The sequence below is a fragment of the Aquarana catesbeiana genome, linkage group LG13, assembly GCF_042186555.1.
Source record: "Aquarana catesbeiana isolate 2022-GZ linkage group LG13, ASM4218655v1, whole genome shotgun sequence".
In the NCBI taxonomy this organism is placed as follows: domain Eukaryota; kingdom Metazoa; phylum Chordata; class Amphibia; order Anura; family Ranidae; genus Aquarana; species Aquarana catesbeiana.
Window position 1 is genome coordinate 172,044,943 of NC_133336.1, and position 60,948 is coordinate 172,105,890.

Consider the following 60,948-nt stretch of genomic DNA (forward strand, 5'->3'; position numbering starts at 1 on the left):
CGGGCACTAATTATGTATAAAATTAATTTTACAGTATATGGAATACGGTCTCAATAAATGCACTTTATGTAATACAGCCTCTGGCTAGACAACTTCTTGCTGTGCGACACTTGATTGGTTGCACTATATTTCTCCCAAAGCATATATCACTGTAAACACACCTATGTATTTGAAGTACTACTCATAATATAAGGGGGACTTACCCTTTGATGTCTAATACCTTAGAGATATATAACCAATAGTAGGGGTTTATCACTTTAAGGCTATCCCAGTTAAGTTTTTAGGTAGCGCCATTACACCCATATCTTATAATTATTTTTAAATATACACTTATTGACATTTTTTTTACCAAAGACATGTGGCGGAATACATTTTGACCTAAATGTATGACTAAAATTGAGTTTATTGGATTTTTTTATAACAAAAAGTACAAAATATCATTTTTTTTCAAAATTTTCGGTCTTTTTCCGTTTATATCGCAAAAAATAAAAACGGCAGAGGTGATCAAATACCATCAAAAGAAAGCTCTATTTGTGTGAAGAAAAGGACGCAAATTTCCTTTGGGTACAGCATTGCATGACCGCGCAATTAGCAGTTAAAGCGACGCAGTGCCAAATTGTAAAAAGTGCTCTGGTCAGGAAGGGGGTAAATCCTTCCGGGGCTGAAGTGGTTAAAAAAAAGTAAATGTTGTCATGCCTAATGCCGCGTACACACGAGCGGACTTTACTGCAGACTTTGCCCGGCGGACGGGATTTCGTCAGACAATTCGATCGTGTGTGGGCTCCAGCGGACTTTGTTTTCTCAAAAGTTGGACGGACTTAGATTTGAAACATGTTTTAAATCAATCCGTCGAAATCGAGTCCGGTCGAAAAGTCTGTATGCTAGTTCGACGACAAAAAGCCACGCCAGGGCAGCTATTGGCTACTGGCTTTGAACTTCCTTGTTTTAGTCCGGTCGTACGTCATCACGTACGAATTCGACGGACTTTGGTGGGTTGTGTGTAGGCAAGTCCGTTCATTCAGAAAGTCCGTCGTAAAGTCCGCCGAGCAAAGTCTGCCGTAAAGTCCTCTCGTGTGTACACGGCATAAGTGTCACCACTGGGGGCTGTATAGAGCACATACCTTGCATGCTTCCTCAGAGATCACGCTGTGTCAGAATCGGCAGGCTTTTCCTCCGGCTAGCAGCTCAGACCTCCGGTAGGGGGGATTTTCTTCCACCAAACACCCCCCTTCTGGACAGAGCTCTCCCCCTCTCCCTGGAAAGGGGAAGCCAAAACGATTGGTGATGCCGATCCGTTTTTTCACCACCCCTTCACGGCAGCTGCTCACCAGGTCTCCTCCTCGCCATCCTCCCTCACACACACGCCGATCCCGACGGATTGGAGGCCCGTGCTCGCGCGGGAAAAACCCTCTTTTGAAAAGAGAGAGGCAGGCGCAATGTGCGGAAAGGTCGGAGCTTAGCGCGGCATTGGCGTGCAGCAACGCTTAGCGCGGGAGTATGTTTTAAAGCTCCATTTTTGCTGGCTGCAAATCTCGGAGGCACATAAGAGCAAAAAGGGGCACGTAAGAGGTTGGTGACACAGGTTTTTCCTTGGCACATTTACTAAAAGCATCAGGCTGAGCGTTAATAGTTACATAGTTGCTGAGGTTGAAAAAAGATACAAGTCCATCAAGTCCAATAGCAGCGGCAGTTGCTGGACTATTGCTCAAGCAGTGGATGCGATTTCTTCTGGTAGTACCTATGCAGTTATGCATCGGGCTATGGTCAAAAAGGAAGGTTGAAACACCCCAAAAAGGGTCTCCCTCAAGGTCTAAAACTCACCTCTGCAATGGCATCCTCCCCTGATTGGGGGTGGCTGGTTAGAGTGAGCCATTAGGGGCCATGAAATGTTTGCAACTGTTTACAACACTGCAGCCCCTGTCTACATTACTAAAAAAAAAAAAAAAAAAAAGTTTTTTTTTTTTTCCTCAGCCATGATAGGATTGGGAAAAGGATTAGTGGCTTTAATCGCATCCCAGTATGGGATAAAATGCGACAGGTTCCCTTCCATTACCCAGGACCCTTAAACTGAGGATCTGGGGGCGGGAGTAGATGGCTTTTCTCTCAGGGGACTTTTCTGAAGGGGTCAAATGCAGAAGGATTAGCTTCACATTCTGAGATTGTGGGTGCAATCTCTTACTGAATTGGTCCGCTCCACATTTATGTTACCCTTAACTGAGTGTCTACTTCTTGTTTGGGTTCTCTAAAAGCCTCCTGCACATGCCTTTCCCATCCATTCATTGCTGGAAAGATTTATGTATTCTGAGAGGGATCACCCAGATAAGCATTTGTTTCCCTCCTAAAAAGTTTTTCACACTTTATCCTATGGAGTAAAATGTACTCAAGGTGGGAGATACCAGCAATTGACGCTGCTATATCTTCTGAATAAAAGTTTGACTTGTCCGGCAGACAATGCTCAAATGCTTAGGGATCCAACGGATAAAAAGTTGAAATTCCTATTTAAAAAAATATATATATTATTTTCTGTGGCAGGTTGAGTGTCTCAGCCTGTGCTGACAGTAATTGGTATATGTCAATCCTTGAGAGACCAGTTTTAACAGGTGCTCAAAGTTTTCCCTGTTTAGCAGGCCCAGGATCTGGCAAGCTCCTAGTAGCTTTATGTTTGCAATAGACGCTATGAGAGATTCTATCTTTCAGGCCTCACACCTTTCGCTGGGCTGGTACATATGTATAGAATACTATGGTTGAAAAATTGGTCAGCCGAAGCATCATGCAAAAAACTCCTGGCTAAGTTACCTTTCTGCAGTGAAATGGCTGTTTGGGATATGTTGAGATAATACATCCAAAGAGTTTCTAGGAGAAAGTACCTCTTTGCCATTTAAGAAAAGGAGTAAATATATTTCATGTAAACAAGCTCCTTCTCCAGTGCCAGGGGCTTCAGCCTCCAGGCAATCACGATGGCTTCCGCCGTCAAGTTCAAAAGATAATCCTCAGGGTAAAGCCTCCTTATGAGGGGGCGCTCCGCTCGCTCGAGTGGGGGGGAAGACTTCTGCAGTTCTTAAGGGTCTGACAGAAAGAGTGTCAGATGGGTGGCTCAATAACTCTAGGGTACAAACTGGAGTTCCGAGAGTTCCCGTCTCCTCGTTTTCTCAGATCAGACGTTCTTAAAGATCCAGAGAAAAGAAGTCTCTCTTTCTAGCAGTGGACCATCTTTTGGCAAAAAAGTGGTCATGGTGGTCCCCATGAAAGAGCAGGGGGTTTTATTCAAACCTTTTTTCACTTCAAAACTGGAGGGAGGTGTCAAACCCATTCTGGATCTCAAGAATCAAAACCGGTTCCTGAATATCAGCTCTTTTTTGCATGGAGTCAATCCAATCAGTTGTCTCCATCCTACAAGGAGGAGAACTTTTGACGTCAATCGACATCAAGGGTGAATAACTCCATGGGCCTATTTCACTAGAAATATTTACTTTTTAAGGTAGAAAATCTTCATTTTCAGTTTGTAGCTGTGCTTTTCGGTTTAGCTACTGCTCCTTGAGTGTTTACAAAGGTTCTGGCCCCTCTTCTAGTTAAGGGCCCAAGGTATAAAGATTATAGCTTACCTAGACAATCTGCTCTTGATAGACCGGTCGGTAGCCCGCTTAGACCAAAGTATGGTCACCACAGTCAACTACCTGGGATACCTAGGTTGGGTTCTCAACCTAGAGAAAGATCAGCGCCATAAAGGAACTGATTCAGGTGGTCAAAGCAAAAAAGAATCTTTGATTTGGCTTTGCATGAGGTTGTTAGGAAAGATGATGGCTTCAATCAAGGCTGTTCCTTATGCTCAGTTTCATTCGAGGCTGTTGCAAAACAGTATCCTATTGGCTTGGAACAAGAAGGTCCAAGCTTTAGATTTCCAAATGTGTCTGACTCCAAAGGTGCGCTGGAGCCTCAGTTTGTGTTTGATAACCAAAAATCTGCAAAAGGGAAAATTCTTTCTACCAGTTACCTGGAAAGTGGTAACAACATACGCCAACCTTTTTTTAGTTGGGGAGCAGTCCTGAAAGAGGCAACTGTCCAAGAAAAGTGGTCCAGATCAGAAATGACCTTGCCCATTAACATTCTAGAGATTCTGGCAGAGTGCTTGGCCCTGAGGGCCTGGTCGTTTAGTTTACGGAGCTGTCCTGTCAGGATCCAATCCAACAATGCCACAGCAGTGCCCTATATCAATCACCAAGGCGGCACAAGATTTTGTGCGGCCCAGAGACAGGTGAATCATATGCTATCTTGGGCAGAAAACAATGTACCTTGCCTTGCAGTTTTTAATTCTAGGAATAGAAAATTGGCAGACGGTTTATTTGAGTCGCCAGCAGTTGTTCCCGGGAGAATGCTTCCTTCACCCCGATATCTTTCTGACAATAGGTCAAAGATGGGGGATCCCAGACGTAGATCTGTTTGCGTCCAAGTTAAACAAAGAGATTGACAACTTTGTGTTAAGAACAAAGGATCCACTAGCATGCGGAACAGGTGCCTTGGTGTTTCCGTGGAATCAGTTTTACCTCCCTTTCTGCCTGCATCCATGACTTCTTCGCAGGATCAAGCAGAAAGTGAAGTCGGTGATTCTTGTGGTCCAGAAGATCTTGGCATACAGAGATCATAAGGATGGCGTTAGGGGTCCCATTGACCCTACCATGTCCAGACCTTCTCTCGCAAGGTCTGGTATTCCATCTTACATTTTCAAAAGCTAAATTTAACGGTTTGGCTATTGAGACCTACATTCTGAAGAAGCGTGGGCTGTCGTCAGGTTCAGTGGTATCTTCCTTGGTTAATGCAAGGAAGCCGGCCTCCATAATCATATATTCTGGAGTCTGGAAAGCATATGTCTCCCGGTATGAAACCAGGGGTTGGCACCCAGGAAGTAGGTCATAGGTAGAATCCTTGACCTTCTGCAGATCGGATTAGAAATAAAGCTGGCCTTGAGTACTTTCAAAGGACAGGTCTTGGCCTTATCGGTGTTATTTCAACGACCACTTGCTTCGCATTCTCTGGTTCTTAGATTTATTCAGGAGGTAACTCGGCTTAATCCTCCGGTTAGGTCACCCCTGAACCCTTGGGACTTGAATTTAGTTCTATCGGCATTACAAAAACCGCCTTTTTTTGAGTCGATACGACATATTCCCTTGGTCCTTTTTGACAAGGAAAAATAGTTTTTCTGGTAACCATATCTTCTGCAAGAAGGGTATCGGAGTTGGCTGCTCTTTTCTTGTAAAGAGGCATATTATTATTATTATTCACAAGAATAAGGTAATATTGCGTCCTCATCCTAACTTTTTACCAAAGGTAGTATCAGATTTTTTTAAAATCTAAACCAGTATATTGTTCTACCTGCATTTTTTCCAGAACCCTGTTCTATGAAAGAAAAATCACTAGATTCTCTTGGTGTGGTGAGAGCAGCCAAAGTCTACTTAAAGTTGACTGCTCAGATTCAGAAAATGGATGTTTTGATTTGTGTTGCCTGAAGGTCTTAAAAGAGGACAGGCAGCATAGAAATCTACTATTTCTAAATGTATTCGACAAGTAATCGTTCAAGCTTATGGTTAAAGAGGTAGATTACACCCTCTCAAATCAAAGCGCACTCCTCTAGGGCTGTTAGTGCTTCATAAGCAGTGCATCACCAAGCCTCAGTGGCTCAAATCTGCAGGGCCGCAACTTGGTCTTCAATTTATACATTTACCAGATTCTAGGGCTTATATGTAAAAAGACACGAGGATGTCGCCTTTGGTCGCAGTGTACTGCAGGCAGCAGTATAAGCCCTCTGATCTAATGGTGCCCTACTTTTTGTTGTGTCTCCGTCCCCTCAGTTGGCATTGCTATGGGACATCCCAAATAGTAATTACTATGGCTCTGTGTTCCGTGATGTACGATTAACCAGTTGCCGACCGCCTCACGACGATATACATCGGCAGAATGGCACGGGCAGGCAGAATCACGTATCTGTACGTGAACTGCTTTCCGCGGGCGGGGGTCTGATTGGACCCCCCCCCCCCCGGTGCCCGAGGCGGTCGGCGTCTGTCTGGCAGCGATCAGACTTGAGGGGGAGGCCATCCATTCATGGCCCCCCCCCCCCGCGATCGCTCCCAGCCAATGAGAATCTTCCTCTGCCTCTGTATAGTAAACAGAGGCAGAGGAAGTGATGTCATCGCTCCTCGGCTCGGTATTTTACATTCTGGCGCAGAGGAGAGAAGACACACTGTCACACTGACACCAAGCAGTTTTTTTTTTCTGATTACTGCATAGGTGTCAGTTTGTGACAGTTAGTGTGGTAGGGCAGTTAGTATTAGCCCCCTTTAGGTCTAGGGTACCCCCCTAATCCCCCCTAATAAAGTTTTTTTTTTTTTTTGGGGAAAATAGTCTTTATTGAAATTAGGCATAAATTTATACAGCTCATTTGAGGTCTATGCATAGATACATACAATATTATCACATGTGGTACGATTACATACAACAGCGCCTTACAAGGCTGGCATTGCATAGCAAAGATATATCTATTGTTAATAGCTCTGTAAAGTTCTAACAGACTGAGTTGGAACGTTTATTATATAGTTGTGCGTTTTGGTTATTAGGTGTTGATATTCTTGTTTTCACGCATTACTATACACATGTCTCCCCGTCTCCCAGCCATCCGTCCCATATCCTTGAGTATTTGTGACTGTTTCCCCTGTGTTTGTAGATCAACTGCTTGTATGGGAGGGAATTGTTAACATCCCTCTTCCAGCTTGTTATGGTGGGGGTTACGTTCTGCATCCAAGTCTTAGCAATCACTTTCCTGGCCAAAAACAGGACTTCAGATATAAATGTGGCTTGGTATTTATCAATATCCATGTCTGGAAGAAGACCGAGTATGCACAGTTTTGGATCTAGCACCACAGGGGAACCCATTTGGTCGTGTAAGAACTTGATCACTTGACTCCAGTATGTTTGAATAATAGTGCATTCCCAGATTAAGTGAAAGAAGCTACCCCTCTCTGCCTGGCAGTGAGGACATACTACGGGCCGTGTAGGTTGAAATTTCCTTATTATGTTAGGTGTAAGGTATGCTTGGTGGATGATGTATGTCTGTGTTAGCCTGTCAGACAGTTTTGGAGATGTTACTTTAACATTTTCTAGAATTTCCTCCCAGTCTGATTCACCAATGACTCCTATATCTCTTTCCCATCTTGTTTTGGCTTTTTGGATCACTTCTCTAATTCTGGGTAGTCTTATGGAGTAGTAAAGGTTAGATATCAATTTTTGCGAATCGGCTCCCATAATTATATCCAGGATTTGGGGATATTCCAAGATGCTACTTTCGTTTCTGAATTGAGAACGTAAGGCATATCGGAGTTGTAGGTATTTAAAGAATAATTGTTGCGGAATAGAGTATTCTTCCTTAAGAGTTTGAAACGCTTTGGGCCTAGCGCTTGCCATTACTTGGTGCAGGTATATAATTCCATATCTGGCCCACATAATAGGGTCTGGTATTTTTTTGAGTTCCGCAAGCTGGTCGTTAGCCCATAAAGGAGTGTGCGTGTGGATATTTCCTATTTTAAGTTTTTTCTGGGCCAGTCCCCATATTCGTTGATGATGTTTAAGTAACCCGTCATTAAATTGTGGACCTTTCCTATGAACCTGACCCCCTCGTAGTATAGTTTGAAGTGGGGTAGATAAGGGACTGTCTTGGCTACTCGCTACTAGTGTACTGTATCTTTGTCTTTCATTATTATGGTAGTGGTGCATATGTGACAGTTGTGCCGCTATGTAGTATTCCTGCAGATCTGGCAGAGCTGTTCCTCCCTTATCTGTAGGGTTTTTAAGGACATTCCAAGCTACCTTATGTCTTTGATGTCCCCAGACAAAGGTGTTCAAAATAGATTCCATTTTTTTGAAAATCCCTATAGGGATATATAGTGGGGCATGCCATACCATGTAGAGGATCTTAGGTAGGATAATCATTTTTATGATATTTATCCTCCCCATTACTCCCAGAGGTAGTTTAGACCATGCTTGCGTTTTGGTTTTAATCATGTTAAACAATGGCTCTATGTTATTGGCTGTATATTCACGTAAGTCTCTTGTAACCAGTACCCCTAGATATTTAATAGTGTTTACTCTGACTAATGGTAGTTCTGGGTGTATATTATTTGGGGGAAATTGGTCTATAGGGAGTATCTGTGATTTTTCCCAATTTATCCGTAGGCCTGAGAATTTCCCCATTTTGTCTATTGTGTCTAGAGCTGCTTGAAGTGATGGGCCCTGATCTGCTAGATAGAGTATCGTGTCATCAGCATAAAGTCCGATCTTCTCTATATAGTCGCCTATTCTGAGACCCACTATGTCCATGTCAGCTCTTATAGCTATGGCCAATGGTTCCGCAGCCAGTGCATATAGCAGTGGAGAGAGGGGACACCCCTGGCGTGTGCCCCTTTCCAGGGGGAATTGCTCTGACATACAACCATTGACGAAAACCCGTGCTTTTGGTGACTGGTAGAGTATTTGTACCCACTGTATAAAATTGGGACCGAATCCATATTCCTGTAGACATTCCCATAGAAAAGGCCATTCCACTGAGTCAAAGGCCTTTGCTGTGTCTAGGGCCACCACTACTCTGGTACCTCGATTGTCGTGTTGTGCTTGAATATTTAGAAAAAGTCTTCTTATATTCATGGCCGTATTTTTCCCGGGCATAAAGCCGGTTTGGTCTGGGTGTATTAAGGAAAGAATAACTTTGTTTAGGCGGGATGCTAGAATTTTGGCCAGTATCTTAATATCCACTTGAAGTAGTGAGATTGGGCGGTAGGATTCGGGGTATCTGAGGTCTTTTCCTGGTTTAGGTAAAACTATTATCTGTGCTTCCTGCATTGATGGAGGGAGTGATTTATGTTCAAATATTTGTTGGTATAGTTTTTGCAATTTCGGGACTAGTATTTCAGGGAATGCAGTGTAGAATTCTAGTGGCAGGCCATCTAGTCCGGGGGCCTTAGATTTAGCTAGTTGGGACAGTGCTTCAGATATATCGTCTTGGCTGATGGGGGCGTCTAGTTGCTTGGCCTGTTCTAATGTGAGTCTAGGGAATTGAATTCTGTGTAGGTGGTTTTTAATTTCTTGTGCAGAGTATATTGTCTGAGTTTTATATAAATTCCTGTAGAAGTTTAGGAATATGTCTGCTACCTGGTGTGGGTCTGTCACCTCGTCTCCCTGTGGGGTGGCTAGGGTCACCACTACTGGGGGTTTTTCATTTAAATGTGCTAAATATGCCAGTAATTTACCTGCTCGCTCCCCGTGTTCAAAAATTTTTTGTTTTTTGAAAAAGACCTGTTGCTTAGCTTTCTCTATGTGCATTTGGGTTATTTTTCTGGATTGCATTTGTACTTTATGGAGATTATCTGTATTGGGTTCTTGTGCGTATACCTGTTCCAGTTCCTGTAGTTTGTCAGTGGTCATCTGTAATAGCAGTTTAGAGGAATTTTTAAATCTGTTTATTCTTAGTGATAATAGTCTACTGGCTTGATTTTTGAAGTTGTCCCATGCTGCAGTATCTGAATCTGTGGTTATCAAGTTGTTTAGCATATACTGTAGTTCTTGCCCTACGCTCTCGAGATCTGGCAGGACCGATAACCAGAATGGATTCAGCCTCCACCCAGAGGCGGGCACCGCTTTTAGTAGAGATGCTGTTATCCAACAAGGTGAGTGGTCTGATAGAGCTCGTGGAGCCATACCCGACCCTGTAATTTTGGGTAGCAGTGCATTTGAGGCCATTATAAAATCAATCCTGGACATCGTGTCGCAGCTTACCGAGTGACATGTGTATGCTTTTTTAGTCGGGTTTTGCCATCTCCATACGTCTGTTAACGCAAATTCTGTAAAAAGTCTGCAGAGTCTGGTTTGGTGCGGCACAGTCCTGGACGCATCTCCCAGGTCTGGTCTGTCCAAATTTGGATTCATGGTTTGGTTAAAATCACCCATCCAAATAGCTGGAACTGATGGGTTTTGTGCCATGAATGCCAATCCCTTCAACACTACCTCAATCGAAAAAGGGGGGGGGATATAACATGCCAGAATCAATAGGGAGTTGCCTCCTATGGTGGCGTGTAGGAAGATGTATCTTCCCACTCTATCTGATTCTAGTGCGATTAGTTCAAAGGGCACTCTTTTGGCTACTAATATCGATACCCCCCTTGATTGATTGGTATGCGTACTGTGGTATAGCCATCCTATCCATGGTTTTTTTAAGGCTACCTGCATCTGGCCTGTGATATGCGTTTCTGTTAACGCTATAATATCTGCTTTTTGTGATTTTAGAAATGTTAGTGCTGCGGTTCGCTTAACCTTATTCCGCATTCCGCGGACGTTCCATGTTAAAAACTTTACACTGGCCATGTTAGTTTCTGGATGTAATTAGTGTATCTGCCTTCTTGTAAGATCTCATAATGATAATACCCCCTCAGTCTGCCTTTTCCACAGTACCAGTGTGCTAATGCATATTTATTGTTGACTGTGTATTGCCTATTCAGCCACTTTAAGGTCACAACAATTCTTATATTCCCAAAGTAAAACATATAACATATCCTTTTAACTGTTCCCATCCCTCCCCTAATAAAGTTTTAACCCCTTGATCACCCCCCGTCCCCAGTGTCACTAAGCGATCGTTTTTCTGATCGCTGTATTGGTGTCACTGGTGACGCTAGTTAGGGAGGTAAATATATAGGTTCGCCATCAGGGACCCCCATATACTACCTAATAAATGTTTTAACCCCTTGATTGCCCCCAAGTTAACCCTTTCACCAGTGATCACCTAATAACTGCTATGGGTGACGCTGGTTAGTTCGTTCATTTTTTATAGTGTCAGGGCACCCGCCGTTTATTACCGAATAAAGGTTTAGCCCCCTGATCGCCCAGCGGTGATATAACTTGGGTTTTAGGGTCAGATAGAGTCTGCGTCGCCCCAGGCAGCGTCAGGTTAGCGCCAGTACCGCTAACACCCACGCACGCAGCATACACCTCCCTTAGTGGTATAGTATCTGAACGGATCAATATCTGATCCCATCAGATCTATACTAGCGTCCCCAGCGGTCTAGGGTTACCAGAAACGCAGTGTTAGCGGGATCAGCCCAGATACCTGCTAGCACCTGCGTTTTGCCCCTCCGCCCGGCTCAGCCCACCCAAGGGCAGTATCGATCGATCACTGACACTTACAAAACACTAAAGGCATACCTGTAGCGTTCGCAGAGTCAGGCCTGATCCCTGCGATCGCTAACAGTTTTTTTTGGTAGCGTTTTGGTGAACTGGCAAGCATCAGCGGCCTAGTACATCCCGGTCATAGTCAAACCAGCACTGCAGTAACACTTGGGGACGTAGCGAGTCCCATAAGTGCAGTTCAAGCTGGTGAGGTGGCAAGCACAAGTAGTGTCCCGCTGCCACCAAGAAGAAGACAAACACAGGCCCGTCGTGCCCATAGTGCCCTTCCTGCTGCATTCGCCAATCCTAATTGGGAACCCACCACTTCTGCAGCACCTGTACTTCCCCCATTCACATCCCCAACCAAATGCAGTCGGCTGCATGATAGGCATTTTCTTTATGTCCTCCCGAGTACCCCTACCCAACAAACCCCCCCCCCAAAAAAGATGCCGTGTCTGCAGCAAGCACGGATATAGGCATGACACCCGCTATTATTGTCCCTCCTGTCCTGACAATCCTGGTCTTTGCATTGGTGAATGTTTTGAACGCTACCATACACTAGTTGAGTATTAGCGTAGGGTACAGCATTGCACAGACTAGGCACACTTCACAGGGTCTCCCAAGATGCCATCACATTTTGAGAGACCCGAACCTGGAACCGGCTACAGTTACAAAAGTTACAGATGATATATGCCGAAGCGTGGGGGCAGCAGGGGCGGAGGAGCGATTTGCTCCTACCTTTTGCGGGAGGATGCCCCCCTGCTTCGGCATATATAAATGGTGCATGTATGCCCATCATTAGAAGTGGGTGGATGAAGGGAGGTATTCTAATGGTGGGCATACCCACCGATCAATCTCTTTTTTTCGTTAAGCCCACAGGCTGCATGAAAAAAAAAGTTTACAATATATGCCCAACAAGGACCAGCAACGTACTGATATGTTGTTGGACTTTGAGTGGTTATACCAGAATGATGCCTGCAGGTTTAGGTATCATCTTGCTATCATTCTTTTCAGCCAGCGGTCGGCTTTCATGTAAAAGCAATTCTAGCGGCTAATTAGCCTTTAGACTGCTTTTACAAGCAGTGGGAGGGAATGCCCCCCCCCCCACCGTCTTCCATGTTTTTCTCTGGCTCTCCTGTCCCAACCGGGAACCCGAGAATGCAGCCGGTGATTCAGCCAGCTGACCATAGAGCTGATCAGAGACCAGAGTGGCTCCAAACATCTCTATGGCCTAAGAAACCGGAAGCTACGAGCATTTCATGACTTAGATTTCGCCGGATGTAAACAGCGCCATTGGGAAGGCATTTTATCACACCGATCTTGGTGTGGTCAGATGTTTTGAGGGCAGAGGAGAGATCTAGGGTCTAATAGACCCCAATTTTTTCAAAAAAAGAGTACCTGTCACTACCTATTGCTAAAATAGGGGATATTTACATTCCCTGAGATAACAATAAAAATGATTAAAAAAAAAGGAACAGTTTAAAAATAAGATAAAAAAGCAAAAAAATAATTAAAAAAAAAAAAAGCACCCCTGTCCCCCCTGCTCTCGCGCAAAGGTGAACGCAAGCGTCGGTCTGGCGTCAAATGTAAACAGCAACTGCACCATGCATGTGAAGTATCACCGCAAAGGTCAGATCGAGGGAAGTAATTTTAGCAGTAGACCTCCTCTGTAAATCTAAAGTGGTAACCTGTAAAGGCTTTTAAAGGCTTTTAAAAATGTATTTAGTTTGTTGCCACTGCACGTTTGTGCGCAATTTTAAAGCATGTCATGTTTGGTATCCATGTACTCGGCCTAAGTTCATCTTTTTTATTTCATCAAACATTTGGTCAATATAGTGTGTTTTAGTGCATTAAAATTTTAAAAAAGCGTGTTTTTTCCCAAAAAAATGCATTTGAAAAATCGCTGCGCAAATACTGTGTGAAAAAAAAAATGAAACACCCACCATTTTAATCTGTAGGGCCTTTGCTTTAAAAAAATATATAATGTTTGGGGGTTCAAAGTAATTTTCTTGCAAAAAAAAAAAAATTTTTCATGTAAACAAAAAGTGTCAGAAAGGGCTTTGTCTTCAAGTGGTTAGAAGAGTGGGTGATGTGTGACATAAGCTTCTAGATGTTGTGCATAAAATGCCAGGACAGTTCAAAACCCCCCCAAATGATCCCATTTTGGAAAGTAGACACCCCAAGCTATTTGCTGAGAGGCATGTCGAGTCCATGGAATATTTTATATTCTGACACAAGTTGCGGGAAAAAGACAAATTTTTTTTTTGCACAAAGTTGTCACTAAATGATATATTGCTCAAACATGCCATCGGAATATGTGAAATTACATCCCAAAATACATTCTGTTGCTTCTCCTGAGTACGGGGATACCACATGTGTGAGACTTTTTGGGAGCCTAGCCGCGTACGGGACCCCGAAAACCAAGCACCACCTTCAGGCTTTCTAAGGGCGTAAATTTTTTATTTCACTCTTCACTGCCTATCACAGTTTCGGAGGCCATGGAATGCCCAGGTGGCACAAAACCCCCCCAAATGATCCTATTTTGGAAAGTAGACACCCCAAGCTATTTGCTGAGAGGTATAGTGAGTATTTTGCAGACCTCACTTTTTGTCACAAAGTTTTGAAAATTGAAAAAAGAAAAAAAATTTTTTTTTCTTGTCTTTCTTCATTTTCAAAAACAAATGAGAGCTGCAAAATACTCACCATGCCTCTCAGCAAATAGATTGGGGTGTCTACTTTCCAAAATGGGGTCATTTGGGGGGGGTTTGTGCCACCTGGGCATTCCATGGCCTCCGAAACTGTGATTTGCAGTGAAGAGTGAAATAAAAAATTTACGCCCTTAGAAAGCCTAAAGGCGGTGATTTATTTTCTGAGCCCCGTACGCGGCTAGGTTCCTAAAAAGTCCCACACATGTGGTATCCCCTGACTCAGGAGAAGCTGCTAAATGTGTTTTGGGGTGCAATTCCACATATGCCCATGGCCTGCGTGAGCAATATATCATTTAGTGACAACTGTTTGTAATTTTTTTTTTTGTCATTATTCAATCACTTGGGACAAAAAAAGGTTAATATTCAATGGGCTCAACATGCCTCTCAGCAATTTCCTTGAGGTGTCTACTTTCCAAAATGGGGTCATTTGGGGGGGGTTTGTACTGCCCTGCCATTTTAGCACCTCAAGAAATTACATAGGCAGTCATAAACTAAAAGCTGTGTAAATTCCAGAAAATGTACCCTAGTTTGTAGGCGCTATAACTTTTGCGCAAACCAATAAATATACACTTATTGACCATTTTTTTTATCAAAGACATGTGGCTGAATACATTTTGGCCTAAATGTATGACTAAAATTGAGTTTATTGGATTTTTTTTATAACAAAAAGTAGAAAATATCATTTTTTTTCAAATTTTTCGGTCTTTTTCCGTTTATAGCGCAAAAAATAAAAACGGCAGAGGTGATCAAATATCATCAAAAGAAAGCTCTATTTGTGTGAAGAAAAGGACGCAAATTTTGTTTGGGTACAGCATTGCATGACCGCGCAATTAGCAGTTAAAGTGACGCAGTGCCAAATTGTAAAAAGTGCTCTGGTCAGGAAGGGGGTAAATCCTTCCGGGGCTGAAGTGGTTAAAGAAAATAGGATTTTTATAACAGCTTACCTGTAAAATCCTTTTCTTTTGAAGTACATCACGGGACACCGAGGTCCTGCCCCTCTTTCTAGTATACACGTGTATTGCTTTGCTACAAAACTGAGGTACTCCCAGTATGGGAGGGGTTATATAGGGAGGCAACTTCCTGTTTAGGGAGTGCCAGTGTCCAGCACCTGAAGGTGGCCTATAACCCACATAGTAATTACTATGGCTCTGTGTCCCGTGATGTACTTCAAAAGTAAAGGATTTTACAGGTGAACAAATCTGAGTAAAAATCGTGATATTCCACATAGGTAATTAAGAGCCAACATCTGGCTGTACAACTTAAGGGGTTGCACACATAATATCATTATAGTAGGAGGTGGACTTGAATTCAAACCCGAGGGCCCATATCTTGGTGTGATGTCCAACGTTACCTCTAGCAATATAGGCAAGTTCCTCTAAGACAGTGGTTCTCAACTCCAGTCCTCAGGACCCACCAACAGGCCAGGTTTGCAAGATAGCTGAAATACATCACAGGTGATATCACTTGCTGCTCAGTGATTGCAGTATTCTAGTCTGCAACTCCCCAAGGTAATACATAAAATCTGGTCTGTTGGTGGGTCCCGAGGACTGGAGTTGAGAACCACTGCTCTAAGAGACAAACTTTGTCTATTTTTTTGTAGCCATCTTTTCATGGAAGGAATTGTAGGTTGACCCCATGAGGCAGGTAGAAGGACCTTTGCTGTATACAAAAGGTGGGGAGTGAGGGGATTCCAGGGTGCCATGAAGAAGTATTGTCCATGGGTCGTCTGGGAGAGAAATACCCATTAATTGATTAATGAGGTTAAGGATGTCTGACCAAAAAGTGCGGATTAGCAGACAGTCCCACCAGACATGGGCGTGAGTAGCAGTATTCCCACAGTTCCTCCAAAACAACGGGGATGTAGAGTAACTTATTTGGGGTGTAATGCCATCTGGTTAATAATTTGTAGTCTGTCTCCGCCATTATAGATGAGATCGAAGAAACATGAGCAAGTTGCAGGATTTTGTCTTTTTGGTTGTCAATAATCTGAGATTTGAGGTCAGTTTCCCATTTGGCGAGATATGCCGGATAAGGAGTGCCTTGCAGCTTGGTGAGAGTCTTGTAGAGCTGCGATATGCAATGAAGTGGAGGGTCTTTGCAGTTGAACATGTATTCAATTGGAGTCAAATCCTGTAGAATACCTTACCGCATTTATTGCAATATGTTGTCATTTCAAATTCATTTTCGAATTTGGATAATTAATTTTGTTTAAATTTATTTTGGATTTGTTGAAATTAGGTACTGTTGTAATTGAGAAATTTGGATACATCCAATTCTCCGAATAACATACATTTCGTTTGAACTTCGATTCGTAACTAAATAAATCACACGTTTAGTGTGAATGGACCCTTAGGCTGAGTTCACACTGGTGCGACACGACAGCCGTCCTACTTTGGATCCAACTTTGCCCTGCGACATGAAGCAGGCATGTGTCCGACTTCCAATGAACGGGGATCCAACTTGGATCCCCGCCAATGCCCGGCACTGTGTTTGGTATGAATCTTTAGGGGGAACTCCGTACCAAATTTTAAATAAAAACCCAACATGTGTTCCCCCTCCAAGAGCATACCAGGCCCTTGGGTCTGGTATGGACCTTAAGGGGAACCCCCTACGTCGAAAAAACGGCGTGGGGGTCCCCCCCAAATCCATACCAGACCCTTATCTGAGCATGTAGCCCGGTCGGTCAGGAATGGGGGTGGGGACGAGCGAGCGCCTCCCCCCCCCCCTCCTGAACCGTACCAGGCCGCATGCCCTCAACATGGGGGGTGGGTGCTTTGGGGGAGGGGGGGCGCCCTGCGGCCCTCCCACCCCAAAGCACCTTGTCCCCATGTTGAGGACAAGGGCCTCTTCCTGACAACCCTGGCCGTTGGTTGTTGGGGTCTGCGGGCAAGGGGCTTATCGGAATCCGGGAGCCCCCTTTAATAAGGTGGCCCCAGATCCCGGACCCCCACCCTGTGTGAATGAGTATGGGGTACAGCGTACCCCTACCTATTCACCTAGGGAAAAAAGTGTCAATAAAACACACTACACAGGTTTTAAAATGAATTTATTAGGCAGCTCCGGGGTCTTCTTCCGACTTCGGGGGTCTCTCCGGCATCTTCTCCCGGTCTCTGGATCTTCTGCCGGCTCCACCGCTATCTTCTCCTGCTCTTTTGCCAGTGGTGGCCCGGACTTCTGGATCGTCTTCTTCCCTCTTCTCTTCCAGAGATGTTGACACAACGCTCTCTCTGGCTGGAATGGTCTCTGAGCGCTCCGTGATGGACTTATATAGGCGGTGACCCCGCCCCCCTATGAGGTCACAGTCCCGGGGAATGCTGGGACTGTGAGGTAATAAGGGGACGTAGTCATAGGATGACATGACCACGCCCCCTTATGAGATCACAGTCCCAGCATGCCACGCGACTCTAAACTCATAGGGGGGCGGGACAAGAGGCCCTTGTCCTCGCCCCCCTCCCCCAAAGCACCCACCGCCCATGTTGAGGGCATGCGGCCTGGTACGATTCAGGAGGGGGGGCGCTCGCTCATCCCCACCCCCATTCCTGACCAGCTGGGCTGCGTGCTTGGATAAGGGTCTGGTATGGATTTGGGGGGGACCCCCACGCCGTCTTTTCGGCGTAGGGGGTTTCCCTTAAGGTCCATAGCAGACCCAAGGGCCTGGTATGCTCTTGGAGGGGGAATCCATGCCGGGTTTTTATTTAAAATTTGGTGCGGAGTTCCCCCTCAAGATCATCTGAGCACAAGTCGCATGCTGAAGTCGGATTATGCGAGACGGCGATCCGACTTCAATGATAGTCAATGGGCTGAAGTAGGATCAAAGTCGGACCAAAGTAGTACAGGGAGCATTTCTAAAGTCGGAATGACTTGTGTCGGACCAGTTAGGACGGCTCCCATAGGGAAACATTAAATTTCACACGTCATGCGACATGAGCTCCCAATGTCAGAGCGTTTGTCGGACCAGTGTGAACCCAGCCTAAGGCTGGGTTCACACCTGTGCAGGTGATTGACACTGTGGGGCTGCACCTGTTCCCGCAGCCACAACCACCCGCACAGAAAAATGCACTGCTACTCAGAAGATGTGTGGGGGTGCCATTAATCTTGATGGCACCCCCATGCACTGGACCTTTTCCCTGCATTTTCAGTAGGCACAGCAGCCCATTCATTTGAAAACGTGACTTGCAGAGCCACGCAAGTGTGAACCTAGCCTAAGAGATGTAAGATACTGACCAGAGAGGGATTACTTTGACGCAGTTGGCCAGCTTAAAGATATATTGCAATGCATGTGAACTAAAAATCCCTCTTTTCATTCAACGTTTGCTAGAAAGGGTGTACAGAGGGTTTATCCAGAATTTGTAGTGTTAACATGTGGTTAACATTGGCTGCACCTGTAGCTATCCTACAACCTGTGTCTATCTGCCCCATATTGGAACTATACTCAATGGAGTATTTTCATTTTGCAGAGTATGGACTGGCCAGAAGAGGGATTACTTTGACTAGGGATGCACCGATACCATTTTTTTTTTACAACGAGTACGAGTACAGATACTTTTTTCTTTTAGTACTCACAGATACCAATTACCGATACTTACCGCAACTGTTTTGTTTGCACTTCAGCTGTCAGCAGTGGTAGAAAGCATTGAAAAGTTATTTACAAAAGAAATAAATAGATTTTTTTTTTGCGCTTTTTTAATGTGAAATGTCTAAATATATGTTAATATGTGTAAAAATATTCACTAACATAGCAAACAAAAAAAAGTTTTAATTGTTTATCGTTTATTAAATAGACGTGAACAAAAAAAAAAAAAAAGCAGGAAAATAATAATTAAATGCAGGAGAATAGGGAGTTAATTAAGGATGATTAGAGTAAATTAAGGGTTAATAAGGGGTTAAATAGAGGAACATTTATTCATCCCTTTGATCTGCAGATGAAGAAACAGAAAGATACAAAAAGAAACTGTTAGCGTTTCAGCGGCTGAACAATGTTGTTAATAAACATTGCCGGCTGCTGTTTTTTTTTTCTTGACAGCTTCAATTACCGGACTTCTGTAACATTTCAGCTGTCAACAGGGGAGACCCACTGACAGCTCAAAGAACAGAGCCCGAAAGTAACGGTTTCAGGTATCAGTGCATTTGCGCGAGTACCGATACTTGTGCAAATACTCGGTATCGGCACCGATACCAATACTAGTATTGGTGCAACCCTAACTTTGATGCAGTTGGCCAACTTAAACATGTATTGCAATGTATGTGAACTAAAAGTCCCTGTTTTAATGCAGAATTTGCAATAAAGGGCGTATAGCCGTGTGAAGAGGGTTCATTCAGAATTTTTTGTAAAGTATACTGGTTCGCATCCTGTTCAGCTCTCAGTACCTCCTAAGCAGCTGGACAAATTCTTATTTCCATGGATAATAAAAAAAAAAATTAAAAAAAAAAACTTAAAAAAAAAGAATGTGACATCACTTTATTTAAAATAAAAAGGAGATTTATATTTACCTGTTTTCTGCAATGGTATTGCACAGAGTGGTCTCTTACCTTCTGTTCTGGAGTCCCCTGCCAGTGCTCTCCACTCCATCTCTTCTCCAAATGCCCCCTAGCAAGCTGTGTGTTATGGAGGCATTCCCAAGCTGGGCTGTGTGTGTTCACAGACTCACAGGATTTGACTGACAGCAGCAAGAGCTAATGGCTCTCAGTAAAGCCTGTGAATGCAGGAAGAGAGGAGAGCGGGGCTTCTGGCAGGGACAGCACTGGATTAAGGTCTGGTTCACTATGCATTTTTTAGTCCGTTTTCAGTTTTTTTCAGTAGTGTCCAAAGTTTTAATTGTTTTAATTAACTTTAAAAGTTTTAATTGACTACAGTCCATTTAACATGGTTTCCTATGGATGTAATTCACATCTGTGCATTTTATAGAAAGGGCCAGGGACTTTTTTCTGGTTTTTGGTTCCATAGACTTTAATGGATCAAAAATGCACCTGGAATATGAAAACTGCAACCTGCATAGGTGTGAACCAGGCCTAAGAGTGGTGTCAAGGATGTGTTTAGGAGCAGGAGGGAAGAAGAGCTATGGGAACATGTTTACCTTAACACATTCGTGGCCAGAGCTGTTTTTGCATTTTTTCGCATACATTTAGGCCTCATGCACACGAGACACTGTTAAACGCGTGTTCAGAGGCAGTTGGACACTTTTTTCAACTCTTTCAACGTTTAGGTTTATAAGTGTTTTTAAAGGAACATTTTATGACCCGACTTTGAGGCCCCATATCTGGGGGCCACTTGGTGCAAATTTGGTGTGCAAACACAGTGTATCTAGCACTACAACATATCCAAATTTGGGGTTCCTAGCACCATATCTCGGGGCCACTTGGTGCTAGGAACCCCAAATTTAGTGTGCTAACACAGTTGGACCAACACTATAAAGGTTTCCAAATTTGGGGTTCCTAGCACTAAGTGGCCCCGAGATATGGGGCCCCAAAGTCGGGTCACAAAATGTCATTCTCTGCTGCAGAAATGCTTGACATTTTACGACCCGACTTTGGGGCCCCATATCTTGGGGCCACTTGGTGCTAGGAACCCCAAATTTGATGTGTTAACACAGTTGGACTAACACTATAGTGTATCCAAATTTAGGGTTCCTAGCACCAAGTGGCCTTGAGATATGGGGCCCCAAATTTGGGTCACAAAATGTCATTCTCTGCTGCACAAGTGTTTGACATTTTGTGACTCGAATTTGGGGCCGCATATCTCAGGGCCACTTGGTGCTAGGAACCCCAAATTTGGTATACTAACACAGTTGGACTAACACTATAGTGTGTTCAAATTTAGGGTTCCTAGCACCAAGTGGCCTTCGAATATGGGGCCCCAAACATGGGTCACAAAATGTCATTCTCTGCTGCAGAAGTGTTTGACATTTTGCGACTCGAATTTGGGGCCCCATATCCAAATTTGGGGTTCCTAGCACCAAGTAGTCCCGAGATATGGGGCCCCAAAGTCAGGTCGGAAAATGTAATTCTCTGCTCTGCAGACGCTTCTAGACGCAAACGCGGCTAAACGCGGCATGCAAACATGGCAAAATGGGCGTTTCTAAATGCCGGTTTCAGCTTTTAAAAACATGTGTTCAGCAGAGTTTGCACCGGCGTCTCGTGTGCATGAGGCCTTAAAAAACTTGAACCCATCAGAGTCCACCCCTTCCCATTCCTTGGATCATCAGGCCAGGTAAAAGCTTGCAGTGACCCATAGTTTAGAGACCTCTGTTCAAACTGAATGTTACTGAGCAGTGGGTGGTGGTCAGAGAATGTGGTAGCTCATAAGCAGCTTTCAGCATCAGAAGATTGGCACAGTAGTCTTTGTTAAAGAACCTCTGACATAAGGAGCCATGCTCTACCCTTAGGCCCCTACACAAAATTATTTTACTCTTTGTGTTTCCATAAATACTTTTGTTCACCGGGATCCACAGAACTGAAGAATCTTCCCAACCTTTCTGTGCCAAAACAAACAAGTTACATAGTTACTACGTAAGTGATGAGACCTTCTAATTCCCTAACTGAGGGTTCTCCCATTTTCTGAAAGAAAGTCCAGCACTAGCTCTACACAGACTGAAGATCGGGGGGGTTGGGGGGGTTTGTGCCCCTCTTCTGAGTCATTCAGTTGTGCACACATGTGTGTAGCAGAGTCACACTTGGCCTTGCTGACACCAAAAGGATAAATGTATAAATAAAAAGTAGTAGAGGCAATCACAGTTCTTGAGCAGATGTATGTGTCCAAACAAGTGGAGTTTATTTTGTCCAACATTTCGATGGATTGCTGACTATCCTTGTCAACACCTTAACATATCACTTTGCTGCAGCTCACAACACCTTGGCATAGACAGACTGCAATCAGTCAACCTGAGATACCTCGATCGATGGGGGGGAATATGACTAGTAATAAAATTTTTACAATACTTGTTCTGTGGAACAAGTGCCGGTCAACTTTGGGTAAATACTGTTTTTCATCCAGTTATTGAAAAAGTCACTGCATACCAACAGGCCCTAAGAGATGGACTTTGTTTATATCTCACAGTTGCAAAAAGAGAAAAAAATAGCAAAATATCCCTTATTAAAAATAGAAAAATAGTACCAGAAATGACAAAATAATAAATTACCAACGGAGTAGATTTTTTAAGTCTCTACTGTAATAACCACTTTGCTAGGCAAGCTTTTTTATTTGCCTGGCGTATAGGTGAAATAGTAAAACATTCTGCAAACCACTTTCTTTAGTTGCAGAGTGACAGTGCCCACACAGAGGAAATCCACATACAAAGAAAGTAAAGGTTCCATCTTTTTTAAATATGCACCAAGTCACCCCCATGTTCAGCGTCTCAATGTCCGCTTGGGAATATTGCTGGCTTTACAGATGTTCTCATTCCAGCTAGTGCAGTCTGCCCATTTCTGCAAACTGTACCACAGCGACAGGTCCTCATACTTTTTTCCCCAAAAGGCCAACCCTTATCCTCCATCAATATGTGGAAGGTAATCTCTCCCTGCGTACCCTGTTCCCTCTATATGGTTGGAAGGTTAAGTGGTAAACACACGTGATAATGATAACATTTCCTTGTCCTGTATATGAAGGTAAAGAATCTTTATGCTTGAAACATATTGAGAAATAAGAATCCTGCTGGTATCAAGAAAAATAAACCTCTGGACTTCTTGACATATATGGTAGCACAGCAAGGGGTTGGACACCTGGGGGAAGTCCCATCAGGGAAGGAATTGTGATTTTACCATATTGTACGTACATGCTACAAGAATGGGGTTTATTTAGTAAAGACAAATAGACTGTGAACTTTGCAAAGTGCAGTTGCTCCAGGGCTTAGTAAATGAGCGCTCTGTTGACTTCAATCATGCAATCATGTGCAAGCAAACATGCTGTCTGTTTTTATTTTCCTTGCACGTGATTGGGTATTCTTTGCAAAGTAAACCTTTTACCTCATTTACTTATCTCTAGAGCAACTACACAGCCTATGTGCCTTTAGGAAATCAACCCCAATGTGTCTTTGTACATTTTAATAGATATTGTGAATAAATCATTATATTTAAGCCATTTGAGTCTTGAAATATTTGTGTAGCACTTTAAAATCCACATTAGTATGCATTGATAAAATTATTTACGTCAGAGTAATCCAATTTTATGTGTTTATTTAAAAAAATTTAAAAACACTGAAAAGACTTCACATTACCCATAAACAGTAGGTTAGCTTGGGCCTAGAAGAAGGGGTATACCCCTAAAATCTTGCCCTGTTAGTGCAAATAAAAAAAAAAAAAGTACAGTACTCAATCTTATTAAGGTTAAATATACAAGGCCTGGTTCATTTAAAGATTACTAAACCTTGAGCTTAAAGAGAATTGGTCAAACTGGTTCTCCCAGTAGCTCATTTCCCAGATGTTTGCCTTATTGTTCCTAATCCTGTGTAAGCTTTGTGTTAGACAGTCTTGGAATCTACCCAGGGTTGGTGACCTGGTTCCCTCCCTCATGTTAACAGTGTTTCAGGTAAGGGATTGGCAGCTCAGGCCCAAACACTTCATGCTTGGAGGTATGAAGATTATCATAGGCTCCTCCATAGCCAAAAGCACCAGGTATTTAAAATGGCTCCAACACGAGAACAGGGTTGGATGGGGGGGGGGGGAGTATAGCAAGGATGTGTTTAAGAGGTGAGGTGGGTGAGCTTTTTATAAGAACCTGTCACTTTGCCTTGAATGGATAAAGTGACAGATTATCTTTAACATCTCCTCAAGTCCAATATATACAAGTCGTGCACCATATTGTAGTGAATATTTCTGTTAAGCCATGCTCGTTGATAGATTTAAGACTTTGTCAGCAATGCCATTCGAAGTAGGAGTGGCCACGCCCCTAAAATTGACATTTCTGGACTTGGCACTTAAAAACAGAAATTCATAAAAAGTACTTTTTCCCATGGAGAAATCTGTAGGTTGTCATTTTTCTTTCAACCACTTTAGCCATTTAGCAAACGTCCTTCTGTAATATTTAATATAGATCATGAATAAAAGATGCTTTTTATCAATGGTAAAATCGGTGGAGGCTCTTCTCTCAGTTTTTCTCGAAATATTTTTGCTGCGGTGTTATAGTCTTTCAGGTGCTTAGAGGAACCTATCTTTCGCTGATTTTCTTTTGAAATTAGTTTATTGGTCAACATTCCCGGGATCTTTTTGTAGCCACCAGGATTCGTAAGAGTGCCGGCAAGCTTATTCATAACGCCTCCTGAGGGGAAGACAAGTCAATATTAGCACTGTAGCACATACTTTCACTGACGTTTACTACCTTCACATTGCTGTACATAAGAGTTTACAGACCTGTATGGGAGATATCTTTTTTATTCTTATTGGTTTTTCCAACAGTCTCTTGCGCCTACAAAGCAAAATTAAGCTAACGTAAACATTCAGTGCATTTATGTACTTAATATTTAGCAAAATAAATATCAGAATGCAGTTACCCCAATTTATTTTTAGTATGCATTGGGTATTGCTAATGTCAAGACTCTAGGCGCCCTTGGCCATCTTGATTGTTGTGGCACTTGAAGCATACCATGACAAAAAGTGTTGGAGACAATATTTTTGCCCCCCATCCCGTCTCTTCCTAGTCCCTTCTCATTTCTTTTTGCTGCCTACCTTGTCTTAAGCTTCATTACCCCCCCCCCCCCCAGCACTATGGCTCTTTTCTGACAAGGGTTCCAAGCCTGAGATAAAAAGGATACCCAGACCTTAGAATATCATGTAATCTGAAGTTTTGGAATGTTTGTCATTGGTCTTTGGGTCAGATCTGGGTCTTTTTTGAAAAAAAAAAATGGTCATATCTGTAATTTTATTACACATGATGTGGCTGAAAATAAAAACCACATGTATTATCATTGCTTATAATTAAAAAAAAAAAAACTATATACCATTTTCAAGAAGTGTATTGAATGAATATACAAGAAACAAACAATCTTAGAATACATTTTGGTTGTCAACAGAATAATACCTGGCAGGATGGCATATCTAGTACAAAGGAGACTCAGGGCACTCATTAGATAAGCATGGGTATGTGCTCTGGTCTAGCAACAACCCTGCAATTCGGCTAATATATTACATTACTTACAAACATGTGATCATGTTTGTAAGTCAAAAAGGAACCAATAACAAAGGCTGCCTTTACCACTACAGAAAATTAGCCCAGTTGTATCTGGCTTATAATGACTATTGCTATATCTTTTGTTATCCTAGCTAACAGTACCTGTACATGAAGGACATTATAAGTTCTTTATTGCACCTTATCCTGCTAAAGCTCTCTAGCAAGCCATAGATAGAAGCTGTGTAACTCAGTGTAAAAATCCACTTTACCATTGGAAGTCTAATTCCAAAGGTGAAAATTGGGCCCTGACAATTTTCCTTTAACCTGCTATAGCCCCCAAAAGACTAAGCACTGGTGAGAATTTTCAGTGTGTTTTCACCTTACCTTAGGAGGCTTTCGACCTTTACCAGCTGCTTTTCGGTCTAACGGTTTAGACTCTTGACTCATTCCTCCATTTTCTAAGGCTAAAACATGAATAAACATACATGATGTACTGGACTGTGCAATCTGTTTCCAGGAAGGTAGGTATACATAGCTCCCAAATAATTAACTTTTGTAACTTTAAAGGCAATTTTTTTAAACCTTTCTGTACCCCAAGCAAAACTAAAAAGAATGTTTGGTTAAACATACCAATAAGGCCATATATTATTAGTCACGTCAGAATAATCCCTCACAGAGCTGCTAGAGCTTGCAGAAGTTTTCATGGAATTTGCATTGGTTCGGGTAGGCCCTTACACCCCAACCTTCCGTACAGAGACACGTGTCATGGCTGCTCAAGCTCTATCTGCTGTAGGGGACCAGATAGTGGAAGTAGCAGTATTTTGGGGGGCTCCAGCAGTGCTGTCAAATGAATAAAATATATGCATTCTGATAACATTTTGCAGTCTAGATCTGTTCTTAATGTGACCCTTTCCTTAAACCCACAGGAGCATAAACTCACCGTTCCTCCAAACTGATCCGATCTTACACAAGGCTATGGACCCCTTCCCCACTCTCATGTGACAGCACTGGACCAATCATGAGGGACCAGTGCTGTCAGATCCGAGAAGGGGCAGGTACTTCTCTCCTACAGTGCTGGGACAAGGTCATCTAGAGCCCAGGGCAAACATTGCAATTGCGCTCCCCCCAAAGATGTATGAATATGTGTCAGCAAACATCCCCCTCCCCAAAAAAAATAAATAAATAAAATTGAGCACTAATCTGCATACTACCCTTAAGCATAAATCCCCCCCAATCACCTTTTTCTAGCACAAATCCCCCTCCTAGCACGAATGAATCCCCTTCACCCGTTCCCCCCCCCCCCCCCAAATCACCACTCCTAGCACATCTCTCCAAATTTCTCATCCTAGAACAATTCTTACCCCCTGCCTTGCCCCCCGCCCCACCCCTCCATTTTCCCGCTCCGAATACAAATTTCCTCCCCCCAATCACCTCATGGTATCCCCACCCACACTATACCACAGTGCCCAGGGCAGCTGCCCCTCCTGCCCACCCCTTGTCCTGGCCCTGCTCTCCTATCAGTTGAATGGGAATGTGGGAGCAGTAAGTATATGCTAATAAGGAGGAGGGTGAGTTAAGAGTGAGTTAAGGGGTGAGGAATCTTGGAGCTCGAAGATGTCAGCAGCTGGCTTCCAGGTATCGGTTACTGGCCACTTTCATTGGCTGGGCTGGTATGACGTCACTACCGCATGAGCGGGAATTCAGTCGGCTTCGGCGTTGCCGAATTTCTAAAGTGAGCTGCGCGTGCGGACAGGCAAGTAGGTAACTTTATTGCAGAAAAGACAAAGCATGTCTCTTTTGCATTAAAAAAACCCTGCCTGTTCACCCTTTTTTAGTGATTACATAAAGTTCCACTTTTAAGTGATCCCTATAGTTTGTCCTCCATGGGCAAAGAAAGGGTCATCTTAAGTAATTAAAATAGTTTTAATTTTTGAATAAAAAATTGCAAATTTATTATATATGTGTTAAAGCATTTGTTAACCCCCCCCAAAAATGGACCCTGCTCCTTTAAAGCTTGTTATACAGCACAGTGCCTGTGCTGTGTCATTTGGCCCTCTCTATCACCTGAAATACCTAGCTGATCCTGCCAGTTTCCCCCTATGTAAACTGACCACAGTATATCATGGCTGCTAAACCCTGACACCGTGGTCAGTTTACGTGCCTCCGTCATTCACTGTGTCTCCTGTCCTCCTCTATGCTCTCTCCCCCCTCCCTCCCTGCCTGTCGTATCCTGTGACAGTGCCCACCCCCACAACTCCTGCTGCTCTCATAACACTTAAAATCTTACACAATCCTCCTTCTTTCCTAATGACAACTGCTCCTGTGTGTTTTATAAAAAAATGTCTCCTTTACCGAATTTTAGAGTGGCTCCTCGCAATCACGTGACCTGCCGACTCTTTCTCTCCTCGCATCCTGGCTAACGTCAGCAGGGGGAAATCTCGACCCCGCCCACTGCATCTGTCAGCCGGCAGAGGAGAGATCCGACGGGTCACGTGATTGAAGGGAAACGGCTGTGAAATACGTTAAATAAGGCATTTTTTATATAAAGCACACAGACAGGAGCAGCTGTCATTAAGGAAGAAGGAGGATTGTTTAAAGTTGGCAAAGTGAGTTAACAACCACTTAAATCATTTTACTTACCGTTTAGAAAATCCTCTGCATCTCCACTAATATAGCCAGATGATTCAGCTTGCTGTAGAAAAAAAAAAAAGCATGTTTAAAAAAAAGAGTAATGTTAAAAAAAAATTTTTGTTAATGATGACAAACTTAAACTGAAAAATGTTAAGATGATGATTACATAAAAGCATTACCAAACATCAAACCTTCTTTAAATGCTGAACCATACTGCTTTTTGCTGTTCATCAAATAAACAATTGCATCACTCAATCATTAATTTCCCTCTTGTTTTTAACCACTTGCCTACCTAAAATTTTTGTCATACATGTAATCCTATGCGGTCATGTTTGTAAGTCAAAAAGGAACCAATAACAAAGGCTGCCTTTACCACTACAGAAAATGAGCCCAGTTGTATCTGGCTTATAATGACTATTGATATACCGGTATCTTTTGTTATACTAGCTAACAGTACCTGTACATGGAGGACATTGTAAGTTCTTTATTGCACCTTATCCTGCCAAAGCTCTCTAGCAATCCATAGATAGAAGCTGTGTAACTCAGGGTAAAAATCCACTTTACCTTCTGAAGTCTGATTCCAGAGGTGTAAATTGGGCCCTAACAACCTTCCTTTAACCTGCTATAGCCTCCAAAAGACTAAGCACTGGTGAGAATTTTCGATGTGTTTTCATCTTACCTTAGGAGGCTTTCGACCTTTTCCAGCTGCTTTTCGGTCTAACGGTTTAGACTCTTGACTCATTCCTCCATTTTCTAGGGCTAAAACATAAACATACATGATGTACTGAACTGTGCAATCTGTTTCCAGGAAGGCAAGTATACATAGCTCCCAAATAATTCACTCTTGTAACTTTAAAGGCAATTTTGGATAGGGTTAGACTGTCTACTAAGTTTTTATTTCTATCTGTGTCCCAGCTGGAGACATGTACCCTTCTATTTGTCCTGCTGACCACTCTCACTGAGACAGAAAGTGAGGGGAAATCCAAAATTTTAGACTTCTCCCTACAGAAAGAGGTGAGGACAAATCTTCCAACAGGGACACAGCAAAATTAAAAAGAAAGTTTTGGTTAAACATACCTATAAGGCCATATATTGTTAGTCATGTCAGAATAATCCCTCACAGAGCTGCTAGAGCTTGCAGAAGTTTTCATGGAATTTGTATTGCTTCTGGTAGACCCTACACCCCAACCTTCTGTACAGGGACATGTGTCATGGCTGCTCAGGCCCTATGTACTGTAAGAGAGCAGAAGAGGAAGTAGCTGTATTTTAGGGGGCTCCAGCAGTGCTGTCAAATGAATAAAATATATGCATTCTGATAACATTTTGCAGTCTAAATCTGTTCTTAATTTGACCCTTCCCTTAAACCCGCAGGAGCATAAACTCACCTTTCCTCCAAACTGATCCGAACCTACACAAGGCTATGGACCCCTTCCCCACTCTCATGTGACAGCACTGGGCCAATCATGAGGGACCAGTGCTGTCAGATCCGAGAAGGGGCAGGTATTTCTCTCCTACAGTGCCGTACAGTGGACAAGGTCATCTAGAGCCCAGGGAGAACATGCCAAATTGTGCCCCAACCCCCCAAAGATGTATGAATGTGTCAGCAACCCCCCCAAACCCCCCCCCAAAAAAAACTGAGCACTAATCTGCATATTACCCTTAAGAATAAATCCCCCCCTCCTCCCAGTACAAGTCCACCCCACTGCTGAAATCCCCCCTCCTGGCAACCCCCCCCCCCAAAAGAAAACTTCCCCCTCCTAGCACAAATCCTCCAGCCCCCAAATTTACTCTCCAAAGCACAAATCCTCTCCCCCCACTCCAAGTCCTCCCCCCCTCCTAGCACAACCCCCCCCCCAAAAAAAACGATCTTAGCACAAATCCCCCTCCCCACAAATCCTCTTCACCTATCCCGCCCCAACACAAATCACCACTCCTAGCACATCTCCCCAAATTTCCCATCCTAGAACAACTCTTACCCCCCCTCCCCATTTTGCCACCCCAAACACAAATTCCCTCCCCCAATCTCCTCGTGGTGGCCCCACCCACACTCACATTATACCACAGTGCCCAGGGCAGCCGCCCCTCCTGCCCACCCCTTGTCCCGGCCCTATCAGTAGAACAAGAATATGGGAGCGGTAAGTATATGCTAATAAGGAGGGGGTGAGTTAAGGAGGGAGGAATATTGGAGCTCGAAGATATCAGCAGCTGGCTTCCAGGTATGGGTTACTGGCCACTTTCATTGGCTGGGCCGGTATGACATCACTACCGCGTGAGAGGGAATTCAGACGGCTTCGGCATTGCCGGATTTCTAAAGTGAGCTGCGGGTGCAGACAGACAAGTAGGTAACTTTATTGCAGAAAAGACAAAGCATGTCTCATCTGCATTAAAAACCCTGCCTGTTCACCCTTTTTTTAGTGTTCCCTCTTAGATTGTAAGCTCTAAGGCGCAGGGCCCTCTGATTCCTTCTGTATTAAAGTGTATTGTATTTGTACTGTCTACCCTCAAGTTGTAAAGCGCTACGTAAACTGTTGGCGCTATATAAATCCTGTATAATAATAATAGTGTTTACATAAAGTTCCACTTTTAAGTGATCCTTATAGTTTTGTCCTATATGGGCACAGAAAGGGTTATCCTAAGTAAATAAAATAGTTTTAATTTTTGAATAAAAAATTGCAAATTTATTATATATGTGTTAAAGCATTTGTTAACCAAAAAAAATGGATCCTGCTTCTTTAAAGCATGTTATACAGCACAGTGCTTGTGCTGTGTCATTTGGCCCTCGCTATCACCTGAAATACTTGGCTGATCCTGCCAGTTTCAACCCTCCCCTCTGTAAACTGACCACGGTATATCATGGCTGCTGAGCCCTGACACCGTGGTCAGTTTACGCTCCTCCATCATTCGCTGTGTCTCCTGTCCTCCTCTGTGCTCTCTCCCCCCTCCCTGCCTGTCGGATCCTGTGACAGTGGCTACCCCTTCAACTCCTGCTGTTCTCATAACACTTAAAATCTTACACAATCCTCCTTTCCTAATGAGATCTGCTCCTGTGTCTTATAAAAAAATGCCTCCTTTACTGAATTTCAGAGCGGCCTCCATCAATCACATCACCCGCCAGCTCTCTCTCTCCTCTCTGCCTTGCGTTCTGGCTTTTGTCAGTGTGGGAATCTTGGCCCCGCCCACTGCATCTGTCAGCCGGGCAGAGAAGAGATCTGGCAGGTCACGTGATCGTAGGAAACCACTGTGAAATACAGTAAATAAGGCTTTTTTTTTTATATAAAACACACAGACAGGCGCAGCTGTCATTAGGGAAGAAGCAGGATTGTGTAAAGTTGGCAAAGTGGGTTAACAACCACTTTAATAATTTTACTTACCGTTTAGAAATTCCTCTGTATCTCCACTAATATAGCCAGATGATTCAGCTTGCTGTAGAAAAAAAAGAGTATGTTTAAAAAAAAAATAAAAGGAGTAATGTTAAATTATAAAAAAATTAAAAAAAATGGTAATAATGACAAACTTAAATTGAAAAATGTTAAAATGATGATCACATAAAAGCATTACCAAACATCAAACCTTCTTTAAATGCTAAACCATACCGCTTTTTGCTGTTCATCAAATAAACAATTGCATCACTCAATCATTAATTTCCCTTTTGTTTTTAACCACTTGCCTACCTGACATTATTGTCATACATGTACAAATCTTATTTTTTTTTTGCTAGAAAATTACTTGGAGCCCCCAAACATTATATATTTAGGCAGAGGCCCTAGAGAATAAAATGGTGGTTGTTGCAATTTTTGATGTCACTCTGTATTTGTTCAGCGGTTATTTTTTTGGAAAAATACACTCTAATGAATTTTAGTGAACACAAACAAAATAATACCCATTTTTTGGTAAAACATAAAAGTTGATGTCACGCCACGTAAATAAATACCAAACATGTGACCCTTTAAACAAACTACAGTACATAAAATTATTACATTTAAAAGCCTTTACAGGTTACTAGTTTAGAGTTAGGTCTGGAGGAGGTCTGGTGCTAGAATGATTAATCTCGCTCTGAAATTTGCAGTGATACCTCATGTGTTTGGTACCATTGTCATTTACATATGCGTAAATCCGCCTTTGTGCATGAGCACTTTAATTATTTATTTTTAATCATTCATTTTCTTTATTTTTACACTGTACCTTGTTTTGCTATCACAAGGGATGAAAAACATGCATGGTCCTCCTTATGGAGGCACCTAGGGTCTAGGAGACTACAGATCTCTCCTCACTCCTCGATCGATCACTCGGGAGAGCCTGGTAAAGGCAGCAGTGGGAAAGAGGCAGGACCCCCTTGCGCCTGTAAAAGTAATCCAGTGGCTGTATAGACCCTAGGATTACTTCTAAAATGTGCAGAATCGCCTGCTCTAAAAAAACAATACAAGGCTGGGGCGTTTTTTTGGAAAAAAACCCCAAAACTAGTGGGTTCTAGTTTTTCAGCTGTAAAAATGCTCTGACATGAAAAAACGCCTGAAAACGCAGATAAACGCTGAAAAACATGGCTCGCCAGGGTTTTTTTGTTTTTGAGCCATTGAAAAAAAAACGCAAAAGAAAAAAACCGCTAACTCACTGTAAACTCACTGTAAAGCTACTACCGTTTTTCTAATGTTAATATAATGTCCAGTGTGCATGAGGCCTTATAGGGATGTGGTGCGACTACAGGATACCTCCAGCCATACAGTTATTATAATTTGAGGGAGACTTCAGACCAGAAGGGTGTTTTTCCTTCATGACCGATGAATGACTCTCCAATAGGAGAGTCATTCATCGGTCATGAAGGAAAAACACCCTTCTGGTCTGAAGTCTCCCTCTAATTATTTTAGTTGTTATTAGTTGTTATTCTGACAGTCAGCAGGCCCGTCTATCAAAATATAATAATATTTTGACAGACGGGCCTGCTGACTGTCAAACAAAATGGAGGCTGCTTCTGACTGGATGCAGCCACTGTTTGGCCAACAGTTTTGCCCGTCTCCTTCGATTTTTCAGTTGAAGGATGTTGGCTGGGAGGGTGGCTATCCACTAATTGAATTTTGGCTGGCTCATTAGGAATTTGCACCAAATATGGCCCGTTTATCATAATAGCTGGGAGGGGAGCCTGTTCATATTATCTGTTAAAGCATTAAAAAGTTCACCTTTACCAAAAAACTGCCTGGGCAGGTAAGGGGTGCTTGTAGATAAAAACAAACTGTGCAGCGGTAAATAATTTGCTTGCTATAGGAGTAGGCCATTTATGTACCTCTCAAAGCCTGGCTAAAAAAATCCCAGAGATGGCCTCTTGCATGCTCTCTCTTCCCCCTTTCACAGTAGTGCTGAGCTCAGGGATACTGCGATGGAGAAGGTAGTAGACCACACGTGTGGGGATTGAAGAGTTCGCTCCTGTAATAATGGGGCCGTAACGACTGAGAGTACCTTAGCAATGTCCTAGCAACTAGGCAGAATAAAGTTATGCCATCTCTAGGAGTTTTACAGTCAAGCTTTGGGAGGTTTGTAAATGGTCTACACCTATAGCAAAGTCATTATCCAACTTTAGTCAAAGCTGCACAGTTTTTTATCTACAGGCGTTTTTTGGTAAAGGTGAACTAACCCTACACAATGCATTTTATGAATGGCCAGAAAAATGTGGACCTGCAAAGCTCACATTCCCTGCTCATTGGAGAGCGCTAGCTCTAAATCAGCAGGGGGTGCGTCGGACTACTGCAAAGAGACCACTGCTTCCTCACAGAGGGTAATGGTCCTTATTTATAGCATAGTGGCAGCGCACAGGCTTTTTTTTACTCGGGCTGTGGCCGTTTAAAAAAAAAAAATGAACTGTAAGAATTCGTGCAACTTTTGTTTTGATGCTCCTAAATTGTATATAGCTGATTTAAACTGAAAGTCCATTTGGGCTTTAATTTCTCTTGCACATGATTTGCACACGCCTCTACTCCTTTTAAAAGTTAACACCAGTGCACTACACTGTAGCTATGTATTGCTTAACATGTAAATACACATGACATGCAGCCATTGTGACACAATATGGAGTACCTGAGCTGAAGAACCCATATTTGTTAGATGATCTTCAACACTTCGAACAGCACTTCTCACCTCCTTCTGATAAGCATCATACATCACTGATGTACATTCACTGCAGTCTTAAAAAAGGAACCATTATAAAATCAATCTCCATGGCACTGTAAAGAACATGCTAGAAGGCTTATAAAAATACATTATTTTATCCAAACAAAGACAAAACTCCCAGGATCCCATGGACCCAAGGCATGTCTCGGGATTGTTCCACTGACATTAACACTGGGGCATGCCTACTACTGTCACCAATGCTGGGGCATTCTTCTTACCACTGGCCACCAAGGATGGGGCTTTGTTTCTCTCACTGACACCAACGCTGGAGCATTCTTCCTCCTTCTGACCACCAACACTTGGGCATTCTACCTCCAATTTACCAACCAAGGATTTGGTATTCTACCTTTAACTGACAACCAGTGCTGGAGCATTCTTGCTCCCACTGACTACCGATGATGGAGCATTCTTCCTCCTTTTTGACATCAATGATGGAGTATTTTTCCTCCCTTTGACATCACACCTAGGGCATTCTTCCTCCTACTGGCCACCAATGTTGCGGCTTTCTTCCTCCTACTCCTACTGACAACAAAGCTGGGGCATGCTTCCTCCCAATGACGTCAATGATGAAGCATTCTCCCACACACTGACATCCAACACATGAGCATTCTTCTTTCCACTGACTACCTAGGATGCAGCATTTTCTCCTACCACTGGCCAGGCATAATTAACATGGGCGGGGGGCTTTGTTACTCCCACTGACACCAACACTGGGGCATTCTTCCTCTTTCAGACTACCAACATTTGGGCATTCTACCTCCAATTGACCAACCAATGATCTGGTATTCTAAACCGGTGCTGGAGCATTCTACCTCCCACTGACCACCGACGATGGAGCATTGTTCCTCCATTTGACACCATTGATGAAGCATTGTTCCTTCCTTTGACACCAATGGAGCATTGTTCCTCCCTCGGACACCACACCTAGAGCATTCTTCCATCCACTGGCCACCAATGCTGCGGCTTTCTTTCTCCTACTCCTACTGACAGCAAAGTTGGGGCATGCTTCCTCCCACTGACATCAATGATGAAGCATTCTCCCACACACTCACACAACACATGAGCATTCTTCTTTTCACTGACTGCCAAGGATGCAGTATTTTCTCCTACCACTGGCCAGGCATAGGTAACATGGGTCCATAAAATAAAGTGAAGATAAGGTGCTACAACCCAATGGAATAAGGAGATCTTCCAGAGCTGCCGTGTGCATAAAGGCAGTCCCACCACTGCAATTAAAATCATGAAGCGAGATAATCCGCAAATCCTTGTATGCGCTCAAAAATATGTAAAACTTACTGATTCTCCATAAAAGACACAACCAGACCCACAAGGCTGAAATGCGTTAACATCTGCTGTCTGGATATATGGGGAATTAATACATTTTAAAGATTTTTAAGAGCAAGCAAAGAGTTGCCGATTATCTCTCTTCATAGGTAACATGGTTGCTGGATCCATTTTTGCATTCAACACCGATATATACAGTGTATGCCCTAATTTAAAGTGGTTAACTCTTCCATTGGCATCCCCTTTATTTATCTCAATACCGTTCTTTTTTAAACAACAACAACAAAAAGTTAAAATATACAAGGCACATAAGTCTTACCTTTGGGTCATTTTAAATAAAATCTGCACAGCACACATATAGAAATGTTCAGTATAGCAGGATGCACAGGCACTTCATAGTGGATCAAAAGGAGATTGTAGCATACATACTGTATATCATCAGTTTTATATTAACCACTTAAGGACTGGAAGGTTTTACCCCCTTAATGACCAGGCCATTTTTTGTGATACCGCACTGCGTCGCTTTAACTGACAATTGCGCTGTCGTGCGACGCTGTACCCAAACAAAATTTATGTCCTTTTTTCCCACAAATAGAGCTTTTTTTGGTGGTATTCTTGATCACCTCTGCAGATTTTATTTTTTGCACTATAAACAAAAAAAGAGCGACATTTTTGGAAAAAACTAAATTTTTTACTTTCTGCTAGAATACGTATCCAAAAAATATATAAAAAACAAATTTATCAGTTTAAAGCGAAGTTCCGCCGGAAAAAAAAATTAAAAGTCAATAGCTACAAATACTGCAGCTGCTGACTTTAATATTAGGACACTTACCTGTCCAGGGTGCCCGCGATGTCCTCACTCGAAGCCGATCTGTCCCTCGGCTCCCGGGTGGAGGCACCGGCATCTTTGGTAAGGGAATCAGGATGTGAAGCCTTACAGCTTCACAGCCTGGTTCCCTACTGCGCATGCACGAGTCGCGCTGCATGATCTTACTGGTCCCTGCTGTCTTCTGGGACCGGTGTGTCGCGCAGGAGGGGCCGGACATGGCGTAGATCGCCGTGGATACTGTGGCGATCTATGCCCAGAAGTGGGAGCAAATACCTGGATTATACAGGTATCTGCTCCCCCCTCCCCCCCTGAAAGGTGCCAAAAGTTCCATTTTTGGGTGGAACTCTGCTTTAAGCCAAAATGTATTCTGCTACATATTTTTATTATATATATATATATATATATATAAAATATATATATTCACAATATGCATATATTGATTGTTTTTTGCAAAAGTTATAGAGTCTACAAAATAGGGGATATTTTTAGGGTATTTTTTTTAAATATTTTATTTTTACTAGTAATGGCGATGATCAGCGATTTTTAGAGGGACTGCAACATTGTGGCGGACAGATCGGACACTTATGACACTTTTTTGGGACCAGTGACATTTACACAGCGATCAGTGCTATAAAAATGCACTGATCACTGTATAAATGGCACTGACAGGAAGGGGTTAACACTAGGGGACAATCAATGGGTTAATTGCGTTCCCTGGGAGGTGTTTCTAACTGTATGGGCTACCTGGGCTGCTGTTTCTGATCACTTAAAACAACAGATCTCTCTCTACTCCCCTGTCAGAATGGGGATCTGTTTGTTTACATTGACAGAGCTCCCTTCTGGGTCTCTTCCCCGCGAACGCGTGTGGCCTGCAAAAGCTACTGCACAGACCGACATAGCGGTACGTCGATTCGCATAGGGGAGCCAACCTTCCGCAGTATATTTGCGGTGGTTGGTCAGGAAGTAGTTAAAATATATCACAACACAAGTTGTATGGGACTACCACATTCAGAAGTATATGGACTTTTACTGTTTATTTGTTTAGGATTCATTGATAGTTTTTTTTTTTCTTTTTCTGATTTGATGGTTTCAGTGGTAATTACTCACAGATAAGAGATTGGTGAATATTCATTTATTTTCTAAGTTTTATATTAATAAAATGGCATATCTTGTAGAAACTGATGTTTACCATAATTCAAACAGAATTCAATTCAAATTTAGCAAACACTTTTTAAAGGGGTAAATGGGTCTGCAAATAATGTAGTTCAGCTTTTTAAATCAGGTGGATGATTCTTTAGCAAATGTTTTAGACTGGGCCGAAGGTTTACCTTCCAACAAGACAATGACCCTAAGCACACAGCTAAAATAACAAAGGAGTGGCTTCACAACAACTCCATGACTGTTCTTGAATGGCCCAGCCAGAGCCCTGACTTAAACCCAATTGAGCATCTCTGGAGAGACCTAAAAATGGCTGTCCACCAACGTTTACCATCCAACCTGACAGAACTGGAGAGGATCTGCAAGGAGGAATGGCAGAGGATCACCAAATCCAGGTGTGAAAAACTTGTTGCATCTTTCCCAAAAAGACTCATGGCTGTATTAGATCAAAAGGGTGCTTCTACTAAATACCGAGCAAAGGGTCTGAATACTTAGGACCATGTGATATTTCAGTTTTTCTTTTTTAATAAATCTGCAAAAATGTCAACAATTCTGTGTTTTTCTGTCAATATGGGGTGCTGTGTGTACATTAATGAGGAAAAAAAATGAACTTAAATAATTTTATCAAATGGCTTCAATATAACAAAGAGTGAAAAATTTAAGGGGGTCTGAATACTTTCCGTTCCCACTGTATATCTGACATTCAGACCAGACCATCTAACAGCTGACATAAAGCCGGCCATAGACGGTTAGAATCGGCTGGTTCAGCAGGGGCCGGCCGAGATTTGAACCATCTATGGGCAGGCTGAATGTACCCAAGCTGATCCATCGTCCGACTTCGGTACAACCAGCATGTTCGATTTTCGACAAGCAAATATTGAAACAAAGTAGCTATAGCCGCTAGCAATAATCACTGTGTTCTCCCAGCAAGGAAGGCTCCCCGCACCGCCCCATCCCCCCCCCCCACCAGGGGAACACAATTATAGCTCTGTGGGAGGTACTGTGTTGATAGGGGAATCAAGTAATTTTATTTCCTGCGACCCATGGTGCCTCTCTCCCACCTTGTTCTGATATTATCATTTATGTGTAGCACAGAAAACTGGGGGGGTTAAATTTTGTCCACATTTCCAGCTACCTTCCAATGTCATTACCTTAATGTTGGTGGGATTTTCTACCTCTATCAGGGCTACTGTGTACTCTCTATTCACTCCTAGCATTACACTCATTGTCAGATAAAATCACAAGATACAATAAAATTTAGAGGTCGACCGATATGGGTTTTTCTCTGGCCGATGCCGATATTTAGAAATCTCGGTGGCCGATGGCCGATATGTGATGCCGATTTTTTTGGGCCGATATATTAGGCCGATTTTTTTTTTTTTTCCTTCATCTCATAAAATTTAACAGTTAGACCCCTTTCACACTGGGGTGTCTTTCAGGCGCTTTTGGGCTAAAAATAGTGCCTGTAAAGTGCCTGTAAAACGGCTCCCCTGCAGTCTCAGTGTGAAAGCCCGAGTGCTTTCACACTGAGGCAATGCGCTGGCAGGATGTTAAAAAAAAGTCCTGCAAGCAGCATCTTTGTAGCGGTGTATACCGCTGCTCCACCACTCCTGCCCATTGAAATGAATGCGCACCGCTGCCAAAGCGCCTGCAAAGCGTTTCGGCAGCGGCGCTTCAGGGGCGCATTTAACCCCTTCCTCGGCTGCTAGCTGGGTTATAAGCTCCCCGCTAGCAGCCGAATAGCCCTGCTAAAATGACGGTAAAGCGCCACTAAAACTAGCAGCGTTTTACCGTCAACGCATGCCCGCTGCAGTGTGAAAGCAACCTAAAGTGATACAGAAAATTTTTTACATTTAAACATTTATTAAACAAAACAAACCTCCAATCAGTTCACTTGTATGTAGAATTTAGATTAAAAAAAAATATAAAAAAAAAACTATATCTTAAAAATAAATACACAAAAACAGGTAAACAAAACTTTTGGACGAAAAAAAATGGGCCAACTTTACTGCTTAGTTTTTTTTTAAATGTATTAGTGTATTTTTTTTTTTTTAAATTGCGTTTGAAAGACCGCTGCGCAAATACCGTGTGACATAAAATATTGCAACAATCACTATTTTATTCCCTAGGGTCTCTGCTAAAAAAAAAATATATAATGTTTGGGGGTTCTAGGTGATTTTCTAGCAGAAAATACAGGATTTTTACTTGTAAGCAACAAGTGTCAGAAAAGATTTAGTCTTTAAATGGTTAAACTGAGAACTTCTACAGAGTTCAGCTCATTCAGAAGTGTAAACATTGTATCCTTCAGGTTCTTTTTATCAGATTTGGCAGGCTGCCCAGAGAGGGGAGAGAAGTGCTTCACAGAAGAATACAGGCAACTTATATTGACTTCAGAAGTCATTTGCAAGTCACGCTGAGTTATATCGGCATTTTTTATCAGCACAATCGGCCGATGCCGATTAAGAAAAAAACGTCAAATATCGGCCGATATATCGGTCGACCTCTAATAAAATTGCATGATAACTGATATTTATGTTTGACATTAATGTACTGCATGCACTTCTAGCATAGCTCCCAACTGTCCCTAATTTCGAGGGACTGTCCCTGATTTGGAGCAATGTCCCTCTGTCCCTCATTCCTCCTCATTTGTCCCTCATTTTGGTCTGATCGATATAGATGTATATAAAATGCACTTTTTATCTATCAAAATTGTTTTCCAGCACTAAACCTTTCATCTGATTTCTAAATTGCTGCATTTGTAAATTCCAAAAGCCAATATAAAGGAATAGTAGTGGTAAAAAAAGGACTTGTAGGTTTAACCAATCTTGTTTTTTTTTTGTACAATTCTCCTTTAAGGGGGGGTGTGGCAAGGGGTGTGTCCTATGCCTGCATACTTTTGCTGATAGGTGTCCCTCATTCCCATCTCAAAAAGTTGGGAGGTATGCTTCTAGACATTAGGTTGTTATTACACTTACCATGGAAGCCGGGTCTGTTCTCTGCATTGGGATCCCAGCATCTGATCATTAACTCTTTGGCTTCAGGTACCATTCTAACATCAAGGTATCGGTCTAGGACGCGTACTGCGGGCCTCTGACCCTTAGTTACACAACGCATGATTATTGCTGAAGGTATACCTAAGAAACAGAAGAAGAGATTTATGATATTGACAACCCCCTTTTATTTGTGTATGGACACCAAACTCCTCTTATTAACCACTTGCCTACTGGGCACTTAAACCCCCCCGTCCAGACCATTTTTCAGCTTTTTTTTAAACATTAGGCTCAGTGCCGGCCCGTCCATACGGGGCTCAGGGGTGCTGCTCCTCTATTCCATGCACCCGGCCCCTAATCTACATGCAGGGTGCGGGAGCCTGAGGCTCTAATTGGCTTCAAAAAAAGGGTGGGATCGGGGTGCAGAGCACTGCACCCTGAGCCCACCCAGTTGTTTGACATTATCAAATTAATATTCGCTAATGTATTCCTGTTTCTCCTCCTGAGACCCGATTGGCCTGGAGTCAGAAGACCCGATTTGCTGGGAGGAGAAGCAGCGACCACCGGGACATGGAGGAGATGGAGGGGGGAAGCCGCAGCCATGACCTGGAAGGGGTAAGTGCTGATCGATCGGCGAGCAAGCGAGCCGGCCACTGGGGGTGGGGGTGTGGGGGGGTTGGAGCGACCGGGGGTAGATGCCTCAGGTTTGTTTGCTGACTCCCGACCGATGAAGCACCAGCCGGCCCTGCTCAGGCCCCTTTCACACAGGCGCCCCGCTGGTGGATGACCCAGTACCAGTTTCCCTATGGGGAAATCGGGTGAAAACAGACCATCTTCCCATTTTCATCCAATCATATGCGATCCGTCAGGCAGATGGAAAATAGGATCACCATCTGTCCGGATCCACCGCTATCAGGATTGGATCTGATAGCGGTGGATGACAGGGGACATGTCATCCGCCGAATCCATAGGGGAGAGTGCAAGATCAGATCAGGTCTGCCTGAAAAACTCACAGGCGGACCTGATCGGAATTAGCCACGTAAATACATCGGGGTTGATTTACAAAAACTGGAGCGTGCAAAATGTGGTGCAGCTGTGCATGGTAGCCAATCAACTTCTAACTTCAGCTTGTTCAATTGTGCTTTGACAAAAAAATACTGGAAGCTGATTGATTTCTATGCACAGCTGAAGTGTGAATGCAACCTCGGAAAGAGAACTGAAGGGGGTTTGGCAACATCTGCCTTCACGCATTTCATGTTGGGGTATCTTCCTGAACCTCATTAGAATTGAAAAAATAGCTTTGATGAACAGCAAAACATTCTATTTTACAAAACAAGTCCAACTGAATGTGATAAATTACTACTAGCCATATGAGAAACATACCATAAGAATGGGGTCTACAAAAAAACTTACCTGGGTAAGGCTCTTCCCCTGAAAAAACTGTCCACGCTAAGATTCCGAAACTACAACACAGCAAAACATAGCAGAGAGTCAGTGTCTAAAATATGGTAAAAACAATAGAAAACAGCATACAACTGTCTGATATGTCAAAATAAAACATACATTCCAAGTTATGGAAATTATTTCTGAAACACTATGTTCATAGCAAGTTCCTTTTTCTTCAAACAAGTACTGAATTAGGAAGAAGTAGAAATGCATTGCAATGTGGAAGGGTCAGTTCAGCTTTCATCAACTGTAAATTAAAGAGGAACTTCACCCTGTGTCCCTGTGTTCATTTTTAGGTTTCTTCTAGCTTTTATTCTGAATTCTTATACTCACTAGCTCAGCTAATACAGCCTTGTCCTGCTGTGACCTGCCACTTGGCTGCCACACACTGGGTCTTGCGGCGCCATCATCTGTCATCCAGAGCCGAATATCTCTTCCGGTTTCAGGCAGCTGACCAGTCGCCACCTGCCAATGATAGGCGCACTTCTGAATGATCCCTTAAAACCCTTTCAACGTGACTCCCCCCCCTCAGAGCCCCCTAGAGTCCTTTAGTTCCATGCACTGCACAGAGCCCACCTCCCACCCGCCCTCTCTTCTTTCATCCCACTCACATTGATGACAATCAGGCCTCCTTAGACTGACACCTGACATTTTTTTCACTACTGCAGTGACATTTTTTCCTCTTGGCAACATCAGTGATGCAGGGGCATTTTTCCTTACAGCGACATCACTGATACTGAGACCCTATTCTTCTTCCAGTGACACCTCTGACAGAGGGACATTTTTTCTTACAGTGATACAACAGTTGCTAAGACCCTTTCCTTCAAGTGACACCACCATTTCTGAGACCTGTTTTCCTTCGATTGATACCATCGAAGCAGGGACATTTTCCCTTTTAGTGACATCACAGTTGCTAAGACCCTTTCCTTCCAGTGTCACCACCATTGCTGAGACTTGTTTTCCTTCCAGTGATACCATCGAAGCAGGGACATTTTTCCTTCCAGTGACACCACCGATGCAGGGACATATTTGCTTCCAGTGACACCACCAACACGGGGACATTTTTTCCTTCCTCGTTGTTAGCCTTATATTTCTGCACCAATTTTAACGTTTTCAGTTCACAGCAGTGTACCACAACTACTGGTACTAATTCTGTGCATTCCACAAACGTGGAACTGCTATTAGCCCTATTCCCTCCTCCACCCAGGAACTGTGGTCCGGGTTTTGTGAATAATTGGCGCACTGATTGTACAGGTGTGTGCATGGCTTTTTTTATAGAGACCTGACCATGGTTCTAAGCTCCACCCCGGCAAAAAGAGGAGGTCTCTATCCAGAAGTACAGATGGAAGCAAGGGGCTGCCAAGTGTATGCACCAAACTTTTTAGAGTGGTACTGAGTGGTACAATGTCATGGTCAGTGGGACCAGACTAAAGGCCAGGAGGCTTAATGTTGTTTGTTCTTTGGATGGAAAATAAATGCTGAAAAACCCTGCGAAGAAAACTTGTTTGATTTCTGGAACTGAGTTGAACTTTCTTTTAATTAAAATGGGGAAGAAAAGCCCTTAAAAAGAATTCAGTGAGTGGCTTAATGTCCTTAATGCACTACCACTTGAAGCTAGTTCTCACACTCTGGGGTTGATTTACTAAAACTGGAGAGTGCAAAATCTGGTGCGGCTGTGCATGGTAGCCAATCAGCTTCTAAGTTCAGCTTGTTCAATTGTGCTTTGACAAAAAAATTGGCAGCTGATTGGTTTCTATGCGGGGCTGCACCAGTTTTAGTAAATCAACCCCTAGATATGTACACGGAGCAGTCACTATTATTCATCATATACGCAGATTCAAAATACTATAATACAATTCATACATCCATGGCCATTTTTTCTTACCTGTAAATATCATATGATTTTGAAGGCTGATAGTTAATGTCATTTAGAGCTTCTGGTGGCATGTAGGACAATGTCCCTGCAAACGATGGCACTGAAGAAGTAGTAGCCCCTACAATCTTAGACAATCCAAAATCTGTGATCTGTTAAAGAAGAATTATGATTCATTTTATATGAGTTGTCAAATACTGGCATCAAAGAGAACTTTAAGATGGTTTCATATTCAAACATGGTGGTGGTGGTGGGAGATACTGTACATTTTCCTTACCTTTTCCATTCTAAAATAGCAGTAAAATGGTTTCCTGATACACCTTATAATCAGTGTTTCTTTTTAAAAGTATGTTCCCCATTGTAAACGTTTTTGTTTAAAGTACCTGCTTGGTCACCTACTTTCTACTTACTTCAGATAGGCTGATGACTTCCTCCGCCTATTGTGGCCTCACTCAATGTACTGCGAATATGCAGCATATTCTCCATAGGATGTACCTGTGTATTGGGAGACTAGTACCCGAGCATTGTGTGTATTATGAGTACCTGAGTATTGTGAGTACCTGAGTAGTGTGTGTATTGTCGGTACCTGTGTATTGGGAGTACCCGAGCATTGTGTGTTGTGAGTACCTGAGTGTTGTGAGTACCTGTGTAGAGTGTTTGTGAGTACCCGAGTGCACGAGTGCTCTGAGTACCCGAGTGCACGGGTGCTGTGACTAGTGTATGTGAGTACCTGTGTTTTGTACTGTTAAATATTAATGTCAGGAAGCTAGTTGTTAGGTAATTGGACAGAGCATAATTCCCAATCCCCATAAAATTAGTAGGTATGATGACAGGCGGGGATGGAGATGCGACTCGGTGTACATCTTGCGGCATGTATGCGTTCCTTGATCATCTGATCGAGGGCGAACTCTGCTGTGCAAAATGTAAGCACGTTGATTCCCTGGAAGCCCAACTGTCAACACTGGAAAGAATCTCCATCCCAAAGGAGAGCTGGGAATGTACCCGGCAGGGTTTACTATACAAGCTAAGGTCTGTCGGCATGGACCAAAGGGTGAGTACCTGGATTGAAAACTGACTACAAAGAGTTCAGTGGGTAGTGATAAATGGGAGTACTCTGAATGGTCCATTGTGGAAAGTGGGGTCCCTCCGGGTTCTGTCCTGGGACCAATCCTATTTAATTTATCCATAAATGACCTGGAGGATGGGATAAACAGCTCAATCTTAGTATTTGCGGACGATACTAAGCTAAGCAGGGCAATAGCTTCTCCGCAGGATGTGGTATGGATTTTGGGGGGACCCCCACGCAATTTTTTTTTTAATTTTTGGTTCGGGGTTTCCATTAATATTCATACCAGACCCAAAGGGCCTGGTGATGGACTGGTGGGGGTAACCCATGCTGTTTTTTTCAATGAGTTTTATCTATATTGCCGAGACCTGACAATTCATTACAGCCGCGATCAGTTTTATATTACTTTTTTTGCTTTAGAAATGTAATTTTGCTGTGGTATTGTTCTAAACACAGGAAAACTGCGCCACTTTACAGGCATACTATAGACACCCCCCAGGCACGATATTTAAAGGAATATTTAATTTTTAGTGTTTCACTTTAAGCATTATTAAAATCACTGCTCCCGAAAAAACTGAAGTTTTTAAAACTTTTTTTTGCATTGATACATGTCCCCTGGGCAGGACTCGGGTCCCCAAACACTTTTTATGACAATAACTTGCATATAAGCCTTTAAAATGAGCACTTTTGGTTTTTCATGTCAGTGTCCCATAGACCTTAACAGGGTTCCGTTGCTTTCAAATTTGCCGTGAACACCGCATAATGTTCGTTGTTCGCCGAACGTCTGAACAACCAAATTTCGGCCTGAACTTATGTTCGGGCCAAACCGTTCGCCCATCCCTACTGATGATCTGTCGAAAGAACTAGAATGTCAGCTGTGAGCCAGATTTGATCACTTAACATTGGTGTCAAACTAACTGATGCTTTTCTGGCTGAAGGGATGCAAATCTCACTGACTGTGTTCCAGTATCTTGCAGAAAACCTTTCAGAAAGAGAAAAGGCTGCCATGTCAGCAAAGGGTGGGTTAACTTCATATTAATAATCCTGATTTCAGAATGGTATGTTTGAGAGGCAGGTGTCTCAATGCTTTTGAACATATAGTGCAGAATGTGGACCCATGGCCAAAATATAGAACAGCATTGAAGCAAGTCTATACTTTATACATTTAGGGCATAGTAATAGATTCATTGGATGGCAATCCTGATTGCATATTTAGAAAAAAAAATGTTTTGTCTTTATAAATAGTATAACGTTAACCTATGTTTTAGATAGAATGTTCAGGGAGTTAGGCCTTCTGTTGAATTCATATTGCTGTTTTTTTAACATGTTGGGAAGATTGTTCTGTCTCTTGCTACTGAGACAGAAAGTGAGAGAGAATCCAAAAGTTTATTGTTGTCACTAGGACGAGAGATGAAAATTAAACATTCAATGGGGACACCTCCCAATTACTTATACTGCATCATTCAAGTGGCATAGGTCACTTACCTGAACATCTAAATGCTTATTTAAAAGGACGTTGCAGGGTTTTAGATCCCGATGGATTATTGGAGGATTCAGACTGTGAAGGTAGTTCATTCCAAGGACCACTTGATGAAGAATCTGGAACCTCAAAGCCCATGGGACAGCTGGGATATCGTCAAAGAGAGTGTGTAGAGAACCATGGGGCATATACTCCATGACCAGTCCATGCTCTACAAGACTGCCTTCCACCTTCTCATATACTCCAAGGAGACGGAGAACATGGGGGTTGCTCGCTTTCTGCATCACATCTCGTTCCTTCATTAGATCCTTCATCAGCTTTTTCAGGTTGGAACTGAAACAAAGAATCCCAAAGCTATTGTGAGCATGTTACTGGTGCAGTATTACTCTCTAAATAAAATAAGGAACACTGCCTGGATAACTGGAAGCCAAGGGTTCCATTCAGTGCTGGAGGCAAAGGAAACAGAGCTTGCTTCAAAGCCAAGGCCACCTCTGCAACATTCTTATAGGGCGTACACACGGTCGGACTTTGTTCAGACATTCCGACAACAAAATCCTAGGATTTTTTCCGACGGATGTTGGCTCAAACTTGTCTTGCATACACACGGTCACACAAAGTTGTCGGAAAATCTGATCGTTCTGAACGCGGTGACGTAAAACACGTACGTCGGGACTATAAGCGGGGCAGTGGCCAATAGCTTTCATCTCTTTATTTATTCTGAGCATGCGTGGCACTTTGTCCGTCGGATTTGTGTACACACGATCGGAATTTACGACAACGGATTTTGTTGTCGGAAATTTTTATCTCCTGCTCTCCAACTTTGTGTGTCGGAAAATCCGATGGAAAATGTCCGATGGAGCCCACACACGGTCGGAATTTCCGACAACACGCTCCGATCGGACATTTTCCATCGGAAAATCCAACCGTGTGTACGGGGCATTAGTATGAACTTGTCCTGCAAGGAACCATTACTGCTACTGGACTTTAGGCAGTGGCAGTTTCTAACACAGGATATGTGCCTTAGCTGTGCCATGTAACAGTCATGCAGACACAGGTTCTCTTTAAAGCTTATTATTTGCTGCAGAATGACAGGTAATAAAGAAGGACAGGAGGAAAGTAGTTTTGAAGGTTTTAGTATTAAAAAAATATAGTATAGCATTGTTCGTTTTGTATAGTATATATTAAGAAGAAACTCCAGCCTTACCATCGGCTCAGTGTCCACCACCCCTCTCTGCTAATCTCTCCACTGGCTTCAGACTGCAAAACAAATAAAATAAAGCTTTACACTCACTCCTCCCAAGTCCTCCTGCTCTCTAGCACCCTCGTCACCTCCTACCATAATGAATCTCTAGCTTCCTTGTCACCTCCTCCCATGCTCATCGTTAGGGTCCTAGTTACCTCTTCCCATGCTCCTCTCTAGCACCCTTGTCACCTCCTCCAATATTAATCTCTATGGTCCTAGTTACCTCCTCCCGTGCTCATCTCTATCACCCTCATCACCTCCTCCCATGCTCGCCTCCAGGACTTTTCTAGAGCCTTTCCCATCTCCTGGAACTCCCTACCCAATATGTCTATCTCCTACTGTATCCCCTTTCAGGCAATCCTTGAAAACTCAACTCTTCAGGCAAGCCTATCCTGCTTCTCGCTATCAACCAAATTTTACTTTCTCAAGCAACTCATTCCTGCACACTTACTTCCTTTTGTATCCCTTACCCTTCTCCTTAGATTGTAAGCTCTCACAAGCAGGAACTCTTCTAAGGCTGGACATGCACATTCAGAGATTCCTTCATACATGCTGAACAACCCAGATGGGGGAATCTCCCACTGTTGCTACTGTATTTTGCACGATTTAGCTGCTGTTCGACAGATAATTTTTCACCCAGCTCTATTTATTTTTTAGTCGAAAGATGTTGGGCAACAGGGCCACCCACTGGTTGAATTTTGACCTGAATCGCTTTGTTTGTGGCCAGCTTGACCCTCTTTTATTGAATTGTATTGTACTCTCTGCCTTTATTTTATAAAGAAACTGTTGGCACTATATACAGTAAATCCTGTATAGTAATTACGATAAAAGTATCACATACAATCCTCAAATGTTTTATCACCTAAAACAGTTATATATACTGTACTGTATGTATTACATAAGCAACTGTATATTTCACCGCTTGTCGACCAGTGTACGACAATGTAGGTCGGCACAATGGCACGGCTGCGCAAATGGGCGTCTTTAAGACGCGGTACTGTGGGCACGCGCCTGCCTCATACCATGTGACCGTGCCCGCAGACTCGATGTCCGCCGGTGTCCCGCGATCGTGTGACGGAGCGGCAGAACGGGGAGATGCCTATGTAAACAACACATGACACGTGACATGACAGGGATCTACTGCTCCCTATCATCGGGAGCAGTGATCGTTGTCATGTCAGTGGTAGCCCATCCCCGCCACAGTTAGAATCACTCCCTAGGACACACTTAACTCCTTGATCGCCCCCTAGTGTTTAACCCCTTCCCTGCCAGTGTCATTTATACCGTAATCAATGCATTTTTATAGCACTGATCGCTGCATAAATGACAATGGTCCCAAAATAGTGTCAAAAGTGTCCGATGTGTCCGCCATAATGTCGCAGTCATGATAAAAATTTCAGATCGCCGCCATTACTAATAAAAAAAAAAGAAGAAGAAAAATAAATCTATCCCCTATTTTGTAGAAGCTATAACTTTTGCACAAACCAATCAATATACGCTTATTGTGATTTTTTTTTTTTTTTACCAAAAATATGTACAGGAATACATTTCGGCCTAAACTGAGAAAGAAATTATTTTTTTTATATATTTTTTAAAAAGTAAAAAAAATATTGCTTTTTTTCAAAGTTGTCTCTCTTTTTTTGTTTATAGCGCAAAAAACAAAAACCGCAGAGGTGATCAAATACCACCAAAAGAAAGCTCTATTTGTCGGGGAAAAAAGGACATCAATTTTGTTAGGGCGCAGCGTCGCATGACCACGCAGTTGTCAGTTAAAGCAACGCAGTGCCGTATAGGAAAAAGTGCTCTGGTCAGGAAGGGGGTAAATTCTTCCGGGGCTGAAGTGGTTAAGTACATGACTTTCTCGGAGTTTCACTTTTACATATGAGCTTTGTGTGCTCCTCATACATGGAGTATTTCCTTTTTCTTTCACACATTCCAGACCTGATTGTAGTCAGTTCACCATCTGTCACAGTTAGCTTCCCATCCAGCTGCTCTTATCACTCCCGGGCTGCAGAAGTTCTGTCACTATACACTCCCAACCCCGGAATTTCCTAGGCTGGGGTTTTCCCAAATCTCTGCAGAAATTTCCACCCAACAAAAGCCACACTGTGATCTATTGCAGTGTCTGAGCTCTGGGACTCCTCTCCATTCATTGATATGTGATACCATGCAGTCACTATATAGCTGATAAATCTCCACAACACAACAACTTGTATAATTGACGTAATGGTAATACAGGTAATACCGGATAATTAATAATGTGATGTGGCAAAACTTGGAGCGTACTCGTATTTAAAAATTACAATTCATTAGGCCCCATATAAGTTTTGCCACATCACATTATTAATTAACCACTTTGCCTCTCGCACCTTTTCACCCCCTATGGATCAGAGCAATTTTTACATTTCTGCTATGGAGCTGTTTATTCGGCAATAACTTTTTAATAAATAAAGACAACAAAGGAAATACATATATTGTTTTTTAAGGACAAACAAGGCTTTTTCATGATATTGTCTTGTAACAATGATTTTTTTTCCACAATCTTTAGACAATAAAGCACAACAAATCTAAACAAAACACACTTTTTCTTTTTCTTTTTTTTTTTTTTTGAGCAGTGTTAGTTTAAAAATAAATAGTGCTACTGCATATCAAACGTGCACATTTTTTTTCTTTAATTCATCCTGTTTAAAATGACTCTAAAATTCTGAGTCTGGTAAAAAGCATTGAAAAGGTTATTACAAATGATATAGAGTGTTTGTTTTTGTTTTTTTGTTTTGTTTTTTCAATTTTGAGCCTTTTAAATAGAAAATGTGTAAATATACGTTAAATGTGTAAAAATATTAACAAACTAAACAAAAAAGTTTTAAATATTAATAGTCAATAAAATACAAACAGTCAAGAAAATCAGAAGTAAACTAGTAAAGAGAATACTAGGTGGGGGAAGCCTGTGTAATAAATTCTGGCATAATCCCCTAAATGATTAGAAGTAAAGAATTGTGTCCCAGTGTCTCCCCAAAGGGGGGGGGGAGACACTGGGAAATGGGGGTTTTATAATCCCCATTTCCCAGTGTCGTCCCCCCCCCCCGGGGAGACCTGGGAAACAATTTTTTCTAGAAGTAAAGTAAGTTGAAGCGAGAAGGAGACTAAGGAGTTAATTAGGGCTGATTAGCATAAACTAAGGGGTTAAACAGAGGAACAGTTCATGTAAAAAAAACAAAACCTTTTTTGTACTTGTCAGGTTGCTTTAACCAAGTCATCTGCAGATCTAACATTATACCTTGGATCTGCAGATGAATGAACAGAAAGATACAAATGTAACAATATGTTACTTTGTATCTTTGTATAAATGGGGTCTGGAGCAGTGCTGTTTATAAACAATGATAGACTGCTTTTTTGACAGCTAGAGCTGCCGACTTTTTCTCTTAGACCCCTTTCACACTGGGGCGGTTTGCAGGCGTTATTGCGCTAAAAATAGCGCCTGCAAACCGACCCAAAACAGCCGCTGCTGTTTGTTCAGTGTGAAAGCTCGAGGGCTTTCACACTGAAGCGGTGCGCTGACAGGAGAAGAAAAAAACTCCTGCCAGCCGCAACTTTGGAGCGGTGAAGGAGAGGTGTATTCACCGCTCCTAAACCGCTCCTGACCACTGAAATCAATGGGACAGCGCGGCAATACCGCGGCTATAGCCACGCTATACGAGCGGTTTTAACCCTTTTTTCAGCCGCCAGCGGGGGGTTAAAACCGCACCGCTAGCGGCCGAATACCGCGGTAAAGCAGCGCTATAAATAGCGCTGTTTTACCGCCGACGCCCCCTACCTCCCCAGTGTGAAAGCAGCCTTAGTAAACGGTAATGACAGCTCTGATTAATCATAGCTGACAATTACTGTACACTGGGAGGGGGGTCCCAGAAGCAGAGCAGAGAGACTGGACGTGCTACACACATCCGGTATACAATGATGAACTTTTTGGGGCATGTGTAGCAAGCCCAATGTCTGCAACTAGTTATTTAAAGTAGTGTTTTTGCAACAGGCAATCTGTCTGGTAAATTTGTCATAAGAGGAACAGCATAGCACAATGTTAAGGGACCTTTCCTATGGGCCAGCTGTTGAAGGGGGGGGGTTAAAATTAAGCAGTAACATTAAGCAGCTGAGCCATGGTTTTACCACCCTCCATCTACCCACCTGAACTGTAACATTACAGCCAGGACAGGGCTATACACATGCCGCAGCCACGTTGATTCGCTTCGTGGCTGCAGCATTTTTATAGGGGCACTCCCTGTCAAACTTGTCCACAGCGTTCAATAGGGCCGCATTGCAACCACGAGCTAAACAATCTGTTCTCAGTTGCAGCGTGGTCCCCCAATGTAAAACTGCTGGTCGGCACTTCTATGTATTTTATGGGAACTTATAAGGTCTCATGCACACTGCAGCTCTCATTTGACATAAATTAATATTCTGGTCAATGAATGTGAATGAATCCTAAAGCAATGTTTCATCTACGGTTTGCTAGTCTTTTTAATAATAATAATGATGATGATGATAATGATAATAATAATAATAATAATAATAATAACTACTACTACTAATTAATATTATTAAACACTTGCCGACTGGCCACAGTACATTTACTGTGGGTGGCCAGCATGGGCAGGCTGGGTAACATACATGGACGTGATCCAGCCTGTTCCGGGTTAGGGTTGTGCTCTGCTGGACACAGCGGATTGTGGATCCCGGTACTACTACTACTTATTATTATTATTGATACTAATAATAATGATAGTATTAATAACAATAATCATAATAATGTGATTATTATTATTATCCAAGATTTATATAGAGCCAACAGTTTGTGCAGCGCTTTGAAATATAAAAGAAGACATTACAAGAGAATTAGGAGGACCCTGCTCATGAGAGCTTACAATCTAAAAGGAGGGGCAAGTGATACTAAAGGTAATAAATGTGGGGATGAGTTAAACTACAGACTTTTTTTTAGTTTAGGATATTGTAGAGAGGGATTGGAATCCCTGTCAGGTTTTTATCTCTGTCTGTGCTCTTATTAGGCTTTATGTACACTGCTGCTGGTAAACATTTAGAAGAAGTTGGGTGTATTTTTCCAGCTGCCCCTGAACTTTCCTCTATGTTATCTTATCAGTACATGTACACAGGGTCCTTTATAGTCATTTCTAGGCAGTTGAGTTTAGAAGCTTTTTTTGGAAAGCAAAAAAAATGCGTTCAGGACGGATGTTCAGAGGCATTTGAAGTGCAAAAAAATGCCTCTAACAGCTTGTAAATGCCTGTAAACGCGGTAACTCGCCTTTAGCCGTATTTCGTTTACTGACGTTTTTAATGGAGATACATTTTTGACTATTTGAAAAAAAATGCTTCTAAACTCAAACGCAGCTAAACGTGGCTAAACGCGACATGTAAACGTGGCAAAACGGACTATCAGTAGCTGTCAAGTTAAATCATTCAGGAGAGGTTTCAAAACGTCCCGTGTACATTAAGCCCTAGGGAGATTCACCCTCTCTATTTGTCCTGTTTACCAACATCTTCGAAAGTGAAAGTACATTTTGGGTTGTCATCAGAACAGTAATAGAAGGGGAAATCTTCCAATGGGGACACTAGTTCTGGTGACAACCAGGGATGCCCTCACTTTGGAGGGATTTCCTCTCAATTCCTGTTTTGGCTATAGGACAAGAAGTGAAGGCAAATCTCCCCAATGGCACATGGATGGCATAGATGGTTATAACCTTTCCTTACTCTAAAATTATTAACAAAAAAAGTTTTGGCTTTAGTTCTACTTTAATGGAGACAGTAGAAGTTCCATTTTTAGGGGGAGGCGGGATAGGTTTCCCTAAAGAAAGAAGTTTTCAGGGTTTGTCCAAGAAAAACAGTGTTCCAGAGATATCTTGTTTGTACATACCTATGGCCTTCTTGCACCACTTTGAGTGCTACCTCCATTTTCAGCGTCTGGCTCCATCCTCTATAGACATTCCCAAATCCTCCACATCCCACCATCTCCAGCCTCTCCAGATCTCCGGTTGGGAGAAGCAGCATGTTGGAGCTCTGCAGACAACACAATTACTGAGCTGTTCCAGGCGTGAAGGGATTTACTAATTGCTGAAGGGGTGGAGACCAGAGCCTATAGAGGAAGTCACACTGCGTGTACACAATTACACTGTGACTGCAGACAGGGAATTTCTGCTCTTGCTTCACTGATGTTATTTGGCTTATTTAAAGTCTTTTATTACATTCTAAAGGCAATGACTTTTCTTTGGTGTGTTTGTTCTTTTTTTTTGTGTGCACAAGAGATTTCTGCATTTCTCAAGCTATCCTTCTACAACTAAAGCGGGGTATACACACTGCCTTTTTTTTTTTTTTTCATTCAGTTGGCAGGCTGAACGAAAACAAAAACTAAGGGGTTCCCCCATCCACAAAAGTGAGGTGGTTGGAGGAATTCTCGCCACTGTGCTATTGTATTATGACAGTGGGGACTCCTTTGGTGTCAGAATACACCGATCAGCGTTGCAGAGGCTGGTTGAATGAAAAATCTCCAACATCTTGTTTGACAAAAGTCGATTTTTAGATCAGCTTCTCACAAGTAGGAATGGCCAGAGATAAGTCACTGCTGAACCGGCCAAATTACGCTTCATCTATGGCCAGCCTAAGATTGGAACCATTAATTGTACCAAGTTGATTGATCGATCAACTTGGGCACAACCAGCCTGACGGACAACATGTTTGTTGTTTGGAAAAAAAACCCTTCAAAACCCCTTTAACCACTTCCCATCCCGCGTATAGACATATGATGTACGCAAGGTGGCTCTCTCTTCCTGGGTGGCCGTCATATGACGTCCTCGGCTTCCCGGCCGTCTAGGGGGGCGCGTGCGCCCGGCTTGTCCCTTATGAGCCGATGCGCATGCACGGCGATTGCTTGTCACAGAGCAGGGACATAGATCTGTGTGTGTAAACACACAGATCCACGTCCTGTCAGTGGAGAGGAGACCGATCGTGTGTTCCTTGTATATAGGAACACCGATCGGTCACCTCCCCCAGTCAGTCCCCTCCCCCCCACAGTTAGAATCACTCCCTAGGTAACACATTTAACCCCTTGATCGCCCCCCAGTGTTAACCCCTTCCCTGCCAGTGGCATTTATACAGTAATCAGTGCATATTTATAGCACTGATTACTGTATAATTGTCAATGATCCCAAAATAGTGTCAAAAGTGTCCGATATGTCCGCCGAAATATCACAGTCCTGACAAAAATCGCAGAACGCCGCCATTACTAGTTAAAAAAAAAAAAAAAAAAAAAAATATATATATATATATATATATATAAAATGCCATAAATCTATCCCCTATTTTGTAGATGCTATAACTTGCGCAAACCAATCAATATACGCTTATTGCGATTTTTTTTTTTTACCAAAAATATGTAGAAGAATACATATGGGGCCTAAACCGAGGAAGAAATGTGTTTTTGTTTTTTTAAATTGGGATATTTATTATAGCAAAATAGTAAAAAATATTGTGTTTTTTTTCAAAATTATTGCTCTTTTTTTTTTGTTTATAGTGCAAAAAATAAAAACCGCAGAGGTGATCAAATACCACCAAAAGAAAGCTCTATTTGTGGGGGGGGGGATGATCAAAATTTCATATGGGTACAGTGTTGCATGACCGCGCAATTGTCATTTAAAATGTTACAGCGCTGAAAGCTTAAAAAATTGGTCTGGGCAGGAAGGTGGTGAAAATGCCCGGTATTGAAGTGGTTAAATACATCACGGGGGTGAATCAGGTTCATGAGGGCAGTATTTTTACTATGAAACCAAAATCAAGAACACGGGGAGATGACCTCAAACTAAATGGAGGAAAGTTCAAAACAAATCTTATAAAGTATTATTTTACTGAAAAGGTTAGTTGATGCTTGGAATAGACTTCCAGCGGAGGTAGTGAGACAGTCAACAATTAGTGGATTCAAACATGCTTGGAACAAATATAGATCTATACTCAGACAATAAAGTTAACGAAAAAAAAAAAAAATTCAAAACATTTATTTTTGAATTAAAAAAAAAACGGGCTGACTCGATGGACCACACGTCTTTTTTCTGCTGTCACTTTTCTATTTTCTACATTAGTAATTTAGATCCTTATTTTTAGAGCAGCGTTTAGAGGTATGAAAAAAAATGGCCCAAAGGTGCATTTGGAGAGGAGCCTATTCGCATAATGTATGCCCACACGCACCTAAATGGGCATAAACGTGCCTAAATGCACAAATGCGTGTAAATTAATTCCAAATGTGCGTAATTATGCACCAAAATTAGCATTTTTTTTTTAGGCTTGATCCAGCATAGATAGGAGCATTTTAATACTCCCGTGTGCACAAAACCCATAGCTGCCCATACACTAGTAGAATTTCGTATAACGTTCAAATGGTTAGTAGGGTCAAATTGATGATCTTTGTTGACCTTACTGCCCAAAAAAAAAATAGAATTGAAGGAGCAAGTTTTTGTTTTTCTTGTACAAAAAAAATTCTACCTATATACTGTATGTAGTTTTCTTTTGGGAGAAATTGTGCATATTGTAGTGAAACCTGTTTAACCACCTCAGTACAGGGCACTCTCACCCCCTTCCTGCCCAGGTCACTTTTCAGCTTTCAGTGCTTTCAATTGCGCGGTCATGCAACACTGTACCCATATGACATTTTTCTCATTTTTTTTAGACAGATAGAGCTTTCTTTTGGTGGTATTTAACCACCACTGGGTTTTTTATTTTTTGCTAAACAAGCGAAAAAAGACCGAAAATTTGGAAAGAGAAAAAAAACTTTTTTTAGTTTCTGTTAAAAAAATTTTGCAACTAAGTACGGTAATTTTTCTTCTTCACTGATGTGTGCTGATGAGGTGGCACTGATGAGGTGGCACTGATAGGGGACACTGATGGACACTGATAGGCGGCACTGATGGGCACTGAAAGGCGGCACTGATGGGCACTGAAAGGCGGCACTGATGGGCACTGATGGGACTGCACTGATCATCAGGGCACTGATGATCAGTGACCTGATTATCAGTGTAGACTATGTGCTGACAGGCTTGCCGGTTAACAGCTCCCCTTATTTTCCAAAGACACAGCGTGGGAGAAAAGGACTGCTGATAACCGGCAAGACTGTTTACATGTGATCAGCTGTGATTGGACACAGCTGATCACATGGTAAGGGTGCTGCTGTGATTGGCCCCCTACCCTGATCTGTGATCAGCTGTGTCTGAAGGACACAGAGGACACAGGGTGCGCCCGAGAACTGGATGACCACGCTGTAACCACTTGGTTATAGCACGGTCAGCAAGTGGTTAATAAGTCTGGTATTCTATTCAAATAGCAGGTATGGATAAAAGTTTAAGGGTGTTCAAACAATATTAGTTGACTTAAAGTGGTTGTAAACTGTCAATGTTAAAAAAAATAACATTCAAGGCAATACCATAATGTGCTAGTATGGATCGCATGCTAGCACATTATGAAATACTCACCTTGGAATAAAGCCCTCCAGCACTGTAAAGTCACAGCTGAGGGGGCTGACATGTTCCTCCTATAAGTCTTCCAGGTTTGAAAGCTCCAGCTATGTGATTGGCCGGAGCCGCGATGATGTCACTTCCGCGCATGCTGTAAGCGAGACCTTCAGAGCGCTGGGACTTGCAAATACCATCCATGGACTCTGCCAAGAATGGACGCTTTCCTACGCAGGTATGCTGGGGCAGCCACAATATACAAAAATTTAGCCCTCATCTATAACTGGCCTATACAGCAAAGAGCGTTGGAGGGCAACTCATGACAAAAAGTGGCCAAGGCAAAAAAAAAACAAGGAAAATACCAAGCTCTACTTACTGACCAGCTTGCAACCAACCAAATTAACCTGTCTAACAGTATGCGTTAAAAACAGGGGTTTAGTCTGCACACATCTGCAAATACATGTGTAAGCTACAGGCCCCAGCAAGGCACCCTCTTACCTGTAGTTCCTACCTCTAACTTATGAGAGGCACCACAGTGGAAGCACATGCATTCTGATGGGATAGATGAAGGGCAGATGGGCTGGAGGGAGCCCACCCCTCAGTAAAGGTACTGGGACACACTAAACACCTAGCACATAGCACAATGGCTGCAAAGGTGTCAGTGTGTTACCTGACCAATATATCAAGCATATATTTTTAACTGGCCTATACAGCAAGGAGCATTGGAGGGCAATGCATGACAAACAACGGCCAAGGAAAAATCCAAGTAGAGCTTGGAATTTTCCTTGAATTTTTACAAATGTGTGCAGACTAAACCCCTGTTTTTAATGCATACTGTTAGACAGGTTAATGTCGCAAGCTGGTTGGTAAGTAGAGCTTGGTATTTTCCTTGGATTTTTCCTTGGCCGTTTTTTGGGGCAGCCACAAGCCTGAAGTTAGGGACTAGGGATGTTAGGAAAAGACTGCACTTTATGTTGAACTTTTATGTTAACTTATTTTTCAGTAAAGTTTTAAAACTTTGCCCTTGCCTGGTCTGCAGTTACTAAAGGGGTACAATGTAAGTAACCGGCACATATAGTCTACAGCTCGGGTCACTAAGCACATTGAGGTGAAGACATCAAGGAGAGCAATGAACACACTGTGAAGTACAAGCAAGTGGTTACCAAGGGTAGCAAGGGTTTCTCTAGCAGCCTTTCATAAGTGTGTGCATGTAGCAGGTAGGATAGCTTCTTGCAGGAGGAGTTGTTGTTGGCGCTCTCTCTGGGAGCAGGTCTGTCTCCCATAGCAATGGGAGGACATCAGCACCTCAGAGGTCTGCAGCCTGTACACTGGTACCGAAGAGAAAGAGTTAAATGAGGTGCACGCATGGAGTCACTACTTGCATGGCGGAACTTCATACTGTTACTGGGAGTGAGGTTGCGGTGATAGGCTAGACGGGTGGAGAGGGCAAAGGCTCTGCGTGCCCCTCCTGGTGGTCTATAATTACACCATGAGAGTTTACTAGAATCCAGTCGTCTACACTGCCTAGTGTAGCCCAGAAGAACCCACCCCGGGGTAGTTCTCTTATGTGACCCTTGCTTGGCGCTGAACGAGGAGGGAAACATGGAGAATGTGACTTCCATCATACGACCCTACTCCCCTACAAAGTGACAGAGTTCTGCTGAAGTCCTGAGCATGTGTAAACCTAACCCTCTCTTCCATGGACTTTGAGTAATAGAATCCCTTTTTATGTGTTTGACCTAAAAGTGACCCCAGATAGCAAGGATAGCTTGCCACAAATTTGTGGCAGTGTTGTGTAGCAAGTTAACAGACTAATGCCCTGTACACACGATAGGATTTCCCTATGGAAAATGTGTGATAGGACCTTGTTGTCGGAAATTCTGACCGTGTGTAGGCTCCATCACACATTTTCCATAGGAATTTCCGTCACACAAAATTTAAGAGCTGGTTCTCAAATTTTCCGACAACAAAATCCGTTGTCGGAAATTCCGATCGTGTGTCCACAATTCTGACATACAAAGTGCCACGCATGCTCAGAATAAAGCAGAAGAGCTGCACTAGCTATTGAACTTCATTTTTCTCGGCTTGTCGTACGTGTTGTACGTCATCATGTTCTTGACGTTCGGAATTTCCGACCAACTTTGTGTGCCCGTGTGTATGCAAGACAAGTTTGAGCCAACATCCGTCTGAAAAAAAGCATGGATTTTGTTGTCGGAAAATCCTATCGTGTGTACAGGGCATAACAATTAATTTTCTCTGGCAAGTTGTACACTTGCAGAGCATTTGAAGCACAAGTTCTAGTTGACACTTTTCCAATTTGTAGCAAATATGCGTGCCAAGTCTCTAGTAAAAGCAAAGTTGCAGTGGTGAGTCTACAGCAAGAGCTCTGCAAGCCTACAGCATGAAAATTCAGCCACAGTGACCCCTGTGGTGGGATGACTATTGCACAACATAACTGAACCAGAACTTGCAGAACACTTGCAGAATGTTTGCAAAGAAAGTTGATCTGGAATCATGCAATGCGGACTTGCTGCAAGCCAAACTTGTAAAGCCTGGCAAGTCTAGCAATAGCAAGTCAATTCAAGTCAATTGCTTGCTATCTGCCCCATTGTTAGTGTCAATGGAAGGAATTGTGTCCCATCGTTGGTGTCAATGGAAAGAATTGTGCCCCATCGTTTGTGTCAATGGAAGAAATGGTGCCCCATCATTGGTGTCAATAGAAGGATGCCCCATTGTTGGTGTCAATGGAAGGAATTGTGCCACATCGTTGGTGTCAATGGAAGGCATTGTGCTCCATCGTTGATGTCAATGGAGGGCTTTGTGCCCCATCGTTGGTGTCAATGGAAGGATGCCCCATTGTTGGTGTCAATGGAAGGAATTGTGCCCCATTGTTGATGTCAGTGGAGGGATGCCCCATCATTGGTGTCAATGGAAGGATTTGTTCCCCATTATTGCTGTCCATGAAAGGATGCCCCATTGTTGGTGTCAATGGAAGGAATTATGCCCCATTGTTGGTATCAATGGAAGAAATTGTGCCCCATTGTTGGTGTCAATGGAAGGAATTGTGCCACATCGTTGGTGTCAATGGAAGTGTAGCGCTGGTAGATTTTTTTCAACCGCTTATAGGTAAATGTAGTGGGTCATCTGTTCTGTACATAGTTCAGATTCAATCTAATGTTAGATTAGCCTCTGTTCCAGCTTGGCTGTGTTGCGTGCAGTTCCACATTGTGCCTGTGGGTGTCGTTGTCATTATAGGTCAGTGTTGGAAAGCAACAAGCTGAAGTGTATGAGTGCTCTTCTGTTCCGAAGATAACCCGGCGGAGGTGGTCCTCCGAGTTGCATTCTTGGAGAGGGTATTTATGGGCCATGTTTCGGGGAGCCTTTTTGCCTCGTGGCCCTCCTGGCCTAGAGGTATGTGTCAGTGAGTTCGATCTCGTAGCCCTCCGGCCTGGAGGGTTGCGTTGCTGCAGCCGTGCGGGTGGACCCAGAAGCTTGTCTGGGGCCTGTTATAGCTGGGATGGTCCTGTGCTGTCTGTCCTGCAGGAAGAAGCCAGACAATCGGGAAGATCCAGGGGAGGACCCATCTTGGAAGAGACCATGCAAGGCTGGTCTTGAGAAGGGCCTGGTGACTCGATTGGAGGACGCATCTTAAACTATTCTACCGCACAAGTACTGCGGGGTCAGCTTAAAGGTTCTGGTACTGTGTTTGCTGTTCATCGAAAACTACTACATCCCGTGGCAGAGGATCGTATGAGTTTGTTTCATTCAAGTCTGTGGCAGAGACTTTCTTGTTCGTGCTGCGTTCGGCTGCTAGGTTAGTGAGAGAGACCTATCCGGACGGGCAAAGATTTAATCCTAAGCTGAGGATACATTCATCCTAAAGATTTAAATTCCTTGATGCTACGCTAAGAAAAGGTATTTGAACTTCCCTGCAACTCTTCTTCTACCTCTTTTCTGCTACTTCTTCCAGTTATTTCCCATTAAAGCATTGGAAAAGTACTCAAGTGACTGTTATCTACATTGTCTGATAGTAAGCTCAACCAGGACCCTAGACCCGGTATTGGTGAAATTACAGGTAACAAGGTGACGGTAACAGCCCGCTAAAAATCAGCAGCTCCACCGTGAATTAGTGCTACATGTGGGGGCGTCGTCCGGGATTGTTTGCCGTTACCCTAAGCAGCCCTGAGAAGTATTTCACCGAGAGCTTATACTAGAAGAGGTTTCTGGACTTTGTCACTTTTTCCAGGAAAAGAACGGGTTAAATTGCAGGACTTTATTTCTGACTGCGTAGGC

The 60,948-nt window shown here is 42.9% G+C and overlaps 1 protein-coding gene across 2 annotated transcripts; it reads right to left on the bottom strand.

Annotated features, from left to right (window-relative positions):
- Positions 1 to 23,055: 23,055 nt before the first annotated feature.
- LOC141117516 (receptor-interacting serine/threonine-protein kinase 3-like) lies at positions 23,056 to 53,280 on the bottom strand. Of its 2 annotated transcripts, XM_073610415.1 has the most exons (13): positions 53,079 to 53,215; positions 47,120 to 47,172; positions 45,921 to 46,248; positions 43,382 to 43,521; positions 41,464 to 41,513; positions 40,036 to 40,194; positions 33,697 to 33,803; positions 31,005 to 31,056; positions 28,313 to 28,392; positions 27,643 to 27,694; positions 25,387 to 25,466; positions 24,246 to 24,300; positions 23,056 to 24,153 (listed from the first exon to the last, which is right to left on the bottom strand). In XM_073610415.1, exons 3-13 carry the CDS (start codon positions 46,227 to 46,229, stop codon positions 23,930 to 23,932), a joined length of 1,308 nt encoding a protein of 435 aa, XP_073466516.1. In that variant the 5' UTR covers positions 46,230 to 46,248; positions 47,120 to 47,172; positions 53,079 to 53,215; the 3' UTR covers positions 23,056 to 23,929. The 2 variants fall into 2 exon arrangements, with proteins under 2 accessions (XP_073466516.1, XP_073466515.1); XM_073610414.1 differs by lacking the exon at positions 47,120 to 47,172 and having other exon boundaries at positions 53,079 to 53,280.
- Positions 53,281 to 60,948: the final 7,668 nt, after the last annotated feature.

Coding starts and splice junctions, on each gene's coding strand:
- LOC141117516 (XM_073610414.1), bottom strand. CDS start 53,212: ATGCTGCTTCTCCCAACCGGAGATCTGGAGAGGCTGGAGATGGTGGGA. Junction 43,522..45,920: donor ATAAGCATTTAGATGTTCAG/GTAAGTGACCTA, acceptor CTTCTTTAACAG/ATCACAGATTTTGGATTGTC. Junction 33,804..40,035: donor GAACAGACCCGGCTTCCATG/GTAAGTGTAATA, acceptor TCCTTTTTTAAG/ACTGCAGTGAATGTACATCA.